This window comes from Neodiprion pinetum, unplaced genomic scaffold, assembly GCF_021155775.2.
Source record: "Neodiprion pinetum isolate iyNeoPine1 unplaced genomic scaffold, iyNeoPine1.2 ptg000101l, whole genome shotgun sequence".
Classification (NCBI taxonomy): domain Eukaryota; kingdom Metazoa; phylum Arthropoda; class Insecta; order Hymenoptera; family Diprionidae; genus Neodiprion; species Neodiprion pinetum.
Window position 1 is genome coordinate 150,156 of NW_027184483.1, and position 72,089 is coordinate 222,244.

At 47.5% G+C, this 72,089-nt stretch overlaps 5 protein-coding genes across 5 annotated transcripts; 4 read left to right on the forward strand and 1 right to left on the reverse strand.

Annotated features, from left to right (window-relative positions):
* The first annotated feature begins 306 nt into the window (after window positions 1-306).
* On the forward strand, window positions 307-2,682 carry LOC124224133 (caldesmon-like). The gene has a single exon (XM_046636550.1). It carries the CDS (start codon window positions 307-309, stop codon window positions 2,680-2,682), a length of 2,376 nt encoding a protein of 791 aa, XP_046492506.1.
* Window positions 2,683-18,399: 15,717 nt separating this feature from the next.
* Window positions 18,400-20,775, forward strand: LOC124224134 (caldesmon-like). Its single transcript, XM_046636552.1, has one exon. It carries the CDS (start codon window positions 18,400-18,402, stop codon window positions 20,773-20,775), a length of 2,376 nt encoding a protein of 791 aa, XP_046492508.1.
* Window positions 20,776-30,098: 9,323 nt separating this feature from the next.
* LOC124224135 (caldesmon-like) lies at window positions 30,099-31,442 on the reverse strand. The gene has a single exon (XM_046636553.1). It carries the CDS (start codon window positions 31,440-31,442, stop codon window positions 30,099-30,101), a length of 1,344 nt encoding a protein of 447 aa, XP_046492509.1.
* Window positions 31,443-50,539: 19,097 nt separating this feature from the next.
* On the forward strand, window positions 50,540-52,915 carry LOC138191336 (caldesmon-like). The gene has a single exon (XM_069138037.1). It carries the CDS (start codon window positions 50,540-50,542, stop codon window positions 52,913-52,915), a length of 2,376 nt encoding a protein of 791 aa, XP_068994138.1.
* Window positions 52,916-66,684: 13,769 nt separating this feature from the next.
* LOC124224136 (caldesmon-like) lies at window positions 66,685-69,060 on the forward strand. The gene has a single exon (XM_046636554.1). It carries the CDS (start codon window positions 66,685-66,687, stop codon window positions 69,058-69,060), a length of 2,376 nt encoding a protein of 791 aa, XP_046492510.1.
* Window positions 69,061-72,089: the final 3,029 nt, after the last annotated feature.

Here is a 72,089-nt window from a genome sequence, read left to right on the forward strand (position 1 = left end):
TGGGATTCGTTTAAAAATTGATTTTGTTAAAATCCGAATTCAACTAAAAATAATCGGTGCGAGTTATTAAAGACGAGATCCGCGAAAGTAGCAAAGACAGTGAACCGAACTTCGCAACACACGCGTAACGGGAGTAGCAAGAAAACTCACCTCAGCCGCAAAGAACGCGATCGGGACGAACGCACAAACTACGGACGGAATCGCGAAATAACGCTCGACAAATACAATAAAAGCGAATCACACGGGGACTCCACACGCTTGAGATTATTTCTATAAATAGGATAAAGATTCACACGCGAAACCAATATGCCTATCGAAACTAGAACAGGTAGCAAAAAGGAAAGCGGCGCATCAGTAGATGATAGCTTACAACTTAAATATACGGAGACCGATATAGAATTCATAAAACAGGAGGTTTCCAATAAGGAAAAGAGGCTCCAAAAAGAAAAAGAAGCGTTAGAGGAACGTCAAGCAGAAATAGATAAGAAGTCAAAACATCTTAGCGAACAATTCAGACAACAAGAAGCTGAATTAGAGAAAAAACAGCGCGCGATTGAATCGAGTAAAGACGCGGGGTTATCCGAAGAAGTTCAAAAGAAACTTGCCAGGCTCGCCGAGCTCGAGGCGAAAGAAATCGCGAACGCAAATACAAAAACGCAGCGGCACAACCCGACCGAGGGCCCCGCGCAAGACGTACCACATCCTACACAGCCAACAAAAGGCATAGTAGAAGAAATCAAATATCCTACGCAGTTCAAAACGAGCAAGGTAGACGATTCTAAAAATCCTGCACAGCTCTCCGCGAGCGTGACAGACGTTAAAATTAGGGACACTAACGAAGCGACGGGCCGTTCGAAAATGGATGAACCGCGGTTAGGTCCTGTAGAGGACACACAGCTGTCCGAACTCCTCCGTAGGAAGGCAGAAATAGATCGGGAAGTACAACTTCTCGTAGCGCAAAATTCACGCGGCACAGATAGGGCAGTTACCCAAAGCATAGAATTAGCCACAGACGCTACATTTAAGGAACCCGGTCCAGTGTGTACGCGGAGTAAGGATGAATTAAGGTTAGAAGCAGAAATTCTGCACTTCAAAAAGAAGGCAGAAAGAAAGAAAGGCGACTTAAGAAAATCTGTGGCGCCTCAAAAACCTAACCCTGTGGACAGTTACCGCCCTGATCCACTCAGCAGAGGAGCGATTGGTAGAAACGCCCTCAATTCAGAAAATGATCACATTTCAATAAAGTCAGTGGTTTCCGTCCCAACTGACGATGAAGATTTGAATTTAGAAGCGGAAGCGTTAGCTAGAGAAGCGTTGATCAGACGCATTCAAAAGGAGAACCGCGAGAAACTCAAAAATCTACGCGGAGGAATAGCAGGTCCGGACCTGGGACCTCAAGAATTAGGTGAGCCAGGCGTGCCGGAAGAATTAGTCCTCGATAAGGACTTGGAAATACAATTACGCGAGCAAGAGATTTGGGAGCGCGAATTAGAATTGCAGGAGCAAGAACTCGCGTACCAGGCCGCGTTAGCAGATCCGTACCGGGAGAGAAGGAGGAAATTAGCTGAGCGCGAGGAACAGTTAAAGAAAAGGGAGCAGGCCCTGAAGGATAAGATCTCGGGAATCACCCGCCCCCAAGTTACTCAAGTCGTTAACACCGTACAGGCACCCGTTCCTCCTACTCTGCCGTTAGCGGAGCAATCCATATCGGTTAAAGACGCGTTAGCGGTAGTCCCAAAATTTGACGGGAAAAACATCACCGTAATGCAGTTTAATCGGGCGTGCAAGAGGGCACTCGAGATGGTAACACCCAGCTTGGAGGGGTACCTCACGCGCCTCATCAGAAGCAAGCTCGCCGATCGAGCATACGCAGTAATCGAAGACGAGAGTTTTGCAACCCTGCAAGGACTCTTGGACAAACTCACGGAAGTGTTCGCGCCCATTAGATCCGCGAATCATTACCGTGGAGAGCTTGGTCAGCTGTATAAATACGCTGATGAACACGTGCTAGATTACATAGGGAGAACCCGCGACATAAAAACGGGATTAATAGAAGCGGAACGAAGGAAGAACCGCGAGCTAACCAATGCAGAGATAATCAGGTTAGATGAGGAGGTCTGCGAGGCATTTGTCGGCGGACTACCGAGCGACTGCCGGAATGCAGTATTGATCAAAGGTTACTCCAACCTGAAGACAGCCTACGAAAGGGCTATAGATGCCAGCAAGGCATTAGAATTAGATAGAGATCGGGCTAGGAGCCGCGGCGCGAGCAGGGCCGAGAGTAATAACGCAGAGCCGTGTAAACATTGCGGCCGTAGTAATCACCTAACCGATCAGTGCCGAGCGATTAGGAGACCCGCGGTAAGCAGACCCGTGGAAAATAGAGAATCGTGTACGCTGTGCGGGCGGTCGACCCACAGCACAGCAAATTGTTACAAGAACAAACCGCCGTCGAGTCAACAGTCGACAGCGCGAAATACCAACGTAGTCGAATGTAGCTACTGCAAGAGCATAGGACATTCATACAACGAATGCCGTAAACGTAGATACCATGAAACAATTAGCCGAAACAACTCGGGAAACGGAGCAGGGCCCTCGGGGAACACTGGCAGCCCCCGAGTAACAAGGGCCAATGCCATAGAGACAGAGGGGGTGGAAACAGGTCCATCTGCCTCTACTTAAAAGGAAAAATACCTACAGTAAATTTAGATTCCAAAGATACGAAAACCGCAATTGACTTCATGATAGATACGGGAGCGGAGGCCAATATCGTAAAGGCCTCTAATGTAAAGGACTTTCGTAAAGTGAACCCCAAGAGGCGTATCACTATTATAGGAATAGGAGATGTACCACACTATAGTTTAGGAGCAACGGAATTGGAAATGTTTGGTTTCAAAACGGATTTTCACGTAGTTGAGAATACCTTTCCCATCAAAAGTGACGGTATCCTAGGGTCAGCTTTCCTTACCCAGTTCGAAGCCAATGTTAACTACGCGGACCAATGCCTCGAAGTACTGAACAAATCCGTTTATTTTAATGATAGAGAAACCGTCCTCGTGCCCAAGCGTACGAACATAGCCTTCCCTATTAAAATTAGTGAAGATAGTATCAAAGAAGGATATGTACCCCTTCTTGACAGTTGCAAGGGAGTCTATATAGGGAACGCTATTGTTAAGGATGACGGAGGTAGGGCAACGATCCGCGCGGTAAACACCACGGAGGAGGACAAACTTATACCAGTCCCCACCGTAGAACTGCTGGATACGAGCGAAGCAATACCGTTAGGGGAGACCGAACACATTACCATAAACAAATGTTCGATAACAGACGTTACTGACTCCTACGAGAAACTCTCTAGACGCTCCGAAACTATTACGAAATTATTGAGATTAGATCATCTTAACGATGAGGAAAAAGACAGTGTAGCCAGGATAGTTCGAGAAAACGCAGATGTCTTTCATCTGCCGGACGACAAGCTCCGATGCACAGGTGTCATGAAACATAAAATAGCTACCACCGATGACCTACCGGTGCACACTAAGCAATACAGATTTCCGCCCGTCCACAAGGACGAAATAGCTAGGCAGGTGACCGAAATGGAACAGAATGGCGTAATCAAGCCATCGGTATCGCCTTACAGTTCGCCACTTTGGATCGTACCGAAAAAGGCCGATTCGAAGGGAAATAAGAGATGGAGGATCGTGATAGATTATCGTAGATTGAACGAAAAAACGATAGGTGACGCATATCCGTTGCCCAACATCACCGAAATCCTTGACCAGTTAGGGAATGCCCGGTATTTTTCGGTATTCGATTTAGCATCGGGCTTTCATCAAATACAAATGGACGAGAAGGACGCTCCCAAAACCGCCTTCTCGACACCGCACGGGCATTATGAATTCACGCGTATGCCATTCGGGCTGAAGAATGCGCCAGCTACTTTCCAGAGACTAATGGACCAAGTGTTGTTAGGATCGCAGGGCATAGAGCTGTTCGTATACCTGGATGACATAGTAATATACGCGTCTACTTTAGAAGAACACGAGCGAAAAGTCACGCGATTAATGAGTAGATTGCGGAAGGCAAACCTAGCCTTACAACCAGACAAGTGTGAATTTCTCAGACACGAAGTTACTTACTTAGGACACGTGATCAGCGACGTAGGTGTGGAACCGGACCCAAAGAAAATCGAGTCCGTGGAAAAATTTCCAGTTCCCAAAAATGCTAAAAACATCAAGCAATTTTTAGGGCTAGCAGGTTATTACAGACGGTTCATACCGGGTTTTTCTAAGATCGCGAAACCGCTCACGAACCTTCTCAAAAAAGGGGAAAGCTTTGAATGGAAAGAACAACACCAATCAGCTTTTGAGTTTTTACGCGACAGGTTATGCGAGAAACCGATCCTGCAGTACCCAGATTTCGAGCGACCTTTCCTGGTCACAACGGACGCGTCCGGTTATGCAATCGGGGGTGTCCTGAGCCAGGGAGAAATTGGGAAAGACTTACCTATATCGTACGTATCACGGGTGTTAACATCAGCCGAAAAAAATTACTCTACGTTCGAGAAGGAACTTTTAGCAGTAGTTTGGTGCGTGAATTACTTTAGACCGTACCTCTACGGCAGAGAATTTACCGTAATATCTGACCAAAAAGCCTTGTCATGGTTTCATAAAAATAAAAGCCCATGTGCACGACTCATTAGGTGGAAGACCCTCCTAGCTGAGTTTCAGTGCACAATAAAATATAAGGAAGGGCGTGCGAATACGAACGCCGACGCCCTCTCCAGAAATCCGGTCGACGATACGGATCCAGCCCCGTTGGACCCCGAACTCGCGATCATACAGACACTAGAGTTAGATACGACAGACGAGACCGACACCACAAACGAAGACATTTTCGAGCTACCTCCGGTCACGACCGAAATGACAGGAGACCTATTTACAGTAGATGAAAATTTCTCGCTGGTGCATTGCGTAGCTGAGGACCTGCATATGGGAGCCGGCATCGCAGTGCAATTCCGGGAGAAATTTGGTAGACTTGACGAACTGAAACAACAGAACGCCAAGGTAGGTGAAGTGGCTCAGCTTCAGGTGGGCAGGCGGTTCGTTTATTATCTAATAACAAAAAAACGTAGCAACGATAAGCCTACGTTGAAAAATCTAGAAAAAGCCCTGATTCAACTCAGGCGCACGTGTAAAAGAAATGCAGACTATCGTCTCGCGATGCCCAGGATAGGTTGTGGTCTTGACAAACTGTCCTGGAAGACCGTAATAAAACTAATCAACAAGGTGTTCAAACAACCTTTCAAGATACATATATACGCTTTGCCTCCACCCAACGTTGAGACCACTGAGCCAACCTCGACAGACAATCGGGAAAGTTCACCTCTGGGACAGTTCGGAAACGAGCCGCCCCAATATCAAAGCACGGGTTTAGACCCCATAGTCGAAACGATGGAGCAGGAGAAAGGGGGGGACACCAGTAGAATTTCCCTTCCGGAAGCGTCGACGAGTTTAGATCACAGGGACAAAGCCTTTGACGTAATAGGCCAGGACACCCCTGTAGAAAATCAAGCAACCGATGCTGACGAAGACTCAGATTCAGGTTCCGAGCACAGTAACGAGCATGAATGCGTCGACAGCGACGTAAGCGACTCCGACGAAATCATAGAACCAGGTTCGCAGCCCTACGAGCTCGCTGCAGACCCCGAATTAAAGATCACTAGGAGTAAAGAAAACTTGTCAATTCACAAAGGGAACGTGGTCTGCTTCGTCTCGCAGCAAGGTGAACCTATAGACCGCGGAGCGCACGATCTATTCAGTAAATTCAAGATACCAAAATTAGAGGATTTAGCACTAGGAAGAGCTAGGCTAATGCAAAAGGACAATAGAAACATTATATGTTTGCCAATCAAAGAATCAACAAAAAGGCACCTCGACAGAGAAATATTTAAAGAAGCTCTGGCATCTCTGTTAGACGTAATTATGGAAATAGAGTTAGCAGAAATAGCACTAGCCAGAACAGCATTCATAGATAATATTTCGTGGAAGGAAATTTTAAATAGGATAAAAATCGCACTCAGCGATTGTCCTTGCACGCTGACTATTTACGAAGACTTAATTCAAACTCCGGCGGAGGAGCTTAGGGCCGGAATTATTCAAGAAAATCATGAATCTGCGCTAGGGGGTCACAAGGGCGTGACCAAAACTTACCGTAGAATTAGGCAAAAGTACGCATGGCCGAATATGAAACGCCAGGTACAAGATTATATAGGCAGGTGTTGGCAGTGCGCCACTAGGAAGCTCACGCGAGTAAAGCATAAGCAACCAATGGTAATAACAGATACTCCCGACGCTGCCTTTGAGAAAATCTCCATGGACGTTGTGGGCCCTCTGCCCATTACAGAACGAGGAAATAGTCATATTTTAACAATCCAAGACCTCCTCACCAAATACTCGCTAGCAATCCCGTTGAAAGAAACCGACTCGGTGGCAATCGCTGATGGCTTAGTAAAAAACTTCATTTGTATCTACGGCGCACCCCGTCATATCCTCACGGATCAGGGCGCCAATTTAACTAGCTCACTGATGAAGGCGATCACAAAGCGATTTAGAATAACACAAAACAGGACCACAGCTTTCCACCCGCAGTCAAATGGTTCGATTGAAAGGTCACACCACGTTCTAATAGAATATTTGAAACAGTTCGTTACGGACAAGAACGACTGGGACGAGTGGCTAGAGTTAGCAATGTTTTCATATAATACCAGTACTCATGAAAGCACAAGGTTTTCACCGTACGAATTAGTGTTCGGCCGAGAGGCAAGAGTGCCCTCGAGCTACGCAGCAATAGAAACCATATCAGATAGGACGTACGAAGGCTACTTGTTAGATTTATGTAAAAATCTCCATGAAATACAGACTCTCGCAGCAGAGAATTTAACCCAAGCAAAACACAAGTATAAACGTTACTATGATAATAAAATCAAATTGCTACAATTAAAACCAGGAGATCTGGTGTTCCTCCTAAAGGAGCCCAGAAAGAACAAATTCGCTGACCATTATACTGGTCCGCACGAAGTAATAGAAGTTCTTCCCAATAATAATGTAAAAATTCTTGTTGAAAATAGAACTAGGGTGGTCCACCTGGACAAACTGAAAAAGGCAAAGGCATAATCGCACCTATCCTTTATTATTCTGTCCACAGGAATCACTAGAAAGTAAGAACACAATAATATAATGAAGCTCCCGGCTAATGAGGAAGACGATCATCTCGAAGTAGTTTTCATTGAAAAGCCGCAGACACTACCATACCCAGTCACAAACATTAAAATCATAATGTACAAGGTTACAATAACACTATATTTTAAGGCCAATGAAGCTTTCAAGTCATTACTTGGGGAAATGATAAAAATAACAGATTTGGGTGAAGGCGACTACAGAACGTATTATAAAAGAATTCGCAGCCAAAGAGGCATAGTAGATCAAGTATTAGATGTGTTTTTCGCCCGCCCGGACGAAACCCACATATCAGTGCTATTTCACCCAGATCTAAACGAAGCGTACACGTACGTGGGTAAAGGCATGGACGGCGAAGTGTCCAAGTACACCGTCTCCGGCCCAATTGTTAACTATGTAGGCAGTCAGATGTTCAAAGACGCCGTATAATTTTGTACACTAAGCAGATTTAAGAGTAGACGTCAGAATTTATAGGTATTATGACATACGTTACAGGGTCAATGCAAACCCCAGCCATGAGGTCCGTCCTCGTACTCCTCACTACCATTTGTTGGTTGAAGGGGGCCCATGCATTAATCGGGTATGACTGTGGCGGAGCTGCCCTTAACGTAACAACTATAAATCTACTAGACATCGACCAATGTGATTTGGAACACGACAAGACACAAAACGAACGAACGTTTATACAATTGCTCCAACTCACGGAATACAAACAGGCGCAAGTCTTACAATGCAAAGTGGAGATCGACAGAACAGTTTATCGATGCGGACAATTTTCACACAACTCGGTGACCGACGGAGGAAGAAAGGCTTACCTTCCAAGAATCTCAAGGGAGGCATGCGAGACGCTACATCGCACAGGTACGCTAACCCTCGGGTCACAGACGCATTTGGTCGAGATCCCAACAAACGTAACGACGCTACGCGACGCCACCTTGGCCGGCAGCCTTACCTCTGACGGTACCTGCCAAGGGCAATATTACAATGACGGTTATGGACAGTGGGAAAGCGCTGTCGTGCAGGCAGTAATCAAGATTTCGGTCTACTCGTACACGGCGAACGTCAAGATCTCCAACAATCAAATTTTGCTGAAGAGTGGAACAACCTGCCCTTTTGGAGACGGGCAGTGCATCGACGATGAGGGTGGCCATACCTACTGGACAACAACGCCCCTCGACGAATGTAAATTTGACAAATATGACGTACTATACACGGGATACGCAGACCGAACGAACGCGACGGACTCTCCAACCGTTTACTCGCTACAGACAGGTGACACAACCTTCGCGCTAATGGAAAGGTCCAGAGCCACCATTTGCGGCTATAAAATCATAAACACAGAGCACCCCCGTCTATTTATCTTTGAGACCAGTCCAACGGAAGTCTTCAAACAACGATCAAGATTAGCAGTATCAAACATCGACATCTTTTCATACATCAATTCAAAATTCATTTATGTAGAAAAACACATCAGAACGCAGACCACCAACCTATACAGGGACGTGATCGAGCAGAAATGTAAATTAGAACAACAGGTGCTGAAAAATGCATTAAATCTCGCTGAATTATCACCTGACAGTTTTGCCTTTAACCTAATGAAGGGCCCCGGCTATTTTGCAACAATAGCCGGCGAAGTAATCTATATCATGAAGTGCATCCCAGTAGAAGTGGAATTCCGCAAGACGGCAGAATGTTACAATGATCTTCCTGTGAATCACCAAAATGAGAGCATGTTCCTGCGACCCAAATCGAGGATTCTCGTGAAGACCGGAACCAGGAGGAGCTGCAACGAGGTCGTGCCGCCAATGTTTAAGGTAGAAGAGACGTGGTACAAGTTCACACCTAGGGCATCCGAAGCCAAGGTACCGCAGAAACTCAAGCCCTTGACAAACATGAATTGGAAATATAGTAATCCTGGACCCCTGGGATCAAGCGGAATTTACACTGAGGAGGAATTGCAAGAATTACGGGAACACATCATGTTTCCGGCAGAGAAACCTGCACTACTCGACACCATATCCAGAGGCGCCCGAGGCGAGACCATCGGGACGGGAACAATCAATATGTATAACTTGTTAGACGAAAAGACTCTAACGCGAATAGCAGAATCAACGGCAAAAAGACTATTTACTGGATTCACCACCTTCGGGAGTGTCGTCGGAGGAATATGGGGGATCTGGGCCGTATGGGCACTGCTGAAATTCTTAATCGACACATGCATACATGGTTACACGCTCCACACAGCATATGGGTGCAGTTACCACTTGATAGCCTCACTGTGGGACTCGGTGACGCATCTGTTAATGCACCTACGAGGACAAAAGACCGATCAACCAATGACGACTGACGCCCAGGAGCAGACGGAACCACTGAATAAAATAATTTACCACGTTCCGTCACAGTCAATTCACTTTCCAGAAAATCTAGACTTGAATTCTGACATAGAGTTGAAGAAGCTCGAGGAAAGAGCACAACAGAGAGCAAAAGATCTTAACTTGGTTTAGTGAACGCCGCTAAGATCTTTTACGGAAATAAAACTTATTTCCTTCAAATAAGGAGGGGGGTGTGACGTCCCCGGAAGAACGTCTACCATATACATATTTTTCCTATTATCATACTAAAACTGTTGCTCTCTTACCTCGAGTATACTACTATTAGCATAACACATACTTGTATTATACCTAAAATATAGGAATACATTATAATATCTTATAAACAAAGAGCAAGGCAACATGGCGTACCCGGCAGAAAGCACCAGGCAGCAAGCCATATTCACAGTTGTGCTAAGAGGCCGCCATCTTGGCTCGCCCGCTCATCATATACTACACTATGAGAAATACACGCACATCGCGCTATTTAGGAATGTACACATATATATGCATACTCATAATTATCATGCCGTCTTATTACGAATGATAAAATAAACGATATAATAAACAATCGTATAAACTTACCCATAAATATAACATACTCATATATGTATTACATAAAAGGAGTACACGTCATCGACGCGCAAAAGGGAAACCTTATCCCTTCATCCGAAATACGCCTTCAGCAGGCCTACGTGACATTCCGCACGTCCAGCGCTCGACCACGTGCACTTCTTAGGAATAACCACATTTGTTAGAATAAATAAATAACTGTAACCAGAGCGGCCAGCGGGACTCGAAGCACTTAAACGAAGGTTCGTAGGCGAACCCTAACATAAACACCCGCTGAGCGCTCATCCTAGTAAAGATAAGATTTTGCATAGTTAAGATACGCTCTAGACTAAACAGCCCCGGACCTCGGTACAATAAACAGACGGAAGCAATAAATCGTCCAAGTACCGAGAAGCACTTAAGAAGAAACATCGACACGGCGATCCGATACCCGAGGAGAAACTGAGCCAAACAATTCCAGCCCAGGCCGACGGACCGACGCCAACTCAGAACAAAGGCCAAGGGTCGAGCGGGAAAAACCTGTTCTACTCGACCGCCATAAACAGGGATGAAAGCCAGACCCGCACTTAGCCAGGGACCGGTTTACAACAGGGCCATAAACCAGACAACCCTCACAGCATGACGTCAGGCCCCAAACACGTGCACGCAGGCAGGCAGCAACAGGTCGGACCTAACGGGACTCCGCCAACAAAGAGCCGCATTCCAAGGCTCTGACGTCACGCGCGCCTACGTGACACCGAGCGCGTCAAGGCAGGCCAGCGGCGCGCGCACCATCGCCCCGCGCATGCGCACCAGGACACTCGAGAGCTGAGACGGTCGACGCTTCGCACCCTGGACAGCACTTCTCATCCGCGCTTCAAGCAGACCAGTCGAGTTCTTGTAAATCTCTACGAGTTACACAGTTAGCTTGCACGTTTAGAACTTGTACGCATTCGCTAGTTTCTTGTAAATCTCTACGAGTCGCACAGTTGACTTGCACGTTTAGAACTAGTATACATTCGCTATAGCTTAAGCGCTCTGTTTAACGTAAACTCTTAATATACGCGACTAGAATATTAAACATTGTACCTTTTTCGAATTATCTGTAACAATATACCAAACACAAAGATTTATTTCATCGAGTTCTCATTTCTTGAACCTAAAACTAGAGTCAGTGAATAATCCAAGGTAATTCCCTTTTACCCACATTAACATTGGTTGTTAGCGGAGACGCTGACTTAATTAAGCTTGTAAAACTAGCTTTTCCAAGTTAATTAACTCCTACCCCTTTCTATATCGGTAGATGTCAAAGTCCAGTAAACGTCACGGTCGTAAGAATAGACATCGCGCAGGCCGACGACTACGGGCTAAGAAGCAAGCTATATTACAAGCCAGAATCAAACGTATCAACGGTCCAGTTGAGATCCTTCCGATCTATACACAACCTAGCTCTAACGAAGAATCGGGCTCTTTCTCGTCGCACGCATCCAGCCAACCCAAGGTTGACCACCCGTTCTCAACTCACGGGGTAGAACGTGAAGTTATACAGACGGTTACTAGAGTCAGCGAGGGGCTGTTATACGAGCAAATCGACATTAGGAGGAAGCTGTTCCCTGTACCAACCGTATACGACTGGGTAGAAGAGCCGGAAGTTATCGACCTGGACTCCGAACCAGAGACCATCTACCTCGACTAAAGGTAAGACGCTCATTTACGTTACCCCATATTATCCTAAACGACGAATATAATCCATAGCGGGGGCCCGGGTCCCTCAAATAAAACAGGGCTCCGTTATTGCAGTGTCGCTCCGCGTGCGTCAACGTTAAGAATTGTTTTTTTTGTTGACTAGTGCGTCTGGGACGTCACAGGGTCTAAACCCGTGCTTTGATATTGGGGCGGCTCGTTTCCGAACTGTCCCAGAGGTGAACTTTCCCGATTGTCTGTCGAGGTTGGCTCAGTGGTCTCAACGTTGGGTGGAGGCAAAGCGTATATATGTATCTTGAAAGGTTGTTTGAACACCTTGTTGATTAGTTTTATTACGGTCTTCCAGGACAGTTTGTCAAGACCACAACCTATCCTGGGCATCGCGAGACGATAGTCTGCATTTCTTTTGCACGTGCGCCTGAGTTGAATCAGGGCTTTTTCTAGATTTTTCAACGTAGGCTTATCGTTGCTACGTTTTTTTGTTATTAGATAATAAACGAACCGCCTGCCCACCTGAAGCTGAGCCACTTCACCTACCTTGGCGTTCTGTTGTTTCAGTTCGTCAAGTCTACCAAATTTCTCCCGGAATTGCACTGCGATGCCGGCTCCCATATGCAGGTCCTCAGCTACGCAATGCACCAGCGAGAAATTTTCATCTACTGTAAATAGGTCTCCTGTCATTTCGGTCGTGACCGGAGGTAGCTCGAAAATGTCTTCGTTTGTGGTGTCGGTCTCGTCTGTCGTATCTAACTCTAGTGTCTGTATGATCGCGAGTTCGGGGTCCAACGGGGCTGGATCCGTATCGTCGACCGGATTTCTGGAGAGGGCGTCGGCGTTCGTATTCGCACGCCCCTCCTTATATTTTATTGTGCACTGAAACTCAGCTAGGAGGGTCTTCCACCTAATGAGTCGTGCACATGGGCTTTTATTTTTATGAAACCATGACAAGGCTTTTTGGTCAGATATTACGGTAAATTCTCTGCCGTAGAGGTACGGTCTAAAGTAATTCACGCACCAAACTACTGCTAAAAGTTCCTTCTCGAACGTAGAGTAATTTTTTTCGGCTGATGTTAACACCCGTGATACGTACGATATAGGTAAATCTTTCCCAATTTCTCCCTGACTCAGGACACCCCCGATTGCATAACCGGACGCGTCCGTTGTGACCAGGAAAGGTCGCTCGAAATCTGGGTACTGCAGGATCGGTTTCTCGCATAACCTGTCGCGTAAAAACTCAAAAGCTGATTGGTGTTGTTCTTTCCATTCGAAGCTTTCCCCTTTTTTGAGAAGGTTAGTGAGCGGTTTCGCGATCTTAGAAAAACCCGGTATGAACCGTCTGTAATAACCTGCTAGCCCTAAAAATTGCTTGATGTTCTTAGCATTTTTGGGAACTGGAAATTTTTTCACGGACTCGATTTTCTTTGGGTCCGGTTCCACACCTACGTCGCTGATCACGTGTCCTAAGTAAGTAACCTCGTGTCTGAGAAATTCACACTTGTCTGGTTGTAAGGCTAGGTTTGCCTTCCGCAATCTACTCATTAATCGCGTGACTTTTCGCTCGTGTTCTTCTAAAGTAGACGCGTATATTACTATGTCATCCAGGTATACGAACAGCTCTATGCCCTGCGATCCTAACAACACTTGGTCCATTAGTCTCTGGAAAGTAGCTGGCGCATTCTTCAGCCCGAATGGCATACGCGTGAATTCATAATGCCCGTGCGGTGTCGAGAAGGCGGTTTTGGGAGCGTCCTTCTCGTCCATTTGTATTTGATGAAAGCCCGATGCTAAATCGAATACCGAAAAATACCGGGCATTCCCTAACTGGTCAAGGATTTCGGTGATGTTGGGCAACGGATATGCGTCACCTATCGTTTTTTCGTTCAATTTACGATAATCTATCACGATCCTCCATCTCTTATTTCCCTTCGAATCGGCCTTTTTCGGTACGATCCAAAGTGGCGAACTGTAAGGCGATACCGATGGCTTGATTACGCCATTCTGTTCCATTTCGGTCACCTGCCTAGCTATTTCGTCCTTGTGGACGGGCGGAAATCTGTATTGCTTAGTGTGCACCGGTAGGTCATCGGTGGTAGCTATTTTATGTTTCATGACACCTGTGCATCGGAGCTTGTCGTCCGGCAGATGAAAGACATCTGCGTTTTCTCGAACTATCCTGGCTACACTGTCTTTTTCCTCATCGTTAAGATGATCTAATCTCAATAATTTCGTAATAGTTTCGGAGCGTCTAGAGAGTTTCTCGTAGGAGTCAGTAACGTCTGTTATCGAACATTTGTTTATGGTAATGTGTTCGGTCTCCCCTAACGGTATTGCTTCGCTCGTATCCAACAGTTCTACGGTGGGGACTGGTATAAGTTTGTCCTCCTCCGTGGTGTTTACCGCGCGGATCGTTGCCCTACCTCCGTCATCCTTAACAATAGCGTTCCCTATATAGACTCCCTTGCAACTGTCAAGAAGGGGTACATATCCTTCTTTGATACTATCTTCACTAATTTTAATAGGGAAGGCTATGTTCGTACGCTTGGGCACGAGGACGGTTTCTCTATCATTAAAATAAACGGCTTTGTTCAGTACTTCGAGGCATTGGTCCGCGTAGTTAACATTGGCTTCGAACTGGGTAAGGAAAGCTGACCCTAGGATACCGTCACTTTTGATGGGAAAGGTATTCTCAACTACGTGAAAATCCGTTTTGAAACCAAACATTTCCAATTCCGTTGCTCCTAAACTATAGTGTGGTACGTCTCCTATTCCTATAATAGTGATACGCCTCTTGGGGTTCACTTTACGAAAGTCCTTTACATTAGAGGCCTTTACGATATTGGCCTCCGCTCCCGTATCTATCATGAAGTCTATTGCGGTTTTCGTATCTTTGGAATCTAAGTTTACTGTAGGTATTTTTCCTTTTAAGTAGAGGCAGATGGACCTGTTTCCACCTCCTCTGTCTCTATGGCATTGGCCCTTGTTACTCGGGGGCTGCCAGTGTTCCCCGAGGGCCCTGCTCCGTTTCCCGAGTTGTTTCGGCTAATTGTTTCATGGTATCTACGTTTACGGCATTCGTTGTATGAATGTCCTATGCTCTTGCAGTAGCTACATTCGACTACGTTGGTATTTCGCGCTGTCGACTGTTGGCTCGACGGCGGTTTGTTTTTGTAACAATTTGCTGTGCTGTGGGTCGACCGCCCGCACAGCGTACACGATTCTCTATTTTCCACGGGTCTGCTTACCGCGGGTCTCCTAATCGCTCGGCACTGATCGGTTAGGTGATTACTACGGCCGCAATGTTTACACGGCTCTGCGTTATTACTCTCGGCCCTGCTCGCGCCGCGGCTCCTAGCCCGATCTCTATCTAATTCTAATGCCTTGCTGGCATCTATAGCCCTTTCGTAGGCTGTCTTCAGGTTGGAGTAACCTTTGATCAATACTGCATTCCGGCAGTCGCTCGGTAGTCCGCCGACAAATGCCTCGCAGACTTCCTCATCTAACCTGATTATCTCTGCATTGGTTAGCTCGCGGTTCTTTCTTCGTTCCGCTTCTATTAATCCCGTTTTTATGTCGCGGGTTCTCCCTATGTAATCTAGCACGTGTTCATCAGCGTATTTATACAGCTGACCAAGCTCTCCACGGTAATGATTCGCGGATCTAATGGGCGCGAACACTTCCGTGAGTTTGTCCAAGAGTCCTTGCAGGGTTGCAAAACTCTCGTCTTCGATTACTGCGTATGCTCGATCGGCGAGCTTGCTTCTGATGAGGCGCGTGAGGTACCCCTCCAAGCTGGGTGTTACCATCTCGAGTGCCCTCTTGCACGCCCGATTAAACTGCATTACGGTGATGTTTTTCCCGTCAAATTTTGGGACTACCGCTAACGCGTCTTTAACCGATATGGATTGCTCCGCTAACGGCAGAGTAGGAGGAACGGGTGCCTGCACGGCGTTAACGATTTGAGTAACTTGGGGGCGGGTGATGTGACGTCCCCGGAAGAACGTCTACCATATACATATTTTTCCTATTATCATACTAAAACTGTTGCTCTCTTACCTCGAGTATACTACTATTAGCATAACACATACTTGTATTATACCTAAAATATAGGAATACATTATAATATCTTATAAACAAAGAGCAAGGCAACATGGCGTACCCGGCAGAAAGCACCAGGCAGCAAGCCATATTCACAGTTGTGCTAAGAGGCCGCCATCTTGGCTCGCCCGCTCATCATATACTACACTATGAGAAATACACGCACATCGCGCTATTTAGGAATGTACACATATATATGCATACTCATAATTATCATGCCGTCTTATTACGAATGATAAAATAAACGATATAATAAACAATCGTATAAACTTACCCATAAATATAACATACTCATATATGTATTACATAAAAGGAGTACACGTCATCGACGCGCAAAAGGGAAACCTTATCCCTTCATCCGAAATACGCCTTCAGCAGGCCTACGTGACATTCCGCACGTCCAGCGCTCGACCACGTGCACTTCTTAGGAATAACCACATTTGTTAGAATAAATAAATAACTGTAACCAGAGCGGCCAGCGGGACTCGAAGCACTTAAACGAAGGTTCGTAGGCGAACCCTAACATAAACACCCGCTGAGCGCTCATCCTAGTAAAGATAAGATTTTGCATAGTTAAGATACGCTCTAGACTAAACAGCCCCGGACCTCGGTACAATAAACAGACGGAAGCAATAAATCGTCCAAGTACCGAGAAGCACTTAAGAAGAAACATCGACACGGCGATCCGATACCCGAGGAGAAACTGAGCCAAACAATTCCAGCCCAGGCCGACGGACCGACGCCAACTCAGAACAAAGGCCAAGGGTCGAGCGGGAAAAACCTGTTCTACTCGACCGCCATAAACAGGGATGAAAGCCAGACCCGCACTTAGCCAGGGACCGGTTTACAACAGGGCCATAAACCAGACAACCCTCACAGCATGACGTCAGGCCCCAAACACGTGCACGCAGGCAGGCAGCAACAGGTCGGACCTAACGGGACTCCGCCAACAAAGAGCCGCATTCCAAGGCTCTGACGTCACGCGCGCCTACGTGACACCGAGCGCGTCAAGGCAGGCCAGCGGCGCGCGCACCATCGCCCCGCGCATGCGCACCAGGACACTCGAGAGCTGAGACGGTCGACGCTTCGCACCCTGGACAGGACTTCTCATCCGCGCTTCAAGCAGACCAGTCGAGTTCTTGTAAATCTCTACGAGTTACACAGTTAGCTTGCACGTTTAGAACTTGTACGCATTCGCTAGTTTCTTGTAAATCTCTACGAGTCGCACAGTTGACTTGCACGTTTAGAACTAGTATACATTCGCTATAGCTTAAGCGCTCTGTTTAACGTAAACTCTTAATATACGCGACTAGAATATTAAACATTGTACCTTTTTCGAATTATCTGTAACAATATACCAAACACAAAGATTTATTTCATCGAGTTCTCATTTCTTGAACCTAAAACTAGAGTCAGTGAATAATCCAAGGTAATTCCCTTTTACCCACATTAACATTGGTTGTTAGCGGAGACGCTGACTTAATTAAGCTTGTAAAACTAGCTTTTCCAAGTTAATTAACTCCTACCCCTTTCTATATCGGTAGATGTCAAAGTCCAGTAAACGTCACGGTCGTAAGAATAGACATCGCGCAGGCCGACGACTACGGGCTAAGAAGCAAGCTATATTACAAGCCAGAATCAAACGTATCAACGGTCCAGTTGAGATCCTTCCGATCTATACACAACCTAGCTCTAACGAAGAATCGGGCTCTTTCTCGTCGCACGCATCCAGCCAACCCAAGGTTGACCACCCGTTCTCAACTCACGGGGTAGAACGTGAAGTTATACAGACGGTTACTAGAGTCAGCGAGGGGCTGTTATACGAGCAAATCGACATTAGGAGGAAGCTGTTCCCTGTACCAACCGTATACGACTGGGTAGAAGAGCCGGAAGTTATCGACCTGGACTCCGAACCAGAGACCATCTACCTCGACTAAAGGTAAGACGCTCATTTACGTTACCCCATATTATCCTAAACGACGAATATAATCCATAGCGGGGGCCCGGGTCCCTCAAATAAAACAGGGCTCCGTTATTGCAGTGTCGCTCCGCGTGCGTCAACGTTAAGAATTGTTTTTTTTTGTTGACTAGTGCGTCTGGGACGTCACAGGCAATAAAATTTCTGGTGGCAGCGGTGGGATTCGTTTAAAAATTGATTTTGTTAAAATCCGAATTCAACTAAAAATAATCGGTGCGAGTTATTAAAGACGAGATCCGCGAAAGTAGCAAAGACAGTGAACCGAACTTCGCAACACACGCGTAACGGGAGTAGCAAGAAAACTCACCTCAGCCGCAAAGAACGCGATCGGGACGAACGCACAAACTACGGACGGAATCGCGAAATAACGCTCGACAAATACAATAAAAGCGAATCACACGGGGACTCCACACGCTTGAGATTATTTCTATAAATAGGATAAAGATTCACACGCGAAACCAATATGCCTATCGAAACTAGAACAGGTAGCAAAAAGGAAAGCGGCGCATCAGTAGATGATAGCTTACAACTTAAATATACGGAGACCGATATAGAATTCATAAAACAGGAGGTTTCCAATAAGGAAAAGAGGCTCCAAAAAGAAAAAGAAGCGTTAGAGGAACGTCAAGCAGAAATAGATAAGAAGTCAAAACATCTTAGCGAACAATTCAGACAACAAGAAGCTGAATTAGAGAAAAAACAGCGCGCGATTGAATCGAGTAAAGACGCGGGGTTATCCGAAGAAGTTCAAAAGAAACTTGCCAGGCTCGCCGAGCTCGAGGCGAAAGAAATCGCGAACGCAAATACAAAAACGCAGCGGCACAACCCGACCGAGGGCCCCGCGCAAGACGTACCACATCCTACACAGCCAACAAAAGGCATAGTAGAAGAAATCAAATATCCTACGCAGTTCAAAACGAGCAAGGTAGACGATTCTAAAAATCCTGCACAGCTCTCCGCGAGCGTGACAGACGTTAAAATTAGGGACACTAACGAAGCGACGGGCCGTTCGAAAATGGATGAACCGCGGTTAGGTCCTGTAGAGGACACACAGCTGTCCGAACTCCTCCGTAGGAAGGCAGAAATAGATCGGGAAGTACAACTTCTCGTAGCGCAAAATTCACGCGGCACAGATAGGGCAGTTACCCAAAGCATAGAATTAGCCACAGACGCTACATTTAAGGAACCCGGTCCAGTGTGTACGCGGAGTAAGGATGAATTAAGGTTAGAAGCAGAAATTCTGCACTTCAAAAAGAAGGCAGAAAGAAAGAAAGGCGACTTAAGAAAATCTGTGGCGCCTCAAAAACCTAACCCTGTGGACAGTTACCGCCCTGATCCACTCAGCAGAGGAGCGATTGGTAGAAACGCCCTCAATTCAGAAAATGATCACATTTCAATAAAGTCAGTGGTTTCCGTCCCAACTGACGATGAAGATTTGAATTTAGAAGCGGAAGCGTTAGCTAGAGAAGCGTTGATCAGACGCATTCAAAAGGAGAACCGCGAGAAACTCAAAAATCTACGCGGAGGAATAGCAGGTCCGGACCTGGGACCTCAAGAATTAGGTGAGCCAGGCGTGCCGGAAGAATTAGTCCTCGATAAGGACTTGGAAATACAATTACGCGAGCAAGAGATTTGGGAGCGCGAATTAGAATTGCAGGAGCAAGAACTCGCGTACCAGGCCGCGTTAGCAGATCCGTACCGGGAGAGAAGGAGGAAATTAGCTGAGCGCGAGGAACAGTTAAAGAAAAGGGAGCAGGCCCTGAAGGATAAGATCTCGGGAATCACCCGCCCCCAAGTTACTCAAGTCGTTAACACCGTACAGGCACCCGTTCCTCCTACTCTGCCGTTAGCGGAGCAATCCATATCGGTTAAAGACGCGTTAGCGGTAGTCCCAAAATTTGACGGGAAAAACATCACCGTAATGCAGTTTAATCGGGCGTGCAAGAGGGCACTCGAGATGGTAACACCCAGCTTGGAGGGGTACCTCACGCGCCTCATCAGAAGCAAGCTCGCCGATCGAGCATACGCAGTAATCGAAGACGAGAGTTTTGCAACCCTGCAAGGACTCTTGGACAAACTCACGGAAGTGTTCGCGCCCATTAGATCCGCGAATCATTACCGTGGAGAGCTTGGTCAGCTGTATAAATACGCTGATGAACACGTGCTAGATTACATAGGGAGAACCCGCGACATAAAAACGGGATTAATAGAAGCGGAACGAAGGAAGAACCGCGAGCTAACCAATGCAGAGATAATCAGGTTAGATGAGGAGGTCTGCGAGGCATTTGTCGGCGGACTACCGAGCGACTGCCGGAATGCAGTATTGATCAAAGGTTACTCCAACCTGAAGACAGCCTACGAAAGGGCTATAGATGCCAGCAAGGCATTAGAATTAGATAGAGATCGGGCTAGGAGCCGCGGCGCGAGCAGGGCCGAGAGTAATAACGCAGAGCCGTGTAAACATTGCGGCCGTAGTAATCACCTAACCGATCAGTGCCGAGCGATTAGGAGACCCGCGGTAAGCAGACCCGTGGAAAATAGAGAATCGTGTACGCTGTGCGGGCGGTCGACCCACAGCACAGCAAATTGTTACAAGAACAAACCGCCGTCGAGTCAACAGTCGACAGCGCGAAATACCAACGTAGTCGAATGTAGCTACTGCAAGAGCATAGGACATTCATACAACGAATGCCGTAAACGTAGATACCATGAAACAATTAGCCGAAACAACTCGGGAAACGGAGCAGGGCCCTCGGGGAACACTGGCAGCCCCCGAGTAACAAGGGCCAATGCCATAGAGACAGAGGGGGTGGAAACAGGTCCATCTGCCTCTACTTAAAAGGAAAAATACCTACAGTAAATTTAGATTCCAAAGATACGAAAACCGCAATTGACTTCATGATAGATACGGGAGCGGAGGCCAATATCGTAAAGGCCTCTAATGTAAAGGACTTTCGTAAAGTGAACCCCAAGAGGCGTATCACTATTATAGGAATAGGAGATGTACCACACTATAGTTTAGGAGCAACGGAATTGGAAATGTTTGGTTTCAAAACGGATTTTCACGTAGTTGAGAATACCTTTCCCATCAAAAGTGACGGTATCCTAGGGTCAGCTTTCCTTACCCAGTTCGAAGCCAATGTTAACTACGCGGACCAATGCCTCGAAGTACTGAACAAATCCGTTTATTTTAATGATAGAGAAACCGTCCTCGTGCCCAAGCGTACGAACATAGCCTTCCCTATTAAAATTAGTGAAGATAGTATCAAAGAAGGATATGTACCCCTTCTTGACAGTTGCAAGGGAGTCTATATAGGGAACGCTATTGTTAAGGATGACGGAGGTAGGGCAACGATCCGCGCGGTAAACACCACGGAGGAGGACAAACTTATACCAGTCCCCACCGTAGAACTGCTGGATACGAGCGAAGCAATACCGTTAGGGGAGACCGAACACATTACCATAAACAAATGTTCGATAACAGACGTTACTGACTCCTACGAGAAACTCTCTAGACGCTCCGAAACTATTACGAAATTATTGAGATTAGATCATCTTAACGATGAGGAAAAAGACAGTGTAGCCAGGATAGTTCGAGAAAACGCAGATGTCTTTCATCTGCCGGACGACAAGCTCCGATGCACAGGTGTCATGAAACATAAAATAGCTACCACCGATGACCTACCGGTGCACACTAAGCAATACAGATTTCCGCCCGTCCACAAGGACGAAATAGCTAGGCAGGTGACCGAAATGGAACAGAATGGCGTAATCAAGCCATCGGTATCGCCTTACAGTTCGCCACTTTGGATCGTACCGAAAAAGGCCGATTCGAAGGGAAATAAGAGATGGAGGATCGTGATAGATTATCGTAGATTGAACGAAAAAACGATAGGTGACGCATATCCGTTGCCCAACATCACCGAAATCCTTGACCAGTTAGGGAATGCCCGGTATTTTTCGGTATTCGATTTAGCATCGGGCTTTCATCAAATACAAATGGACGAGAAGGACGCTCCCAAAACCGCCTTCTCGACACCGCACGGGCATTATGAATTCACGCGTATGCCATTCGGGCTGAAGAATGCGCCAGCTACTTTCCAGAGACTAATGGACCAAGTGTTGTTAGGATCGCAGGGCATAGAGCTGTTCGTATACCTGGATGACATAGTAATATACGCGTCTACTTTAGAAGAACACGAGCGAAAAGTCACGCGATTAATGAGTAGATTGCGGAAGGCAAACCTAGCCTTACAACCAGACAAGTGTGAATTTCTCAGACACGAAGTTACTTACTTAGGACACGTGATCAGCGACGTAGGTGTGGAACCGGACCCAAAGAAAATCGAGTCCGTGGAAAAATTTCCAGTTCCCAAAAATGCTAAAAACATCAAGCAATTTTTAGGGCTAGCAGGTTATTACAGACGGTTCATACCGGGTTTTTCTAAGATCGCGAAACCGCTCACGAACCTTCTCAAAAAAGGGGAAAGCTTTGAATGGAAAGAACAACACCAATCAGCTTTTGAGTTTTTACGCGACAGGTTATGCGAGAAACCGATCCTGCAGTACCCAGATTTCGAGCGACCTTTCCTGGTCACAACGGACGCGTCCGGTTATGCAATCGGGGGTGTCCTGAGCCAGGGAGAAATTGGGAAAGACTTACCTATATCGTACGTATCACGGGTGTTAACATCAGCCGAAAAAAATTACTCTACGTTCGAGAAGGAACTTTTAGCAGTAGTTTGGTGCGTGAATTACTTTAGACCGTACCTCTACGGCAGAGAATTTACCGTAATATCTGACCAAAAAGCCTTGTCATGGTTTCATAAAAATAAAAGCCCATGTGCACGACTCATTAGGTGGAAGACCCTCCTAGCTGAGTTTCAGTGCACAATAAAATATAAGGAAGGGCGTGCGAATACGAACGCCGACGCCCTCTCCAGAAATCCGGTCGACGATACGGATCCAGCCCCGTTGGACCCCGAACTCGCGATCATACAGACACTAGAGTTAGATACGACAGACGAGACCGACACCACAAACGAAGACATTTTCGAGCTACCTCCGGTCACGACCGAAATGACAGGAGACCTATTTACAGTAGATGAAAATTTCTCGCTGGTGCATTGCGTAGCTGAGGACCTGCATATGGGAGCCGGCATCGCAGTGCAATTCCGGGAGAAATTTGGTAGACTTGACGAACTGAAACAACAGAACGCCAAGGTAGGTGAAGTGGCTCAGCTTCAGGTGGGCAGGCGGTTCGTTTATTATCTAATAACAAAAAAACGTAGCAACGATAAGCCTACGTTGAAAAATCTAGAAAAAGCCCTGATTCAACTCAGGCGCACGTGTAAAAGAAATGCAGACTATCGTCTCGCGATGCCCAGGATAGGTTGTGGTCTTGACAAACTGTCCTGGAAGACCGTAATAAAACTAATCAACAAGGTGTTCAAACAACCTTTCAAGATACATATATACGCTTTGCCTCCACCCAACGTTGAGACCACTGAGCCAACCTCGACAGACAATCGGGAAAGTTCACCTCTGGGACAGTTCGGAAACGAGCCGCCCCAATATCAAAGCACGGGTTTAGACCCCATAGTCGAAACGATGGAGCAGGAGAAAGGGGGGGACACCAGTAGAATTTCCCTTCCGGAAGCGTCGACGAGTTTAGATCACAGGGACAAAGCCTTTGACGTAATAGGCCAGGACACCCCTGTAGAAAATCAAGCAACCGATGCTGACGAAGACTCAGATTCAGGTTCCGAGCACAGTAACGAGCATGAATGCGTCGACAGCGACGTAAGCGACTCCGACGAAATCATAGAACCAGGTTCGCAGCCCTACGAGCTCGCTGCAGACCCCGAATTAAAGATCACTAGGAGTAAAGAAAACTTGTCAATTCACAAAGGGAACGTGGTCTGCTTCGTCTCGCAGCAAGGTGAACCTATAGACCGCGGAGCGCACGATCTATTCAGTAAATTCAAGATACCAAAATTAGAGGATTTAGCACTAGGAAGAGCTAGGCTAATGCAAAAGGACAATAGAAACATTATATGTTTGCCAATCAAAGAATCAACAAAAAGGCACCTCGACAGAGAAATATTTAAAGAAGCTCTGGCATCTCTGTTAGACGTAATTATGGAAATAGAGTTAGCAGAAATAGCACTAGCCAGAACAGCATTCATAGATAATATTTCGTGGAAGGAAATTTTAAATAGGATAAAAATCGCACTCAGCGATTGTCCTTGCACGCTGACTATTTACGAAGACTTAATTCAAACTCCGGCGGAGGAGCTTAGGGCCGGAATTATTCAAGAAAATCATGAATCTGCGCTAGGGGGTCACAAGGGCGTGACCAAAACTTACCGTAGAATTAGGCAAAAGTACGCATGGCCGAATATGAAACGCCAGGTACAAGATTATATAGGCAGGTGTTGGCAGTGCGCCACTAGGAAGCTCACGCGAGTAAAGCATAAGCAACCAATGGTAATAACAGATACTCCCGACGCTGCCTTTGAGAAAATCTCCATGGACGTTGTGGGCCCTCTGCCCATTACAGAACGAGGAAATAGTCATATTTTAACAATCCAAGACCTCCTCACCAAATACTCGCTAGCAATCCCGTTGAAAGAAACCGACTCGGTGGCAATCGCTGATGGCTTAGTAAAAAACTTCATTTGTATCTACGGCGCACCCCGTCATATCCTCACGGATCAGGGCGCCAATTTAACTAGCTCACTGATGAAGGCGATCACAAAGCGATTTAGAATAACACAAAACAGGACCACAGCTTTCCACCCGCAGTCAAATGGTTCGATTGAAAGGTCACACCACGTTCTAATAGAATATTTGAAACAGTTCGTTACGGACAAGAACGACTGGGACGAGTGGCTAGAGTTAGCAATGTTTTCATATAATACCAGTACTCATGAAAGCACAAGGTTTTCACCGTACGAATTAGTGTTCGGCCGAGAGGCAAGAGTGCCCTCGAGCTACGCAGCAATAGAAACCATATCAGATAGGACGTACGAAGGCTACTTGTTAGATTTATGTAAAAATCTCCATGAAATACAGACTCTCGCAGCAGAGAATTTAACCCAAGCAAAACACAAGTATAAACGTTACTATGATAATAAAATCAAATTGCTACAATTAAAACCAGGAGATCTGGTGTTCCTCCTAAAGGAGCCCAGAAAGAACAAATTCGCTGACCATTATACTGGTCCGCACGAAGTAATAGAAGTTCTTCCCAATAATAATGTAAAAATTCTTGTTGAAAATAGAACTAGGGTGGTCCACCTGGACAAACTGAAAAAGGCAAAGGCATAATCGCACCTATCCTTTATTATTCTGTCCACAGGAATCACTAGAAAGTAAGAACACAATAATATAATGAAGCTCCCGGCTAATGAGGAAGACGATCATCTCGAAGTAGTTTTCATTGAAAAGCCGCAGACACTACCATACCCAGTCACAAACATTAAAATCATAATGTACAAGGTTACAATAACACTATATTTTAAGGCCAATGAAGCTTTCAAGTCATTACTTGGGGAAATGATAAAAATAACAGATTTGGGTGAAGGCGACTACAGAACGTATTATAAAAGAATTCGCAGCCAAAGAGGCATAGTAGATCAAGTATTAGATGTGTTTTTCGCCCGCCCGGACGAAACCCACATATCAGTGCTATTTCACCCAGATCTAAACGAAGCGTACACGTACGTGGGTAAAGGCATGGACGGCGAAGTGTCCAAGTACACCGTCTCCGGCCCAATTGTTAACTATGTAGGCAGTCAGATGTTCAAAGACGCCGTATAATTTTGTACACTAAGCAGATTTAAGAGTAGACGTCAGAATTTATAGGTATTATGACATACGTTACAGGGTCAATGCAAACCCCAGCCATGAGGTCCGTCCTCGTACTCCTCACTACCATTTGTTGGTTGAAGGGGGCCCATGCATTAATCGGGTATGACTGTGGCGGAGCTGCCCTTAACGTAACAACTATAAATCTACTAGACATCGACCAATGTGATTTGGAACACGACAAGACACAAAACGAACGAACGTTTATACAATTGCTCCAACTCACGGAATACAAACAGGCGCAAGTCTTACAATGCAAAGTGGAGATCGACAGAACAGTTTATCGATGCGGACAATTTTCACACAACTCGGTGACCGACGGAGGAAGAAAGGCTTACCTTCCAAGAATCTCAAGGGAGGCATGCGAGACGCTACATCGCACAGGTACGCTAACCCTCGGGTCACAGACGCATTTGGTCGAGATCCCAACAAACGTAACGACGCTACGCGACGCCACCTTGGCCGGCAGCCTTACCTCTGACGGTACCTGCCAAGGGCAATATTACAATGACGGTTATGGACAGTGGGAAAGCGCTGTCGTGCAGGCAGTAATCAAGATTTCGGTCTACTCGTACACGGCGAACGTCAAGATCTCCAACAATCAAATTTTGCTGAAGAGTGGAACAACCTGCCCTTTTGGAGACGGGCAGTGCATCGACGATGAGGGTGGCCATACCTACTGGACAACAACGCCCCTCGACGAATGTAAATTTGACAAATATGACGTACTATACACGGGATACGCAGACCGAACGAACGCGACGGACTCTCCAACCGTTTACTCGCTACAGACAGGTGACACAACCTTCGCGCTAATGGAAAGGTCCAGAGCCACCATTTGCGGCTATAAAATCATAAACACAGAGCACCCCCGTCTATTTATCTTTGAGACCAGTCCAACGGAAGTCTTCAAACAACGATCAAGATTAGCAGTATCAAACATCGACATCTTTTCATACATCAATTCAAAATTCATTTATGTAGAAAAACACATCAGAACGCAGACCACCAACCTATACAGGGACGTGATCGAGCAGAAATGTAAATTAGAACAACAGGTGCTGAAAAATGCATTAAATCTCGCTGAATTATCACCTGACAGTTTTGCCTTTAACCTAATGAAGGGCCCCGGCTATTTTGCAACAATAGCCGGCGAAGTAATCTATATCATGAAGTGCATCCCAGTAGAAGTGGAATTCCGCAAGACGGCAGAATGTTACAATGATCTTCCTGTGAATCACCAAAATGAGAGCATGTTCCTGCGACCCAAATCGAGGATTCTCGTGAAGACCGGAACCAGGAGGAGCTGCAACGAGGTCGTGCCGCCAATGTTTAAGGTAGAAGAGACGTGGTACAAGTTCACACCTAGGGCATCCGAAGCCAAGGTACCGCAGAAACTCAAGCCCTTGACAAACATGAATTGGAAATATAGTAATCCTGGACCCCTGGGATCAAGCGGAATTTACACTGAGGAGGAATTGCAAGAATTACGGGAACACATCATGTTTCCGGCAGAGAAACCTGCACTACTCGACACCATATCCAGAGGCGCCCGAGGCGAGACCATCGGGACGGGAACAATCAATATGTATAACTTGTTAGACGAAAAGACTCTAACGCGAATAGCAGAATCAACGGCAAAAAGACTATTTACTGGATTCACCACCTTCGGGAGTGTCGTCGGAGGAATATGGGGGATCTGGGCCGTATGGGCACTGCTGAAATTCTTAATCGACACATGCATACATGGTTACACGCTCCACACAGCATATGGGTGCAGTTACCACTTGATAGCCTCACTGTGGGACTCGGTGACGCATCTGTTAATGCACCTACGAGGACAAAAGACCGATCAACCAATGACGACTGACGCCCAGGAGCAGACGGAACCACTGAATAAAATAATTTACCACGTTCCGTCACAGTCAATTCACTTTCCAGAAAATCTAGACTTGAATTCTGACATAGAGTTGAAGAAGCTCGAGGAAAGAGCACAACAGAGAGCAAAAGATCTTAACTTGGTTTAGTGAACGCCGCTAAGATCTTTTACGGAAATAAAACTTATTTCCTTCAAATAAGGAGGGGGGTGTGACGTCCCCGGAAGAACGTCTACCATATACATATTTTTCCTATTATCATACTAAAACTGTTGCTCTCTTACCTCGAGTATACTACTATTAGCATAACACATACTTGTATTATACCTAAAATATAGGAATACATTATAATATCTTATAAACAAAGAGCAAGGCAACATGGCGTACCCGGCAGAAAGCACCAGGCAGCAAGCCATATTCACAGTTGTGCTAAGAGGCCGCCATCTTGGCTCGCCCGCTCATCATATACTACACTATGAGAAATACACGCACATCGCGCTATTTAGGAATGTACACATATATATGCATACTCATAATTATCATGCCGTCTTATTACGAATGATAAAATAAACGATATAATAAACAATCGTATAAACTTACCCATAAATATAACATACTCATATATGTATTACATAAAAGGAGTACACGTCATCGACGCGCAAAAGGGAAACCTTATCCCTTCATCCGAAATACGCCTTCAGCAGGCCTACGTGACATTCCGCACGTCCAGCGCTCGACCACGTGCACTTCTTAGGAATAACCACATTTGTTAGAATAAATAAATAACTGTAACCAGAGCGGCCAGCGGGACTCGAAGCACTTAAACGAAGGTTCGTAGGCGAACCCTAACATAAACACCCGCTGAGCGCTCATCCTAGTAAAGATAAGATTTTGCATAGTTAAGATACGCTCTAGACTAAACAGCCCCGGACCTCGGTACAATAAACAGACGGAAGCAATAAATCGTCCAAGTACCGAGAAGCACTTAAGAAGAAACATCGACACGGCGATCCGATACCCGAGGAGAAACTGAGCCAAACAATTCCAGCCCAGGCCGACGGACCGACGCCAACTCAGAACAAAGGCCAAGGGTCGAGCGGGAAAAACCTGTTCTACTCGACCGCCATAAACAGGGATGAAAGCCAGACCCGCACTTAGCCAGGGACCGGTTTACAACAGGGCCATAAACCAGACAACCCTCACAGCATGACGTCAGGCCCCAAACACGTGCACGCAGGCAGGCAGCAACAGGTCGGACCTAACGGGACTCCGCCAACAAAGAGCCGCATTCCAAGGCTCTGACGTCACGCGCGCCTACGTGACACCGAGCGCGTCAAGGCAGGCCAGCGGCGCGCGCACCATCGCCCCGCGCATGCGCACCAGGACACTCGAGAGCTGAGACGGTCGACGCTTCGCACCCTGGACAGGACTTCTCATCCGCGCTTCAAGCAGACCAGTCGAGTTCTTGTAAATCTCTACGAGTTACACAGTTAGCTTGCACGTTTAGAACTTGTACGCATTCGCTAGTTTCTTGTAAATCTCTACGAGTCGCACAGTTGACTTGCACGTTTAGAACTAGTATACATTCGCTATAGCTTAAGCGCTCTGTTTAACGTAAACTCTTAATATACGCGACTAGAATATTAAACATTGTACCTTTTTCGAATTATCTGTAACAATATACCAAACACAAAGATTTATTTCATCGAGTTCTCATTTCTTGAACCTAAAACTAGAGTCAGTGAATAATCCAAGGTAATTCCCTTTTACCCACATTAACATTGGTTGTTAGCGGAGACGCTGACTTAATTAAGCTTGTAAAACTAGCTTTTCCAAGTTAATTAACTCCTACCCCTTTCTATATCGGTAGATGTCAAAGTCCAGTAAACGTCACGGTCGTAAGAATAGACATCGCGCAGGCCGACGACTACGGGCTAAGAAGCAAGCTATATTACAAGCCAGAATCAAACGTATCAACGGTCCAGTTGAGATCCTTCCGATCTATACACAACCTAGCTCTAACGAAGAATCGGGCTCTTTCTCGTCGCACGCATCCAGCCAACCCAAGGTTGACCACCCGTTCTCAACTCACGGGGTAGAACGTGAAGTTATACAGACGGTTACTAGAGTCAGCGAGGGGCTGTTATACGAGCAAATCGACATTAGGAGGAAGCTGTTCCCTGTACCAACCGTATACGACTGGGTAGAAGAGCCGGAAGTTATCGACCTGGACTCCGAACCAGAGACCATCTACCTCGACTAAAGGTAAGACGCTCATTTACGTTACCCCATATTATCCTAAACGACGAATATAATCCATAGCGGGGGCCCGGGTCCCTCAAATAAAACAGGGCTCCGTTATTGCAGTGTCGCTCCGCGTGCGTCAACGTTAAGAATTGTTTTTTTTTGTTGACTAGTGCGTCTGGGACGTCACAGTGATTCCCGAGATCTTATCCTTCAGGGCCTGCTCCCTTTTCTTTAACTGTTCCTCGCGCTCAGCTAATTTCCTCCTTTTCTCCCGGTACGGATCTGCTAACGCGGCCTGGTACGCGAGTTCTTGCTCCTGCAATTCTAATTCGCGCTCCCAAATCTCTTGCTCGCGTAATTGTATTTCCAAGTCCTTATCGAGGACTAATTCTTCCGGCACGCCTGGCTCACCTAATTCTTGAGGTCCCAGGTCCGGACCTGCTATTCCTCCGCGTAGATTTTTGAGTTTCTCGCGGTTCTCTTTTTGAATGCGTCTGATCAACGCTTCTCTAGCTAACGCTTCTGCTTCTAAATTCAAATCTTCATCGTCAGTTGGGACGGAAACCACTGACTTTATTGAAATGTGATCATTTTCTGAATTGAGGGCGTTTCTACCAATCGCTCCTCTGCTGAGTGGATCAGGGCGGTAACTGTCCACAGGGTTAGGTTTTTGAGGCGCCACGGATTTTCTTAAGTCGCCTTTCTTTCTTTCTGCCTTCTTTTTGAAGTGCAGAATTTCTGCTTCTAACCTTAATTCATCCTTACTCCGCGTACACACTGGACCGGGTTCCTTAAATGTAGCGTCTGTGGCTAATTCTATGCTTTGGGTAACTGCCCTATCTGTGCCGCGTGAATTTTGCGCTACGAGAAGTTGTACTTCCCGATCTATTTCTGCCTTCTTACGGAGAAGTTCGGACAGCTGTGTGTCCTCTACAGGACCTAACCGCGGTTCATCCATTTTCGAACGGCCCGTCGCTTCGTTAGTGTCCCTAATTTTAACGTCTGTCACGCTCGCGGAGAGCTGTGCAGGATTTTTAGAATCGTCTACCTTGCTCGTTTTGAACTGCGTAGGATATTTGATTTCTTCTACTATGCCTTTTGTTGGCTGTGTAGGATGTGGTACGTCTTGCGCGGGGCCCTCGGTCGGGTTGTGCCGCTGCGTTTTTGTATTTGCGTTCGCGATTTCTTTCGCCTCGAGCTCGGCGAGCCTGGCAAGTTTCTTTTGAACTTCTTCGGATAACCCCGCGTCTTTACTCGATTCAATCGCGCGCTGTTTTTTCTCTAATTCAGCTTCTTGTTGTCTGAATTGTTCGCTAAGATGTTTTGACTTCTTATCTATTTCTGCTTGACGTTCCTCTAACGCTTCTTTTTCTTTTTGGAGCCTCTTTTCCTTATTGGAAACCTCCTGTTTTATGAATTCTATATCGGTCTCCGTATATTTAAGTTGTAAGCTATCATCTACTGATGCGCCGCTTTCCTTTTTGCTACCTGTTCTAGTTTCGATAGGCATATTGGTTTCGCGTGTGAATCTTTATCCTATTTATAGAAATAATCTCAAGCGTGTGGAGTCCCCGTGTGATTCGCTTTTATTGTATTTGTCGAGCGTTATTTCACGATTCCGTCCGTAGTTTGTGCGTTCGTCCCGATCGCGTTCTTTGCGGCTGAGGTGAGTTTTCTTGCTACTCCCGTTACGCGTGTGTTGCGAAGTTCGGTTCACTGTCTTTGCTACTTTCGCGGATCTCGTCTTTAATAACTCGCACCGATTATTTTTAGTTGAATTCGGATTTTAACAAAATCAATTTTTAAACGAATCCCACCGCTGCCACCAGAAATTTTATTGCCTGTGACGTCCCAGACGCACTAGTCAACAAAAAAAAACAATTCTTAACGTTGACGCACGCGGAGCGACACTGCAATAACGGAGCCCTGTTTTATTTGAGGGACCCGGGCCCCCGCTATGGATTATATTCGTCGTTTAGGATGATATGGGGTAACGTAAATGAGCGTCTTACCTTTAGTCGAGGTAGATGGTCTCTGGTTCGGAGTCCAGGTCGATAACTTCCGGCTCTTCTACCCAGTCGTATACGGTTGGTACAGGGAACAGCTTCCTCCTAATGTCGATTTGCTCGTATAACAGCCCCTCGCTGACTCTAGTAACCGTCTGTATGACTTCACGTTCTACCCCGTGAGTTGAGAACGGGTGGTCAACCTTGGGTTGGCTGGATGCGTGCGACGAGAAAGAGCCCGATTCTTCGTTAGAGCTAGGTTGTGTATAGATCGGAAGGATCTCTACTGGACCGTTGATACGTTTGATTCTGGCTTGTAATATAGCTTGCTTCTTAGCCTGTAGTCGTCGGCCTGCGCGATGTCTATTCTTACGACCGTGACGTTTACTGGACTTTGACATCTACCGATATAGAAAGGGGTGGGAGTTAATTAACTTGGAAAAGCTAGTTTTACAAGCTTAATTAAGTCAGCGTCTCCGCTAACAACCAATGTTAATGTGGGTAAAAGGGAATTACCTTGGGTTATTCACTGACTCTAGTTTTAGGTTCAAGAAATGAGAACTCGATGAAATAAATCTTTGTGTTTAGTATATTGTTACAGATAATTCGAAAAAGGTACAATGTTTAGTATTCTAGTCGCGTATATTAAGAGTTTACGTTAAACAGAGCGCTTAAGCTATAGCGAATGTATACTAGTTCTAAACGTGCAAGTCAACTGTGCGACTCGTAGAGATTTACAAGAACTAGCGAATGTGTACAAGTTCTAAACGTGCAAGCTAACTGTGTAACTCGTAGAGATTTACAAGAACTCGACTGGTCTGCTTGAAGCGCGGATGAGAAGTGTTGTCCAGGGTGCGAAGCGTCGACCGTCTCAGCTCTCGAGTGTCCTGGTGCGCATGCGCGGGGCGATGGTGCGCGCGCTGCTGGCCTGCCTTGACGCGCTCGGTGTCACGTAGGCGCGCGTGACGTCAGAGCCTTGGAATGCGGCTCTTTGTTGGCGGAGTCCCGTTAGGTCCAACCTGTTGCTGCCTGCCTGCGTGCACGTGTTCGGGGTCCGGCGCCGACTTGTCGCTGCCTGCCTGCTTGCACGTGTTTGGGGCCTGACGTCATGCTGTGAGGGTTGTCTGGTTTATGGCCCTGTTGTAAACCGGTCCCTGGCTAAGTGCGGGTCTGGCTTTCATCCCTGTTTATGGGGGTCGAGTAGAACAGGTTTTTCCCGCTCGACCCTTGGCCTTTGTTCTGAGTTGGCGTCGGTCCGTCGGCCTGGGCTGGAATTGCTTGGCTCAGTTTCTCCTCGGGTATCGGATCGCCGTGTCGATGTTTCCTCTTAAGTGCTTCTCGGTACTTGGGCGATTTATTGCTTCCGTCTGTTTATTGTACCGAGGTCCGGGGCTGTTTAGTCTAGAGCGTATCTTAACTATGCAAAATCTTATCTTTACTAGGATGAACGCTCAGCGGGTGTTTATGTTAGGGTTCGCCTACGAACCTTTGTTTAAGTGCTTCGAGTCCCGCTGGCCGCTCTGGTTACAGTTATTTATTTATTCTAACAAATGTGGTTATTCCTAAGAAGTGCACGTGGTCGAGCGCTGGACGTGCGGAATGTCACGTAGGCCTGCTGAAGGCGTATTTCGGATGAAGGGATAAGGTTTCCCTTTTGCGCGTCGATGACGTGTACTCCTTTTATGTAATACATATATGAGTATATTATATTTATGGGTAAGTTTATACGATTGTTTATTATATCGTTTATTTTATCATTCGTAATAAGACGGCATGATAATTATGAGTATGCATATGTATGTGTACATTCCTAAATAGCGCGATGTGCGTGTATTTCTCATAGTGTAGTATATGATGAGCGGGCGAGCCAAGATGGCGGCCTCTTAGCACGACTGTGAATATGGCTTGCTGCCTGGTGCTTTCTGCCGGGTACCCCATGTTGCCTTGCTCTTCGCTTATGAGATATTATAATGTATTCCTATATCTTAGGTATAATACAAGTATGTGTTATGCTAATAGTAGTATACTCGAGGTAAGAGAGCAACAGTTTTAGTATGATAATAGGAAAAATATATATATGGTAGACGTTCTTCCGGGGACGTCACACAACCAATGACGACTGACGCCCAGGAGCAGACGGAACCACTGAATAAAATAATTTACCACGTTCCGTCACAGTCAATTCACTTTCCAGAAAATCTAGACTTGAATTCTGACATAGAGTTGAAGAAGCTCGAGGAAAGAGCACAACAGAGAGCAAAAGATCTTAACTTGGTTTAGTGAACGCCGCTAAGATCTTTTACGGAAATAAAACTTATTTCCTTCAAATAAGGAGGGGGGTGTGACGTCCCCGGAAGAACGTCTACCATATATATATTTTTCCTATTATCATACTAAAACTGTTGCTCTCTTACCTCGAGTATACTACTATTAGCATAACACATACTTGTATTATACCTAAGATATAGGAATACATTATAATATCTCATAAGCGAAGAGCAAGGCAACATGGGGTACCCGGCAGAAAGCACCAGGCAGCAAGCCATATTCACAGTCGTGCTAAGAGGCCGCCATCTTGGCTCGCCCGCTCATCATATACTACACTATGAGAAATACACGCACATCGCGCTATTTAGGAATGTACACATACATATGCATACTCATAATTATCATGCCGTCTTATTACGAATGATAAAATAAACGATATAATAAACAATCGTATAAACTTACCCATAAATATAATATACTCATATATGTATTACATAAAAGGAGTACACGTCATCGACGCGCAAAAGGGAAACCTTATCCCTTCATCCGAAATACGCCTTCAGCAGGCCTACGTGACATTCCGCACGTCCAGCGCTCGACCACGTGCACTTCTTAGGAATAACCACATTTGTTAGAATAAATAAATAACTGTAACCAGAGCGGCCAGCGGGACTCGAAGCACTTAAACAAAGGTTCGTAGGCGAACCCTAACATAAACACCCGCTGAGCGTTCATCCTAGTAAAGATAAGATTTTGCATAGTTAAGATACGCTCTAGACTAAACAGCCCCGGACCTCGGTACAATAAACAGACGGAAGCAATAAATCGCCCAAGTACCGAGAAGCACTTAAGAGGAAACATCGACACGGCGATCCGATACCCGAGGAGAAACTGAGCCAAGCAATTCCAGCCCAGGCCGACGGACCGACGCCAACTCAGAACAAAGGCCAAGGGTCGAGCGGGAAAAACCTGTTCTACTCGACCCCCATAAACAGGGATGAAAGCCAGACCCGCACTTAGCCAGGGACCGGTTTACAACAGGGCCATAAACCAGACAACCCTCACAGCATGACGTCAGGCCCCAAACACGTGCAAGCAGGCAGGCAGCGACAAGTCGGCGCCGGACCCCGAACACGTGCACGCAGGCAGGCAGCAACAGGTCGGACCTAACGGGACTCCGCCAACAAAGAGCCGCATTCCAAGGCTCTGACGTCACGCGCGCCTACGTGACACCGAGCGCGTCAAGGCAGGCCAGCAGCGCGCGCACCATCGCCCCGCGCATGCGCACCAGGACACTCGAGAGCTGAGACGGTCGACGCTTCGCACCCTGGACATCACTTCTCATCCGCGCTTCAAGCAGACCAGTCGAGTTCTTGTAAATCTCTACGAGTTACACAGTTAGCTTGCACGTTTAGAACTTGTACACATTCGCTAGTTCTTGTAAATCTCTACGAGTCGCACAGTTGACTTGCACGTTTAGAACTAGTATACATTCGCTATAGCTTAAGCGCTCTGTTTAACGTAAACTCTTAATATACGCGACTAGAATACTAAACATTGTACCTTTTTCGAATTATCTGTAACAATATACTAAACACATAGATTTATTTCATCGAGTTCTCATTTCTTGAACCTAAAACTAGAGTCAGTGAATAACCCAAGGTAATTCCCTTTTACCCACATTAACATTGGTTGTTAGCGGAGACGCTGACTTAATTAAGCTTGTAAAACTAGCTTTTCCAAGTTAATTAACTCCCACCCCTTTCTATATCGGTAGATGTCAAAGTCCAGTAAACGTCACGGTCGTAAGAATAGACATCGCGCAGGCCGACGACTACAGGCTAAGAAGCAAGCTATATTACAAGCCAGAATCAAACGTATCAACGGTCCAGTAGAGATCCTTCCGATCTATACACAACCTAGCTCTAACGAAGAATCGGGCTCTTTCTCGTCGCACGCATCCCGCCAACCCAAGGTTGACCACCCGTTCTCAACTCACGGGGTAGAACGTGAAGTCATACAGACGGTTACTAGAGTCAGCGAGGGGCTGTTATACGAGCAAATCGACATTAGGAGGAAGCTGTTCCCTGTACCAACCGTATACGACTGGGTAGAAGAGCCGGAAGTTATCGACCTGGACTCCGAACCAGAGACCATCTACCTCGACTAAAGGTAAGACGCTCATTTACGTTACCCCATATCATCCTAAACGACGAATATAATCCATAGCGGGGGCCCGGGTCCCTCAAATAAAACAGGGCTCCGTTATTGCAGTGTCGCTCCGCGTGCGTCAACGTTAAGAATTGTTTTTTTTTGTTGACTAGTGCGTCTGGGACGTCACAAGCTGGGGACCCGACACGTGCATCGTTGGAGTAAAGCGGGAGGTGGTGAAGGGCGTCCCGACGTCGATCAGAGGCCTTTTGCTCGACTGTGACCGTGCCCAACACGTCTCCCAACGGCCTCTGACCTACTGCGATGCGCCCTCCAGCGCCCCTTGCTTTACTCTAACGATACTCGTGTCAAGTCCCCACTGCCACCGATCGACTCCGGGACGACGCGCATTGCCTTTTGCTCGACCGTTACCGAGCCTAACACGTGTCCCCACGGACTTCAATCGACTGCGGGACGTTCTTAAGCGCCCCTTGCTTTACTCTTACGATGCTCGTGTCGAGTCCCCACTCCCACCGATCGACACTGGGACGTCGCGCATCGCCTTCTGCTCGACTGTGACCGCGCCAAACACGTGTCCTCACGACCTTAGATCGACTGCGGGACACCCTCCAACGCCTCCTGCTCTCCTCTAACGATGCTCGTGTCCAGTCCCCACTGCCACTGATCGACTCTGGGACGACGCGCATTGCCTTTTGCTCGATTGTGACCGTGCCAAACACGCGTCCTTACGACCTCAGATCGACTGCGGGACACCCCCCAGCGCCTCCTGCGCCACTCTAACGATGCTCGTGTCCAGTCCCCACTGCCACTGATCGACTCCGGGACGACGCGCATTGCCTTCTGCTCGACTGTGACCGTGCCTCACACGAGTCCCCACTGCCTCTGAACGACTCTGGGACGACGCGCATTGCCTTTCGCTTGACTAAGACCGTGCCCCACACAAGTCCCCACTGCCACTGATTGACTTCACGAGGCCATCCAACGCCTTCTGCTCCATTCTGTCGATGCTCGTGTCAAGTCCACGTTGCCACCGATCGACTCTGGGACGACGCGCATTGCCTTTTGCTCGACTGTGACCGTGCCTAACCCGTGTCCCCGCGGCCTCGGATCGACTGCGGGACGCCCTTCAGCGCCTCCTGCTCCACTTCAGCGATGCTTATGTCCAGTCCCCACTGCCACTGATCGACTTCGGGACGATGCGCATTGCCTTCTGCTCGACTGTGACCGTGCCTCACACAAGTCCCCGCTGCCTCTGAACGACTCTGGGACGACGCGCATTGCCTTTTGCTCGACCGTTACCGAGCCCAACACGTGTCCCCACGGACTTCAATCGACTGCGGGACGTTCTCAAGCGCCCCTTGCTTCACTCTTACGATGCTCGTGTCGAGTCCCCACCGCCACTGATCGACTCCGTGACGACGCGCATTGCCTTTTGCTCGACTGTGACCGTGCCTAACTCGTGTCCTCGCGGCCCAGAGGATCAGAATCAGATCAGAATCGACTGCAAGAGGCCCTCCAACGCCTCCTGCTCCACTCCGACGATGCTCGTGTCGAGTCCCCACTCCCACCGATCGACTCTGGGACGTCGCGCATTGCCTTCTGCTCGACTGTGACCGCGCCAAACACGTGTCCTCACGACCTCAGATCGACTGCGGGACACCCTCCAACACCTCCTGCTCTTTTCTAACGATACTTGTGTCCAGTCCCTACTGCCACCGATCGACTCCGGGACGACGCGCATTGCCTTCTGCTCAATTGTGACCGTGCCAAACACGCGTCCTTACGACCTCAGATCGACTGCGGGACACACCCCAACGCCTCCTGCTCCACTCTAACGATGCTCGTGTCCAGTCCCCACTGCCACTGATCGACTCCAGGACGTCGCGCATTGCCTTCTGCTTGACTGTGACCGTGCCTCACACGAGTCCCCACTGCCTCTGAACGACTCTGGGACGACGCGCATTGCCTTCTGCTCGACTGTGACCGTGCCTCACACGAGTCCTCACTGCCTCTGATCGACTCGGAGACGACGTGCATTGCCTTTCGCTTGACTAAGACCGTGCCTCACACGAGTCCCCACTGCCGCTGATTGACTTCAAGGGGCCATCCAACGCCTTCTGCTCCATTCTGTCGATGCTCGTGTCAAGTCCACGTTGCCACCGATCGACTCTGGGACGACGCGCATTGCCTTTTGCTCGACTGTAACCGTGCCCAACTCGTGTCCCCGCGGCCTCGGATCGACTGCGGGACGCCCTTCAGCGCCTCCTGCTCCGCTTCAGCGATGCTTATGTCGAGTCTTCACTCCCGCCGATCGACTTAGAGACGTCGCGCGTTGCCTTTCGCTCGACTGTGACCTTGCCTGACACGAGTCCCTACTGCCACTGATCGACTCCGTGACGACGCGCATTGCCTTCTGCTCGACTGTGACCGTGGCAAACACAAGTCCCCACTGCCTCCGATCGACTCTCGGACGACGCGCTTCGCCTTTTGCTCGACAGTGACCGTGCATCGTCAGAGTGGAGCAACAGGCGTTGGACGGCCTCCCGCAGTCGATCAGAGGCCGTAGAAACACGTGTTAGGCACGGTCACAGTCGAGAAGAAGGCGATGCGCGTCGTCACGGAGTCGATCAGAGGCAGTAGAGACTTGTGTTAGGCATGGTCACAGTCGAGCATAAGGCAATGCGCGCCGACCCAGAGTCGACCTGTGACGGTGAGGAAGTGACACGAGCACGGTCGAGGTCGAGCAAAAAGCAATGCGCGTCGTCCTGGAGTCGATTGTTAGCGGTGTGGACCCGACGCGAGCATCGTCAGAGTGGAGCGGGTGGCGATGGAGGGCGTCCTGCGGTCGATCAGGGGCCGTGGGGACGCGTGTAGGGCACGGTCACAGTCAAGCAGAGGGCAATGCGCGTCGTCCCAAAGTCGATCGGAGGCCGCAAAAACACGTGTTGGGCACGGTCACAGTCGAGCAAATGGCAATGCGCGACGTCCCAAAGTCGATCGGAGGCCGTAGAAACACGTGTTAGGCACGGTCACAGTCGAGGAGAAGGCAATGCGCGTCGTCACAGAGTCGATCGGAGGCAGTAGAGACTTGTGTTAGGCATGGTCACAGTCGAGCAAAAGGCAATGCGCGTCGTTTGAGAGTCAATCGGTGGCGGCGGGGACACGTGTTGGGCACGGACACAGTCGAGCAAAAGGCAATGCGCGTCGTCTAAGAGTCGATCGGAGGCAGTGGGGACACGTGTTGGGCACGGTCACAGTCGAGCAGAAGGCAATGCGCGTCGTTTTAGAGTCAATCAAAGGCCGTGCGGACACGTGTTAGGCACAGTCACAGTCGAGGAGAAGGCATTGCGCGTCAGCCCAGAGTCCACCGGTGGCGGTGTGGACTCGACACAAGCATCGTCAGAGTAGAGCAGGAGACGTTGGAGAGCGTCCTGCAGTCGATCTGAGGCCGTGGGGACGCGTGTTAGGCACGGTCACAGTCGATTAAGATGCACTGCGCGTCATCCTAGACACGATCAGTGGCAGTGTGGACTTGATACGAGCATCGTCAGAGTGGACCGGGAGACGTTGGAGGGCCTCCCGCGGTCGATCAGAGGCCGCGAGGACACGTGTTGGGGACGGTCACAGTGGATCGGGAGGCAATGCGCGTCCTCCCAGACACGATCAGTGGCAGTATGGACATGATACGAGCATCGTCAGAGTGGAGCGGGCGGCGATAAAGGGCGTCCCGCAGTCGATCAGAGGCCGTGGGGACACGTGTTCGGCACGGTCACAGTCGAGAAGGAGGCAATGCGCGTCGTCCGAGAGTGAATCGGTGGCAATGTGGACTTGACACAAGCATCGTCGGAGTGGAGCGGGCGGCGATGGAGGGCGTCCCGCAGTCGATCGGAGGCCGTAGGGACTTGTGTTGGGCACGGTCACGGTCGGGCAAAATGCAATGCGCGTCGTCCCCGAGTTCATTGATAGCTGGGGACCCGACACGTGCATCGTTGGAGTAAAGCGGGAGGTGGTGAAGGGCGTCCCGACGTCGATCAAAGGCCTTTTGCTCGACTGTAACCGTGCCCAACACGTCTCCCAACGGCCTCTGACCTACTGCGATGCGCCCTCCAGCGCCCCTTGCTTTACTCTAACGATACTCGTGTCAAGTCCCCACTGCCACCAATCGACTCTGGGACGACGCGCATTGCCTTTTGCTCGACCGTTACCGAGCCCAACACGTGTCCCCACGGACTTCAATCGACTGCGGGACGTTCTTAAGCGCCCCTTGCTTTACTCTTACGATGCCCGTGTCGAGTCCCCACTGCCACTGATCGACTCTGGGACGACGCGCATTGCCTTTCGCTCGACTGTGACCGTGCCTAACTCGTGTCCTCGCGGCCTCGGATCGACTGCGGGACGCCCTTCAGCGCCTCCTGCTCCGCTTCAGCGATGCTTATGTCGAGTCTCCACTCCCGCCGATCGACTCAGAGACGACGCGCGTTGCCTTTCGCTCGACTGTGACCTTGCCTGACACGAGTCCCTACTGCCACTGATCGACTCTGGGACGACGCGCATTGCCTTCTGCCCGACTGTGGCCGTGGCAAACACAAGTCCCCACTGCCTCCGATCGACTCTCGGACGACGCGCTTTGCCTTTTGCTCGACAGTGACCGTGCATCGTCAGAGTGGAGCAACAGGCGTTGGACGGCCTCCCGCAGTCGATCAGAGGCCGTAGAAACACGTGTTAGGCACGGTCACAGTCGAGAAGAAGGCGATGCGCGTCGTCACAGAGTCGATCAGAGGCAGTAGAGACTTGTGTTAGGCATGGTCACAGTCGAGCAAAAGGCAATGCGCGTCGTTTGAGAGTCAATCGGTGGCGGCGGGGACACGTGTTGGGCACGGACACAGTCGAGCAAAAGGCAATGCGCGTCGTCTAAGAGTCGATCGGAGGCAGTGGGGACACGTGTTGGGCACGGTCACAGTCGAGCAGAAGGCAATGCGCGTCGTTTTAGAGTCAATCAAAGGCCGTGCGGACACGTGTTAGGCACAGTCACAGTCGAGGAGAAGGCAATGCGCGTCGTCCCTGAGTAAATCAGTGGCAATGTGGACTTGACACAAGCATCGTCGGAGTGGAGCGGGCGGCGATGGAGGGCGTCCCGCAGTCGATCAGAGGCCGTGGGGACACGTGTTTGGCACGGTCACAGTCGAGAAGGAGGCAATGCGCGTCGTCCGAGAGTGATTCGGTGGCAATGTGGACTTGACACAAGCATCGTCGGAGTGGAGCGGGCGGCGATGGAGGGCGTCCCGCAGTCGATCGGAGGCCGTAGGGACTTGTGTTGGGCACGGTCACGGTCGGGCAAAATGCAATGCGCGTCGTCCCCGAGTTCATTGATAGCTGGGGACCCGACACATGCATCGTTGGAGTAAAGCGGGAGGTGGTGAAGGGCGTCCCGACGTCGATCAGAGGCCTTTTGCTCGACTGTGACCGTGCCCAACACGTCTCCCAACGGCCTCTGACCTACTGCGATGCGCCCTCCAGCGCCCCTTGCTTTACTCTAACGATACTCGTGTCAAGTCCCCACTGCCACCGATCGACTCCGGGACGACGCGCATTGCCTTTTGCTCGACCGTTACCGAGCCCAACACGTGTCCCCACGGACTTCAATCGACTGCGGGACGTTCTTAAGCGCCCCTTGCTTTACTCTTACGATGCTCGTGTCGAGTCCCCACTCCCACCGATCGACACTGGGACGTCGCGCATCGCCTTCTGCTCGACTGTGACCGCGCCAAACACGTGTCCTCACGACCTTAGATCGACTGCGGGACACCCTCCGACGCCTCCTGCTCTCCTCTAACGATGCTCGTGTCCAGTCCCCACTGCCACTGATCGACTCTGGGACGACGCGCATTGCCTTTTGCTCGATTGTGACCGTGCCAAACACGCGTCCTTACGACCTCAGATCGACTGCGGGACACCCCCCAGCGCCTCCTGCGCCACTCTAACGATGCTCGTGTCCAGTCCCCACTGCCACTGATCGACTCCGGGACGACGCGCATTGCCTTCTGCTCGACTGTGACCGTGCCTCACACGAGTCCCCACTGCCTCTGAACGACTCTGGGACGACGCGCATTGCCTTTCGCTTGACTAAGACCGTGCCCCACACAAGTCCCCACTGCCACTGATGTGACGTCCCAGACGCACTAGTCAACAAAAAAAAACAATTCTTAACGTTGACGCACGCGGAGCGACACTGCAATAACGGAGCCCTGTTTTATTTGAGGGACCCGGGCCCCCGCTATGGATTATATTCGTCGTTTAGGATGATATGGGGTAACGTAAATGAGCGTCTTACCTTTAGTCGAGGTAGATGGTCTCTGGTTCGGAGTCCAGGTCGATAACTTCCGGCTCTTCTACCCAGTCGTATACGGTTGGTACAGGGAACAGCTTCCTCCTAATGTCGATTTGCTCGTATAACAGCCCCTCGCTGACTCTAGTAACCGTCTGTATGACTTCACGTTCTACCCCGTGAGTTGAGAACGGGTGGTCAACCTTGGGTTGGCTGGATGCGTGCGACGAGAAAGAGCCCGATTCTTCGTTAGAGCTAGGTTGTGTATAGATCGGAAGGATCTCTACTGGACCGTTGATACGTTTGATTCTGGCTTGTAATATAGCTTGCTTCTTAGCCTGTAGTCGTCGGCCTGCGCGATGTCTATTCTTACGACCGTGACGTTTACTGGACTTTGACATCTACCGATATAGAAAGGGGTGGGAGTTAATTAACTTGGAAAAGCTAGTTTTACAAGCTTAATTAAGTCAGCGTCTCCGCTAACAACCAATGTTAATGTGGGTAAAAGGGAATTACCTTGGGTTATTCACTGACTCTAGTTTTAGGTTCAAGAAATGAGAACTCGATGAAATAAATCTATGTGTTTAGTATATTGTTACAGATAATTCGAAAAAGGTACAATGTTTAGTATTCTAGTCGCGTATATTAAGAGTTTACGTTAAACAGAGCGCTTAAGCTATAGCGAATGTATACTAGTTCTAAACGTGCAAGTCAACTGTGCGACTCGTAGAGATTTACAAGAACTAGCGAATGTGTACAAGTTCTAAACGTGCAAGCTAACTGTGTAACTCGTAGAGATTTACAAGAACTCGACTGGTCTGCTTGAAGCGCGGATGAGAAGTGATGTCCAGGGTGCGAAGCGTCGACCGTCTCAGCTCTCGAGTGTCCTGGTGCGCATGCGCGGGGCGATGGTGCGCGCGCTGCTGGCCTGCCTTGACGCGCTCGGTGTCACGTAGGCGCGCGTGACGTCAGAGCCTTGGAATGCGGCTCTTTGTTGGCGGAGTCCCGTTAGGTCCGACCTGTTGCTGCCTGCCTGCGTGCACGTGTTCGGGGTCCGGCGCCGACTTGTCGCTGCCTGCCTGCTTGCACGTGTTTGGGGCCTGACGTCATGCTGTGAGGGTTGTCTGGTTTATGGCCCTGTTGTAAACCGGTCCCTGGCTAAGTGCGGGTCTGGCTTTCATCCCTGTTTATGGGGGTCGAGTAGAACAGGTTTTTCCCGCTCGACCCTTGGCCTTTGTTCTGAGTTGGCGTCGGTCCGTCGGCCTGGGCTGGAATTGCTTGGCTCAGTTTCTCCTCGGGTATCGGATCGCCGTGTCGATGTTTCCTCTTAAGTGCTTCTCGGTACTTGGGCGATTTATTGCTTCCGTCTGTTTATTGTACCGAGGTCCGGGGCTGTTTAGTCTAGAGCGTATCTTAACTATGCAAAATCTTATCTTTACTAGGATGAACGCTCAGCGGGTGTTTATGTTAGGGTTCGCCTACGAACCTTTGTTTAAGTGCTTCGAGTCCCGCTGGCCGCTCTGGTTACAGTTATTTATTTATTCTAACAAATGTGGTTATTCCTAAGAAGTGCACGTGGTCGAGCGCTGGACGTGCGGAATGTCACGTAGGCCTGCTGAAGGCGTATTTCGGATGAAGGGATAAGGTTTCCCTTTTGCGCGTCGATGACGTGTACTCCTTTTATGTAATACATATATGAGTATATTATATTTATGGGTAAGTTTATACGATTGTTTATTATATCGTTTATTTTATCATTCGTAATAAGACGGCATGATAATTATGAGTATGCATATGTATGTGTACATTCCTAAATAGCGCGATGTGCGTGTATTTCTCATAGTGTAGTATATGATGAGCGGGCGAGCCAAGATGGCGGCCTCTTAGCACGACTGTGAATATGGCTTGCTGCCTGGTGCTTTCTGCCGGGTACCCCATGTTGCCTTGCTCTTCGCTTATGAGATATTATAATGTATTCCTATATCTTAGGTATAATACAAGTATGTGTTATGCTAATAGTAGTATACTCGAGGTAAGAGAGCAACAGTTTTAGTATGATAATAGGAAAAATATATATATGGTAGACGTTCTTCCGGGGACGTCACACCCCCCTCCTTATTTGAAGGAAATAAGTTTTATTTCCGTAAAAGATCTTAGCGGCGTTCACTAAACCAAGTTAAGATCTTTTGCTCTCTGTTGTGCTCTTTCCTCGAGCTTCTTCAACTCTATGTCAGAATTCGAGTCTAGATTTTCTGGAAAGTGAATTGACTGTGACGGAACGTGGTAAATTATTTTATTCAGTGGTTCCGTCTGCTCCTGGGCGTCAGTCGTCATTGGTTGATCGGTCTTTTGTCCTCGTAGGTGCATTAACAGATGCGTCACCGAGTCCCACAGTGAGGCTATCAAGTGGTAACTGCATCCATATGCTGTGTGGAGCGTGTAACCATGTATGCATGTGTCGATTAAGAATTTCAGCAGTGCCCACACGGCCCAGATCCCCCATATTCCTCCGACAACACTCCCGAAGGTGGTGAATCCAGTAAATAGTCTTTTTGCCGTTGATTCTGCTATTCGCGTTAGAGTCTTTTCGTCTAACAAGTTATACATATTGATTGTTCCCGTCCCGATGGTCTCGCCTCGGGCGCCTCTGGATATGGTGTCGAGTAGTGCAGGTTTTTCTGCTGGAAACATGATGTGTTCCCGTAATTCTTGCAATTCCTCCTCAGTGTAAATTCCGCTTGATCCCAGGGGTCCAGGATTACTATATTTCCAATTCATGTTTGTCAAGGGCTTGAGTTTCTGCGGTACCTTGGCTTCGGATGCCCTAGGTGTGAACTTGTACCACGTCTCTTCTACCTTAAACATTGGCGGCACGACCTCGTTGCAGCTCCTCCTGGTTCCGGTCTTCACGAGAATCCTCGATTTGGGTCGCAGGAACATGCTCTCATTTTGGTGATTCACAGGAAGATCATTGTAACATTCTGCCGTCTTGCGGAATTCCACTTCTACTGGGATGCATTTCATAATATAGATTACTTCGCCGGCTATTGTTGCAAAATAGCCGGGGCCCTTCATTAGGTTAAAGGCAAAACTGTCAGGTGATAATTCAGCGAGATTTAATGCATTTTTCAGCACCTGTTGTTCTAATTTACATTTCTGCTCGATCACGTCCCTGTATAAGTTGGTGGTCTGCGTTCTGATGTGTTTTCCTACATAAATGAATTTTGAATTGATGTATGAAAAGATGTCGATGTTTGATACTGCTAATCTTGATCGTTGTTTGAAGACTTCCGTTGGATTGGTCTCAAAGATAAATAGACGGGGGTGCTCTGTGTTTATGATTTTATAGCCGCAAATGGTGGCTCTGGACCTTTCCATTAGCGCGAAGGTTGTGTCACCCGTCTGTAGCGAGTAAACGGTTGGAGAGTCCGTCGCGTTCGTTCGGTCTGCGTATCCCGTGTATAGTACGTCATATTTGTCAAATTTACATTCGTCGAGGGGCGTTGTTGTCCAGTAGGTATGGCCACCCTCATCGTCGATGCACTGCCCGTCTCCAAAAGGGCAGGTTGTTCCACTCTTCAGCAAAATTTGATTGTTGGAGATCTTGACGTTCGCCGTGTACGAGTAGACCGAAATCTTGATTACTGCCTGCACGACAGCGCTTTCCCACTGTCCATAACCGTCATTGTAATATTGCCCTTGGCAGGTACCGTCAGAGGTAAGGCTGCCGGCCAAGGTGGCGTCGCGTAGCGTCGTTACGTTTGTTGGGATCTCGACCAAATGCGTCTGTGACCCGAGGGTTAGCGTACCTGTGCGATGTAGCGTCTCGCATGCTTCCCTTGAGATTCTTGGAAGGTAAGCCTTTCTTCCTCCGTCGGTCACCGAGTTGTGTGAAAATTGTCCGCATCGATAAACTGTTCTGTCGATCTCCACTTTGCATTGTAAGACTTGCGCCTGTTTGTATTCCGTGAGTTGGAGCAATTGTATAAACGTTCGTTCGTTTTGTGTCTTGTCGTGTTCCAAATCACATTGGTCGATGTCTAGTAGATTTATAGTTGTTACGTTAAGGGCAGCTCCGCCACAGTCATACCCGATTAATGCATGGGCCCCCTTCAACCAACAAATGGTAGTGAGGAGTACGAGGACGGACCTCATGGCTGGGGTTTGCATTGACCCTGTAACGTATGTCATAATACCTATAAATTCTGACGTCTACTCCTAAATCTGCTTAGTGTACAAAATTATACGGCGTCTTTGAACATCTGACTGCCTACATAGTTAACAATTGGGCCGGAGACGGTGTACTTGGACACTTCGCCGTCCATGCCTTTACCTACGTATGTGTACGCTTCGTTCAGGTCTGGGTGAAATAGCACTGATATGTGGGTTTCGTCCGGGCGGGCGAAAAACACATCTAATACTTGATCTACTATGCCTCTTTGGCTGCGAATTCTTTTATAATACGTTCTGTAGTCGCCTTCACCCAAATCTGTTATTTTTATCATTTCCCTAAGTAATGACTTGAAAGCTTCATTGGCCTTAAAATATAGTGTTATTGTAACCTTGTACATTATGATTTTAATGTTTGTGACTGGGTATGGTAGTGTCTGCGGCTTTTCAATGAAAACTACTTCGAGGTGATCGTCTTCCTCATTAGCCGGGAGCTTCATTATATTATTGTGTTCTTACTTTCTAGTGATTCCTGTGGACAGAATAATAAAGGATAGGTGCGATTATGCCTTTGCCTTTTTCAGTTTGTCCAGGTGGACCACCCTAGTTCTATTTTCAACAAGAATTTTTACATTATTACTGGGAAGAACTTCTATTACTTCGTGCGGACCAGTATAATGGTCAGCGAATTTGTTCTTTCTGGGCTCCTTTAGGAGGAACACCAGATCTCCTGGTTTTAATTGTAGCAATTTGATTTTATTATCATAGTAACGTTTATACTTGTGTTTTGCTTGAGTTAAATTCTCTGCTGCGAGAGTCTGTATTTCATGGAGATTTTTACATAAATCTAACAAGTAGCCTTCGTACGTCCTATCTGATATGGTTTCTATTGCTGCGTAGCTCGAGGGCACTCTTGCCTCTCGGCCGAACACTAATTCGTACGGTGAAAACCTTGTGCTTTCATGAGTACTGGTATTATATGAAAACATTGCTAACTCTAGCCACTCGTCCCAGTCGTTCTTATCCGTAACGAACTGCTTCAAATATTCTATTAGAACGTGGTGTGTGACGTCCCCGGAAGAACGTCTACCATATATATATTTTTCCTATTATCATACTAAAACTGTTGCTCTCTTACCTCGAGTATACTACTATTAGCACAACACATACTTGTATTATACCTAAGATATAGGAATACATTATAATATCTCATAAGCGAAGAGCAAGGCAACATGGGGTACCCGGCAGAAAGCACCAGGCAGCAAGCCATATTCACAGTCGTGCTAAGAGGCCGCCATCTTGGCTCGCCCGCTCATCATATACTACACTATGAGAAATACACGCACATCGCGCTATTTAGGAATGTACACATACATATGCATACTCATAATTATCATGCCGTCTTATTACGAATGATAAAATAAACGATATAATAAACAATCGTATAAACTTACCCATAAATATAATATACTCATATATGTATTACATAAAAGGAGTACACGTCATCGACGCGCAAAAGGGAAACCTTATCCCTTCATCCGAAATACGCCTTCAGCAGGCCTACGTGACATTCCGCACGTCCAGCGCTCGACCACGTGCACTTCTTAGGAATAACCACATTTGTTAGAATAAATAAATAACTGTAACCAGAGCGGCCAGCGGGACTCGAAGCACTTAAACAAAGGTTCGTAGGCGAACCCTAACATAAACACCCGCTGAGCGTTCATCCTAGTAAAGATAAGATTTTGCATAGTTAAGATACGCTCTAGACTAAACAGCCCCGGACCTCGGTACAATAAACAGACGGAAGCAATAAATCGCCCAAGTACCGAGAAGCACTTAAGAGGAAACATCGACACGGCGATCCGATACCCGAGGAGAAACTGAGCCAAGCAATTCCAGCCCAGGCCGACGGACCGACGCCAACTCAGAACAAAGGCCAAGGGTCGAGCGGGAAAAACCTGTTCTACTCGACCCCCATAAACAGGGATGAAAGCCAGACCCGCACTTAGCCAGGGACCGGTTTACAACAGGGCCATAAACCAGACAACCCTCACAGCATGACGTCAGGCCCCAAACACGTGCAAGCAGGCAGGCAGCGACAAGTCGGCGCCGGACCCCGAACACGTGCACGCAGGCAGGCAGCAACAGGTTGGACCTAACGGGACTCCGCCAACAAAGAGCCGCATTCCAAGGCTCTGACGTCACGCGCGCCTACGTGACACCGAGCGCGTCAAGGCAGGCCAGCAGCGCGCGCACCATCGCCCCGCGCATGCGCACCAGGACACTCGAGAGCTGAGACGGTCGACGCTTCGCACCCTGGACAACACTTCTCATCCGCGCTTCAAGCAGACCAGTCGAGTTCTTGTAAATCTCTACGAGTTACACAGTTAGCTTGCACGTTTAGAACTTGTACACATTCGCTAGTTCTTGTAAATCTCTACGAGTCGCACAGTTGACTTGCACGTTTAGAACTAGTATACATTCGCTATAGCTTAAGCGCTCTGTTTAACGTAAACTCTTAATATACGCGACTAGAATACTAAACATTGTACCTTTTTCGAATTATCTGTAACAATATACTAAACACAAAGATTTATTTCATCGAGTTCTCATTTCTTGAACCTAAAACTAGAGTCAGTGAATAACCCAAGGTAATTCCCTTTTACCCACATTAACATTGGTTGTTAGCGGAGACGCTGACTTAATTAAGCTTGTAAAACTAGCTTTTCCAAGTTAATTAACTCCCACCCCTTTCTATATCGGTAGATGTCAAAGTCCAGTAAACGTCACGGTCGTAAGAATAGACATCGCGCAGGCCGACGACTACAGGCTAAGAAGCAAGCTATATTACAAGCCAGAATCAAACGTATCAACGGTCCAGTAGAGATCCTTCCGATCTATACACAACCTAGCTCTAACGAAGAATCGGGCTCTTTCTCGTCGCACGCATCCAGCCAACCCAAGGTTGACCACCCGTTCTCAACTCACGGGGTAGAACGTGAAGTCATACAGACGGTTACTAGAGTCAGCGAGGGGCTGTTATACGAGCAAATCGACATTAGGAGGAAGCTGTTCCCTGTACCAACCGTATACGACTGGGTAGAAGAGCCGGAAGTTATCGACCTGGACTCCGAACCAGAGACCATCTACCTCGACTAAAGGTAAGACGCTCATTTACGTTACCCCATATCATCCTAAACGACGAATATAATCCATAGCGGGGGCCCGGGTCCCTCAAATAAAACAGGGCTCCGTTATTGCAGTGTCGCTCCGCGTGCGTCAACGTTAAGAATTGTTTTTTTTTGTTGACTAGTGCGTCTGGGACGTCACAGGCAATAAAATTTCTGGTGGCAGCGGTGGGATTCGTTTAAAAATTGATTTTGTTAAAATCCGAATTCAACTAAAAATAATCGGTGCGAGTTATTAAAGACGAGATCCGCGAAAGTAGCAAAGACAGTGAACCGAACTTCGCAACACACGCGTAACGGGAGTAGCAAGAAAACTCACCTCAGCCGCAAAGAACGCGATCGGGACGAACGCACAAACTACGGACGGAATCGTGAAATAACGCTCGACAAATACAATAAAAGCGAATCACACGGGGACTCCACACGCTTGAGATTATTTCTATAAATAGGATAAAGATTCACACGCGAAACCAATATGCCTATCGAAACTAGAACAGGTAGCAAAAAGGAAAGCGGCGCATCAGTAGATGATAGCTTACAACTTAAATATACGGAGACCGATATAGAATTCATAAAACAGGAGGTTTCCAATAAGGAAAAGAGGCTCCAAAAAGAAAAAGAAGCGTTAGAGGAACGTCAAGCAGAAATAGATAAGAAGTCAAAACATCTTAGCGAACAATTCAGACAACAAGAAGCTGAATTAGAGAAAAAACAGCGCGCGATTGAATCGAGTAAAGACGCGGGGTTATCCGAAGAAGTTCAAAAGAAACTTGCCAGGCTCGCCGAGCTCGAGGCGAAAGAAATCGCGAACGCAAATACAAAAACGCAGCGGCACAACCCGACCGAGGGCCCCGCGCAAGACGTACCACATCCTACACAGCCAACAAAAGGCATAGTAGAAGAAATCAAATATCCTACGCAGTTCAAAACGAGCAAGGTAGACGATTCTAAAAATCCTGCACAGCTCTCCGCGAGCGTGACAGACGTTAAAATTAGGGACACTAACGAAGCGACGGGCCGTTCGAAAATGGATGAACCGCGGTTAGGTCCTGTAGAGGACACACAGCTGTCCGAACTTCTCCGTAAGAAGGCAGAAATAGATCGGGAAGTACAACTTCTCGTAGCGCAAAATTCACGCGGCACAGATAGGGCAGTTACCCAAAGCATAGAATTAGCCACAGACGCTACATTTAAGGAACCCGGTCCAGTGTGTACGCGGAGTAAGGATGAATTAAGGTTAGAAGCAGAAATTCTGCACTTCAAAAAGAAGGCAGAAAGAAAGAAAGGCGACTTAAGAAAATCCGTGGCGCCTCAAAAACCTAACCCTGTGGACAGTTACCGCCCTGATCCACTCAGCAGAGGAGCGATTGGTAGAAACGCCCTCAATTCAGAAAATGATCACATTTCAATAAAGTCAGTGGTTTCCGTCCCAACTGACGATGAAGATTTGAATTTAGAAGCAGAAGCGTTAGCTAGAGAAGCGTTGATCAGACGCATTCAAAAAGAGAACCGCGAGAAACTCAAAAATCTACGCGGAGGAATAGCAGGTCCGGACCTGGGACCTCAAGAATTAGGTGAGCCAGGCGTGCCGGAAGAATTAGTCCTCGATAAGGACTTAGAAATACGATTACGCGAGCAAGAGATTTGGGAGCGCGAATTAGAATTGCAGGAGCAAGAACTCGCGTACCAGGCCGCGTTAGCAGATCCGTACCGGGAGAGAAGGAGGAAATTAGCTGAGCGCGAGGAACAGTTAAAGAAAAGGGAGCAGGCCCTGAAGGATAAGATCTCGGGAATCACCCGCCCCCAAGTTACTCAAGTCGTTAACGCCGAGCAGGCACCCGTTCCTCCTACTCTGCCGTTAGCGGAGCAATCCATATCGGTTAAAGACGCGTTAGCGGTAGTCCCAAAATTTGACGGGAAAAACATCACCGTAATGCAGTTTAATCGGGCGTGCAAGAGGGCACTCGAGATGGTAACACCCAGCTTGGAGGGGTACCTCACGCGCCTCATCAGAAGCAAGCTCGCCGATCGAGCATACGCAGTAATCGAAGACGAGAGTTTTGCAACCCTGCAAGGACTCTTGGACAAACTCACGGAAGTGTTCGCGCCCATTAGATCCGCGAATCATTACCGTGGAGAGCTTGGTCAGCTGTATAAATACGCTGATGAACACGTGCTAGATTACATAGGGAGAACCCGCGACATAAAAACGGGATTAATAGAAGCGGAACGAAGAAAGAACCGCGAGCTAACCAATGCAGAGATAATCAGGTTAGATGAGGAAGTCTGCGAGGCATTTGTCGGCGGACTACCGAGCGACTGCCGGAATGCAGTATTGATCAAAGGTTACTCCAACCTGAAGACAGCCTACGAAAGGGCTATAGATGCCAGCAAGGCATTAGAATTAGATAGAGATCGGGCTAGGAGCCGCGGCGCGAGCAGGGCCGAGAGTAATAACGCAGAGCCGTGTAAACATTGCGGCCGTAGTAATCACCTAACCGATCAGTGCCGAGCGACTAGGAGACCCGCGGTAAGCAGACCCGTGGAAAATAGAGAATCGTGTACGCTGTGCGGGCGGTCGACCCACAGCACAGCAAATTGTTACAAAAACAAACCGCCGTCGAGCCAACAGTCGACAGCGCGAAATACCAACGTAGTCGAATGTAGCTACTGCAAGAGCATAGGACATTCATACAACGAATGCCGTAAACGTAGATACCATGAAACAATTAGCCGAAACAACTCGGGAAACGGAGCAGGGCCCTCGGGGAACACTGGCAGCCCCCGAGTAACAAGGGCCAATGCCATAGAGACAGAGGAGGTGGAAACAGGTCCATCTGCCTCTACTTAAAAGGAAAAATACCTACAGTAAACTTAGATTCCAAAGATACGAAAACCGCAATAGACTTCATGATAGATACGGGAGCGGAGGCCAATATCGTAAAGGCCTCTAATGTAAAGGACTTTCGTAAAGTGAACCCCAAGAGGCGTATCACTATTATAGGAATAGGAGACGTACCACACTATAGTTTAGGAGCAACGGAATTGGAAATGTTTGGTTTCAAAACGGATTTTCACGTAGTTGAGAATACCTTTCCCATCAAAAGTGACGGTATCCTAGGGTCAGCTTTCCTTACCCAGTTCGAAGCCAATGTTAACTACGCGGACCAATGCCTCGAAGTACTGAACAAAGCCGTTTATTTTAATGATAGAGAAACCGTCCTCGTGCCCAAGCGTACGAACATAGCCTTCCCTATTAAAATTAGTGAAGATAGTATCAAAGAAGGATATGTACCCCTTCTTGACAGTTGCAAGGGAGTCTATATAGGGAACGCTATTGTTAAGGATGACGGAGGTAGGGCAACGATCCGCGCGGTAAACACCACGGAGGAGGACAAACTTATACCAGTCCCCACCGTAGAACTGTTGGATACGAGCGAAGCAATACCGTTAGGGGAGACCGAACACATTACCATAAACAAATGTTCGATAACAGACGTTACTGACTCCTACGAGAAACTCTCTAGACGCTCCGAAACTATTACGAAATTATTGAGATTAGATCATCTTAACGATGAGGAAAAAGACAGTGTAGCCAGGATAGTTCGAGAAAACGCAGATGTCTTTCATCTGCCGGACGACAAGCTCCGATGCACAGGTGTCATGAAACATAAAATAGCTACCACCGATGACCTACCGGTGCACGCTAAGCAATACAGATTTCCGCCCGTCCACAAGGACGAAATAGCTAGGCAGGTGACCGAAATGGAACAGAATGGCGTAATCAAGCCATCGGTATCGCCTTACAGTTCGCCACTTTGGATCGTACCGAAAAAGGCCGATTCGAAGGGAAATAAGAGATGGAGGATCGTGATAGATTATCGTAAATTGAACGAAAAAACGATAGGTGACGCATATCCGTTGCCCAACATCACCGAAATCCTTGACCAGTTAGGGAATGCCCGGTATTTTTCGGTATTCGATTTAGCATCGGGCTTTCATCAAATACAAATGGACGAGAAGGACGCTCCCAAAACCGCCTTCTCGACACCGCACGGGCATTATGAATTCACGCGTATGCCATTCGGGCTGAAGAATGCGCCAGCTACTTTCCAGAGACTAATGGACCAAGTGTTGTTAGGATCGCAGGGCATAGAGCTGTTCGTATACCTGGATGACATAGTAATATACGCGTCTACTTTAGAAGAACACGAGCGAAAAGTCACGCGATTAATGAGTAGATTGCGGAAGGCAAACCTAGCCTTACAACCAGACAAGTGTGAATTTCTCAGACACGAGGTTACTTACTTAGGACACGTGATCAGCGACGTAGGTGTGGAACCGGACCCAAAGAAAATCGAGTCCGTGAAAAAATTTCCAGTTCCCAAAAATGCTAAGAACATCAAGCAATTTTTAGGGCTAGCAGGTTATTACAGACGGTTCATACCGGGTTTTTCTAAGATCGCGAAACCGCTCACTAACCTTCTCAAAAAAGGGGAAAGCTTCGAATGGAAAGAACAACACCAATCAGCTTTTGAGTTATTACGCGACAGGTTATGCGAGAAACCGATCCTGCAGTACCCAGATTTCGAGCGACCTTTCCTGGTCACAACGGACGCGTCCGGTTATGCAATCGGGGGTGTCCTGAGTCAGGGAGAAATTGGGAAAGATTTACCTATATCGTACGTATCACGGGTGTTAACATCAGCCGAAAAAAATTACTCTACGTTCGAGAAGGAACTTTTAGCAGTAGTTTGGTGCGTGAATTACTTTAGACCGTACCTCTACGGCAGAGAATTTACCGTAATATCTGACCAAAAAGCCTTGTCATGGTTTCATAAAAATAAAAGCCCATGTGCACGACTCATTAGGTGGAAGACCCTCCTAGCTGAGTTTCAGTGCACAATAAAATATAAGGAGGGGCGTGCGAATACGAACGCCGACGCCCTCTCCAGAAATCCGGTCGACGATACGGATCCAGCCCCGTTGGACCCCGAACTCGCGATCATACAGACACTAGAGTTAGATACGACAGACGAGACCGACACCACAAACGAAGACATTTTCGAGCTACCTCCGGTCACGACCGAAATGACAGGAGACCTATTTACAGTAGATGAAAATTTCTCGCTGGTGCATTGCGTAGCTGAGGACCTGCATATGGGAGCCGGCATCGCAGTGCAATTCCGGGAGAAATTTGGTAGACTTGACGAACTGAAACAACAGAACGCCAAGGTAGGTGAAGTGGCTCAGCTTCAGGTGGGCAGGCGGTTCGTTTATTATCTAATAACAAAAAAACGTAGCAACGATAAGCCTACGTTGAAAAATCTAGAAAAAGCCCTGATTCAACTCAGGCGCACGTGCAAAAGAAATGCAGACTATCGTCTCGCGATGCCCAGGATAGGTTGTGGTCTTGACAAACTGTCCTGGAAGACCGTAATAAAACTAATCAACAAGGTGTTCAAACAACCTTTCAAGATACATATATACGCTTTGCCTCCACCCAACGTTGAGACCACTGAGCCAACCTCGACAGACAATCGGGAAAGTTCACCTCTGGGACAGTTCGGAAACGAGCCGCCCCAATATCAAAGCACGGGTTTAGACCCTATAGTCGAAACGATGGAGCAGGAGAAAGGGGGGGACACCAGTAGAATTTCCCTTCCGGAAGCGTCGACGAGTTTAGATCACAGGGACAAAGCCTTTGACGTAATAGGCCAGGACACCCCTGTAGAAAATCAAGCAACCGATGCTGATGAAGACTCAGATTCAGGTTCCGAGCACGGTAACGAGCATGAATGCGTCGACAGCGACGTAAGCGACTCCGACGAAATCATAGAACCAGGTTCGCAGCCCTACGAGCTCGCTGCAGACCCCGAATTAAAGATCACTAGGAGTAAGGAGAACTTATCAATTCATAAAGGGAACATGGTCTGTTTCGTCTCGCAGCAGGGTGAACCTATAGACCGCGGAGCGCACGATCTATTCAGTAAATTCAAGATACCAAAATTAGAGGACTTAGCACTAGGAAGAGCTAGGCTAATGCAAAAGGACAATAGAAACATTATATGTTTGCCAATCAAAGAATCAACAAAAAGACACCTCGACAGAGAAATATTTAAAGAAGCTCTGGCATCTCTGTTAGACGTAATTATGGAAATAGAGTTAGCAGAAATAGCACTAGCCAGAACAGCATTCATAGATAATATTTCGTGGAAGGAAATTTTAAATAGGATAAAAATCGCACTCAGCGATTGTCCTTGCACGCTGACTATTTACGAAGACTTGATTCAAACTCCGGCGGAGGAGCTTAGGGCCGGAATTATTCAAGAAAATCATGAATCTGCGCTAGGGGGTCACAAGGGGGTGACCAAAACTTACCGTAGAATTAGACAAAAGTACGCATGGCCGAATATGAAACGCCAGGTACAAGATTATATAGGCAGGTGTTGGCAGTGCGCCACTAGGAAGCTCACGCGAGTAAAGCATAAGCAACCAATGGTAATAACAGATACTCCTGACGCCGCCTTTGAAAAAATCTCCATGGACGTTGTGGGCCCTCTGCCCATTACAGAACGAGGAAATAGTCATATTTTAACAATCCAAGACCTCCTCACCAAATACTCGCTAGCAATCCCGTTGAAAGAAACCGACTCGGTGGCAATCGCTGATGGCTTGGTAAAAAACTTCATTTGTATTTACGGCGCACCCCGTCATATCCTCACGGATCAGGGCGCCAATTTAACTAGCTCACTGATGAAGGCGATCACAAAGCGATTTAGAATAACACAAAACAGGACCACAGCTTTCCACCCGCAGTCAAATGGCTCGATTGAAAGGTCACACCACGTTCTAATAGAATATTTGAAGCAGTTCGTTACGGACAAGAACGACTGGGACGAGTGGCTAGAGTTAGCAATGTTTTCATATAATACCAGTACTCATGAAAGCACAAGGTTTTCACCGTACGAATTAGTGTTCGGCCGAGAGGCAAGAGTGCCCTCGAGCTACGCAGCAATAGAAACCATATCAGATAGGACGTACGAAGGCTACTTGTTAGATTTATGTAAAAATCTCCATGAAATACAGACTCTCGCAGCAGAGAATTTAACTCAAGCAAAACACAAGTATAAACGTTACTATGATAATAAAATCAAATTGCTACAATTAAAACCAGGAGATCTGGTGTTCCTCCTAAAGGAGCCCAGAAAGAACAAATTCGCTGACCATTATACTGGTCCGCACGAAGTAATAGAAGTTCTTCCCAGTAATAATGTAAAAATTCTTGTTGAAAATAGAACTAGGGTGGTCCACCTGGACAAACTGAAAAAGGCAAAGGCATAATCGCACCTATCCTTTATTATTCTGTCCACAGGAATCACTAGAAAGTAAGAACACAATAATATAATGAAGCTCCCGGCTAATGAGGAAGACGATCATCTCGAAGTAGTTTTCATTGAAAAGCCGCAGACACTACCATACCCAGTCACAAACATTAAAATCATAATGTACAAGGTTACAATAACACTATATTTTAAGGCCAATGAAGCTTTCAAGTCATTACTTAGGGAAATGATAAAAATAACAGATTTGGGTGAAGGCGACTACAGAACGTATTATAAAAGAATTCGCAGCCAAAGAGGCATAGTAGATCAAGTATTAGATGTGTTTTTCGCCCGCCCGGACGAAACCCACATATCAGTGCTATTTCACCCAGACCTGAACGAAGCGTACACATACGTAGGTAAAGGCATGGACGGCGAAGTGTCCAAGTACACCGTCTCCGGCCCAATTGTTAACTATGTAGGCAGTCAGATGTTCAAAGACGCCGTATAATTTTGTACACTAAGCAGATTTAGGAGTAGACGTCAGAATTTATAGGTATTATGACATACGTTACAGGGTCAATGCAAACCCCAGCCATGAGGTCCGTCCTCGTACTCCTCACTACCATTTGTTGGTTGAAGGGGGCCCATGCATTAATCGGGTATGACTGTGGCGGAGCTGCCCTTAACGTAACAACTATAAATCTACTAGACATCGACCAATGTGATTTGGAACACGACAAGACACAAAACGAACGAACGTTTATACAATTGCTCCAACTCACGGAATACAAACAGGCGCAAGTCTTACAATGCAAAGTGGAGATCGACAGAACAGTTTATCGATGCGGACAATTTTCACACAACTCGGTGACCGACGGAGGAAGAAAGGCTTACCTTCCAAGAATCTCAAGGGAAGCATGCGAGACGCTACATCGCACAGGTACGCTAACCCTCGGGTCACAGACGCATTTGGTCGAGATCCCAACAAACGTAACGACGCTACGCGACGCCACCTTGGCCGGCAGCCTTACCTCTGACGGTACCTGCCAAGGGCAATATTACAATGACGGTTATGGACAGTGGGAAAGCGCTGTCGTGCAGGCAGTAATCAAGATTTCGGTCTACTCGTACACGGCGAACGTCAAGATCTCCAACAATCAAATTTTGCTGAAGAGTGGAACAACCTGCCCTTTTGGAGACGGGCAGTGCATCGACGATGAGGGTGGCCATACCTACTGGACAACAACGCCCCTCGACGAATGTAAATTTGACAAATATGACGTACTATACACGGGATACGCAGACCGAACGAACGCGACGGACTCTCCAACCGTTTACTCGCTACAGACGGGTGACACAACCTTCGCGCTAATGGAAAGGTCCAGAGCCACCATTTGCGGCTATAAAATCATAAACACAGAGCACCCCCGTCTATTTATCTTTGAGACCAATCCAACGGAAGTCTTCAAACAACGATCAAGATTAGCAGTATCAAACATCGACATCTTTTCATACATCAATTCAAAATTCATTTATGTAGAAAAACACATCAGAACGCAGACCACCAACTTATACAGGGACGTGATCGAGCAGAAATGTAAATTAGAACAACAGGTGCTGAAAAATGCATTAAATCTCGCTGAATTATCACCTGACAGTTTTGCCTTTAACCTAATGAAGGGCCCCGGCTATTTTGCAACAATAGCCGGCGAAGTAATCTATATTATGAAATGCATCCCAGTAGAAGTGGAATTCCGCAAGACGGCAGAATGTTACAATGATCTTCCTGTGAATCACCAAAATGAGAGCATGTTCCTGCGACCCAAATCGAGGATTCTCGTGAAGACCGGAACCAGGAGGAGCTGCAACGAGGTCGTGCCGCCAATGTTTAAGGTAGAAGAGACGTGGTACAAGTTCACACCTAGGGCATCCGAAGCCAAGGTACCGCAGAAACTCAAGCCCTTGACAAACATGAATTGGAAATATAGTAATCCTGGACCCCTGGGATCAAGCGGAATTTACACTGAGGAGGAATTGCAAGAATTACGGGAACACATCATGTTTCCAGCAGAAAAACCTGCACTACTCGACACCATATCCAGAGGCGCCCGAGGCGAGACCATCGGGACGGGAACAATCAATATGTATAACTTGTTAGACGAAAAGACTCTAACGCGAATAGCAGAATCAACGGCAAAAAGACTATTTACTGGATTCACCACCTTCGGGAGTGTTGTCGGAGGAATATGGGGGATCTGGGCCGTGTGGGCACTGCTGAAATTCTTAATCGACACATGCATACATGGTTACACGCTCCACACAGCATATGGATGCAGTTACCACTTGATAGCCTCACTGTGGGACTCGGTGACGCATCTGTTAATGCACCTACGAGGACAAAAGACCGATCAACCAATGACGACTGACGCCCAGGAGCAGACGGAACCACTGAATAAAATAATTTACCACGTTCCGTCACAGTCAATTCACTTTCCAGAAAATCTAGACTTGAATTCTGACATAGAGTTGAAGAAGCTCGAGGAAAGAGCACAACAGAGAGCAAAAGATCTTAACTTGGTTTAGTGAACGCCGCTAAGATCTTTTACGGAAATAAAACTTATTTCCTTCAAATAAGGAGGGGGGTGTGACGTCCCCGGAAGAACGTCTACCATATATATATTTTTCCTATTATCATACTAAAACTGTTGCTCTCTTACCTCGAGTATACTACTATTAGCACAACACATACTTGTATTATACCTAAGATATAGGAATACATTATAATATCTCATAAGCGAAGAGCAAGGCAACATGGGGTACCCGGCAGAAAGCACCAGGCAGCAAGCCATATTCACAGTCGTGCTAAGAGGCCGCCATCTTGGCTCGCCCGCTCATCATATACTACACTATGAGAAATACACGCACATCGCGCTATTTAGGAATGTACACATACATATGCATACTCATAATTATCATGCCGTCTTATTACGAATGATAAAATAAACGATATAATAAACAATCGTATAAACTTACCCATAAATATAATATACTCATATATGTATTACATAAAAGGAGTACACGTCATCGACGCGCAAAAGGGAAACCTTATCCCTTCATCCGAAATACGCCTTCAGCAGGCCTACGTGACATTCCGCACGTCCAGCGCTCGACCACGTGCACTTCTTAGGAATAACCACATTTGTTAGAATAAATAAATAACTGTAACCAGAGCGGCCAGCGGGACTCGAAGCACTTAAACAAAGGTTCGTAGGCGAACCCTAACATAAACACCCGCTGAGCGTTCATCCTAGTAAAGATAAGATTTTGCATAGTTAAGATACGCTCTAGACTAAACAGCCCCGGACCTCGGTACAATAAACAGACGGAAGCAATAAATCGCCCAAGTACCGAGAAGCACTTAAGAGGAAACATCGACACGGCGATCCGATACCCGAGGAGAAACTGAGCCAAGCAATTCCAGCCCAGGCCGACGGACCGACGCCAACTCAGAACAAAGGCCAAGGGTCGAGCGGGAAAAACCTGTTCTACTCGACCCCCATAAACAGGGATGAAAGCCAGACCCGCACTTAGCCAGGGACCGGTTTACAACAGGGCCATAAACCAGACAACCCTCACAGCATGACGTCAGGCCCCAAACACGTGCAAGCAGGCAGGCAGCGACAAGTCGGCGCCGGACCCCGAACACGTGCACGCAGGCAGGCAGCAACAGGTTGGACCTAACGGGACTCCGCCAACAAAGAGCCGCATTCCAAGGCTCTGACGTCACGCGCGCCTACGTGACACCGAGCGCGTCAAGGCAGGCCAGCAGCGCGCGCACCATCGCCCCGCGCATGCGCACCAGGACACTCGAGAGCTGAGACGGTCGACGCTTCGCACCCTGGACAACACTTCTCATCCGCGCTTCAAGCAGACCAGTCGAGTTCTTGTAAATCTCTACGAGTTACACAGTTAGCTTGCACGTTTAGAACTTGTACACATTCGCTAGTTCTTGTAAATCTCTACGAGTCGCACAGTTGACTTGCACGTTTAGAACTAGTATACATTCGCTATAGCTTAAGCGCTCTGTTTAACGTAAACTCTTAATATACGCGACTAGAATACTAAACATTGTACCTTTTTCGAATTATCTGTAACAATATACTAAACACAAAGATTTATTTCATCGAGTTCTCATTTCTTGAACCTAAAACTAGAGTCAGTGAATAACCCAAGGTAATTCCCTTTTACCCACATTAACATTGGTTGTTAGCGGAGACGCTGACTTAATTAAGCTTGTAAAACTAGCTTTTCCAAGTTAATTAACTCCCACCCCTTTCTATATCGGTAGATGTCAAAGTCCAGTAAACGTCACGGTCGTAAGAATAGACATCGCGCAGGCCGACGACTACAGGCTAAGAAGCAAGCTATATTACAAGCCAGAATCAAACGTATCAACGGTCCAGTAGAGATCCTTCCGATCTATACACAACCTAGCTCTAACGAAGAATCGGGCTCTTTCTCGTCGCACGCATCCAGCCAACCCAAGGTTGACCACCCGTTCTCAACTCACGGGGTAGAACGTGAAGTCATACAGACGGTTACTAGAGTCAGCGAGGGGCTGTTATACGAGCAAATCGACATTAGGAGGAAGCTGTTCCCTGTACCAACCGTATACGACTGGGTAGAAGAGCCGGAAGTTATCGACCTGGACTCCGAACCAGAGACCATCTACCTCGACTAAAGGTAAGACGCTCATTTACGTTACCCCATATCATCCTAAACGACGAATATAATCCATAGCGGGGGCCCGGGTCCCTCAAATAAAACAGGGCTCCGTTATTGCAGTGTCGCTCCGCGTGCGTCAACGTTAAGAATTGTTTTTTTTTGTTGACTAGTGCGTCTGGGACGTCACAGGTGTGACCTTTCAATCGAGCCATTTGACTGCGGGTGGAAAGCTGTGGTCCTGTTTTGTGTTATTCTAAATCGCTTTGTGATCGCCTTCATCAGTGAGCTAGTTAAATTGGCGCCCTGATCCGTGAGGATATGACGGGGTGCGCCGTAAATACAAATGAAGTTTTTTACCAAGCCATCAGCGATTGCCACCGAGTCGGTTTCTTTCAACGGGATTGCTAGCGAGTATTTGGTGAGGAGGTCTTGGATTGTTAAAATATGACTATTTCCTCGTTCTGTAATGGGCAGAGGGCCCACAACGTCCATGGAGATTTTTTCAAAGGCGGCGTCAGGAGTATCTGTTATTACCATTGGTTGCTTATGCTTTACTCGCGTGAGCTTCCTAGTGGCGCACTGCCAACACCTGCCTATATAATCTTGTACCTGGCGTTTCATATTCGGCCATGCGTACTTTTGTCTAATTCTACGGTAAGTTTTGGTCACCCCCTTGTGACCCCCTAGCGCAGATTCATGATTTTCTTGAATAATTCCGGCCCTGAGCTCCTCCGCCGGAGTTTGAATCAAGTCTTCGTAAATAGTCAGCGTGCAAGGACAATCGCTGAGTGCGATTTTTATCCTATTTAAAATTTCCTTCCACGAAATATTATCTATGAATGCTGTTCTGGCTAGTGCTATTTCTGCTAACTCTATTTCCATAATTACGTCTAACAGAGATGCCAGAGCTTCTTTAAATATTTCTCTGTCGAGGTGTCTTTTTGTTGATTCTTTGATTGGCAAACATATAATGTTTCTATTGTCCTTTTGCATTAGCCTAGCTCTTCCTAGTGCTAAGTCCTCTAATTTTGGTATCTTGAATTTACTGAATAGATCGTGCGCTCCGCGGTCTATAGGTTCACCCTGCTGCGAGACGAAACAGACCATGTTCCCTTTATGAATTGATAAGTTCTCCTTACTCCTAGTGATCTTTAATTCGGGGTCTGCAGCGAGCTCGTAGGGCTGCGAACCTGGTTCTATGATTTCGTCGGAGTCGCTTACGTCGCTGTCGACGCATTCATGCTCGTTACCGTGCTCGGAACCTGAATCTGAGTCTTCATCAGCATCGGTTGCTTGATTTTCTACAGGGGTGTCCTGGCCTATTACGTCAAAGGCTTTGTCCCTGTGATCTAAACTCGTCGACGCTTCCGGAAGGGAAATTCTACTGGTGTCCCCCCCTTTCTCCTGCTCCATCGTTTCGACTATAGGGTCTAAACCCGTGCTTTGATATGGGGGCGGCTCGTTTCCGAACTGTCCCAGAGGTGAACTTTCCCGATTGTCTGTCGAGGTTGGCTCAGTGGTCTCAACGTTGGGTGGAGGCAAAGCGTATATATGTATCTTGAAAGGTTGTTTGAACACCTTGTTGATTAGTTTTATTACGGTCTTCCAGGACAGTTTGTCAAGACCACAACCTATCCTGGGCATCGCGAGACGATAGTCTGCATTTCTTTTGCACGTGCGCCTGAGTTGAATCAGGGCTTTTTCTAGATTTTTCAACGTAGGCTTATCGTTGCTACGTTTTTTTGTTATTAGATAATAAACGAACCGCCTGCCCACCTGAAGCTGAGCCACTTCACCTACCTTGGCGTTCTGTTGTTTCAGTTCGTCAAGTCTACCAAATTTCTCCCGGAATTGCACTGCGATGCCGGCTCCCATATGCAGGTCCTCAGCTACGCAATGCACCAGCGAGAAATTTTCATCTACTGTAAATAGGTCTCCTGTCATTTCGGTCGTGACCGGAGGTAGTGTGACGTCCCCGGAAGAACGTCTACCATATATATATTTTTCCTATTATCATACTAAAACTGTTGCTCTCTTACCTCGAGTATACTACTATTAGCATAACACATACTTGTATTATACCTAAGATATAGGAATACATTATAATATCTCATAAGCGAAGAGCAAGGCAACATGGGGTACCCGGCAGAAAGCACCAGGCAGCAAGCCATATTCACAGTCGTGCTAAGAGGCCGCCATCTTGGCTCGCCCGCTCATCATATACTACACTATGAGAAATACACGCACATCGCGCTATTTAGGAATGTACACATACATATGCATACTCATAATTATCATGCCGTCTTATTACGAATGATAAAATAAACGATATAATAAACAATCGTATAAACTTACCCATAAATATAATATACTCATATATGTATTACATAAAAGGAGTACACGTCATCGACGCGCAAAAGGGAAACCTTATCCCTTCATCCGAAATACGCCTTCAGCAGGCCTACGTGACATTCCGCACGTCCAGCGCTCGACCACGTGCACTTCTTAGGAATAACCACATTTGTTAGAATAAATAAATAACTGTAACCAGAGCGGCCAGCGGGACTCGAAGCACTTAAACAAAGGTTCGTAGGCGAACCCTAACATAAACACCCGCTGAGCGTTCATCCTAGTAAAGATAAGATTTTGCATAGTTAAGATACGCTCTAGACTAAACAGCCCCGGACCTCGGTACAATAAACAGACGGAAGCAATAAATCGCCCAAGTACCGAGAAGCACTTAAGAGGAAACATCGACACGGCGATCCGATACCCGAGGAGAAACTGAGCCAAGCAATTCCAGCCCAGGCCGACGGACCGACGCCAACTCAGAACAAAGGCCAAGGGTCGAGCGGGAAAAACCTGTTCTACTCGACCCCCATAAACAGGGATGAAAGCCAGACCCGCACTTAGCCAGGGACCGGTTTACAACAGGGCCATAAACCAGACAACCCTCACAGCATGACGTCAGGCCCCAAACACGTGCAAGCAGGCAGGCAGCGACAAGTCGGCGCCGGACCCCGAACACGTGCACGCAGGCAGGCAGCAACAGGTCGGACCTAACGGGACTCCGCCAACAAAGAGCCGCATTCCAAGGCTCTGACGTCACGCGCGCCTACGTGACACCGAGCGCGTCAAGGCAGGCCAGCAGCGCGCGCACCATCGCCCCGCGCATGCGCACCAGGACACTCGAGAGCTGAGACGGTCGACGCTTCGCACCCTGGACATCACTTCTCATCCGCGCTTCAAGCAGACCAGTCGAGTTCTTGTAAATCTCTACGAGTTACACAGTTAGCTTGCACGTTTAGAACTTGTACACATTCGCTAGTTCTTGTAAATCTCTACGAGTCGCACAGTTGACTTGCACGTTTAGAACTAGTATACATTCGCTATAGCTTAAGCGCTCTGTTTAACGTAAACTCTTAATATACGCGACTAGAATACTAAACATTGTACCTTTTTCGAATTATCTGTAACAATATACTAAACACAAAGATTTATTTCATCGAGTTCTCATTTCTTGAACCTAAAACTAGAGTCAGTGAATAACCCAAGGTAATTCCCTTTTACCCACATTAACATTGGTTGTTAGCGGAGACGCTGACTTAATTAAGCTTGTAAAACTAGCTTTTCCAAGTTAATTAACTCCCACCCCTTTCTATATCGGTAGATGTCAAAGTCCAGTAAACGTCACGGTCGTAAGAATAGACATCGCGCAGGCCGACGACTACAGGCTAAGAAGCAAGCTATATTACAAGCCAGAATCAAACGTATCAACGGTCCAGTAGAGATCCTTCCGATCTATACACAACCTAGCTCTAACGAAGAATCGGGCTCTTTCTCGTCGCACGCATCCAGCCAACCCAAGGTTGACCACCCGTTCTCAACTCACGGGGTAGAACGTGAAGTCATACAGACGGTTACTAGAGTCAGCGAGGGGCTGTTATACGAGCAAATCGACATTAGGAGGAAGCTGTTCCCTGTACCAACCGTATACGACTGGGTAGAAGAGCCGGAAGTTATCGACCTGGACTCCGAACCAGAGACCATCTACCTCGACTAAAGGTAAGACGCTCATTTACGTTACCCCATATCATCCTAAACGACGAATATAATCCATAGCGGGGGCCCGGGTCCCTCAAATAAAACAGGGCTCCGTTATTGCAGTGTCGCTCCGCGTGCGTCAACGTTAAGAATTGTTTTTTTTTGTTGACTAGTGCGTCTGGGACGTCACAGGCAATAAAATTTCTGGTGGCAGCGGTGGGATTCGTTTAAAAATTGATTTTGTTAAAATCCGAATTCAACTAAAAATAATCGGTGCGAGTTATTAAAGACGAGATCCGCGAAAGTAGCAAAGACAGTGAACCGAACTTCGCAACACACGCGTAACGGGAGTAGCAAGAAAACTCACCTCAGCCGCAAAGAACGCGATCGGGACGAACGCACAAACTACGGACGGAATCGTGAAATAACGCTCGACAAATACAATAAAAGCGAATCACACGGGGACTCCACACGCTTGAGATTATTTCTATAAATAGGATAAAGATTCACACGCGAAACCAATATGCCTATCGAAACTAGAACAGGTAGCAAAAAGGAAAGCGGCGCATCAGTAGATGATAGCTTACAACTTAAATATACGGAGACCGATATAGAATTCATAAAACAGGAGGTTTCCAATAAGGAAAAGAGGCTCCAAAAAGAAAAAGAAGCGTTAGAGGAACGTCAAGCAGAAATAGATAAGAAGTCAAAACATCTTAGCGAACAATTCAGACAACAAGAAGCTGAATTAGAGAAAAAACAGCGCGCGATTGAATCGAGTAAAGACGCGGGGTTATCCGAAGAAGTTCAAAAGAAACTTGCCAGGCTCGCCGAGCTCGAGGCGAAAGAAATCGCGAACGCAAATACAAAAACGCAGCGGCACAACCCGACCGAGGGCCCCGCGCAAGACGTACCACATCCTACACAGCCAACAAAAGGCATAGTAGAAGAAATCAAATATCCTACGCAGTTCAAAACGAGCAAGGTAGACGATTCTAAAAATCCTGCACAGCTCTCCGCTAGCGTGACAGACGTTAAAATTAGGGACACTAACGAAGCGACGGGCCGTTCGAAAATGGATGAACCGCGGTTAGGTCCTGTAGAGGACACACAGCTGTCCGAACTTCTCCGTAAGAAGGCAGAAATAGATCGGGAAGTACAACTTCTCGTAGCGCAAAATTCACGCGGCACAGATAGGGCAGTTACCCAAAGCATAGAATTAGCCACAGACGCTACATTTAAGGAACCCGGTCCAGTGTGTACGCGGAGTAAGGATGAATTAAGGTTAGAAGCAGAAATTCTGCACTTCAAAAAGAAGGCAGAAAGAAAGAAAGGCGACTTAAGAAAATCTGTGGCGCCTCAAAAACCTAACCCTGTGGACAGTTACCGCCCTGATCCACTCAGCAGAGGAGCGATTGGTAGAAACGCCCTCAATTCCGAAAATGATCACATTTCAATAAAGTCAGTGGTTTCCGTCCCAACTGACGATGAAGATTTGAATTTAGAAGCAGAAGCGTTAGCTAGAGAAGCGTTGATCAGACGCATTCAAAAAGAGAACCGCGAGAAACTCAAAAATCTACGCGGAGGAATAGCAGGTCCGGACCTGGGACCTCAAGAATTAGGTGAGCCAGGCGTGCCGGAAGAATTAGTCCTCGATAAGGACTTGGAAATACAATTACGCGAGCAAGAGATTTGGGAGCGCGAATTAGAATTGCAGGAGCAAGAACTCGCGTACCAGGCCGCGTTAGCAGATCCGTACCGGGAGAAAAGGAGGAAATTAGCTGAGCGCGAGGAACAGTTAAAGAAAAGGGAGCAGGCCCTGAAGGATAAGATCTCGGGAATCACCCGCCCCCAAGTTACTCAAATCGTTAACGCCGTGCAGGCACCCGTTCCTCCTACTCTGCCGTTAGCGGAGCAATCCATATCGGTTAAAGACGCGTTAGCGGTAGTCCCAAAATTTGACGGGAAAAACATCACCGTAATGCAGTTTAATCGGGCGTGCAAGAGGGCACTCGAGATGGTAACACCCAGCTTGGAGGGGTACCTCACGCGCCTCATCAGAAGCAAGCTCGCCGATCGAGCATACGCAGTAATCGAAGACGAGAGTTTTGCAACCCTGCAAGGACTCTTGGACAAACTCACGGAAGTGTTCGCGCCCATTAGATCCGCGAATCATTACCGTGGAGAGCTTGGTCAGCTGTATAAATACGCTGATGAACACGTGCTAGATTACATAGGGAGAACCCGCGACATAAAAACGGGATTAATAGAAGCGGAACGAAGAAAGAACCGCGAGCTAACCAATGCAGAGATAATCAGGTTAGATGAGGAAGTCTGCGAGGCATTTGTCGGCGGACTACCGAGCGACTGCCGGAATGCAGTATTGATCAAAGGTTACTCCAACCTGAAGACAGCCTACGAAAGGGCTATAGATGCCAGCAAGGCATTAGAATTAGATAGAGATCGGGCTAGGAGCCGCGGCGCGAGCAGGGCCGAGAGTAATAACGCAGAGCCGTGTAAACATTGCGGCCGTAGTAATCACCTAACCGATCAGTGCCGAGCGATTAGGAGACCCGCGGTAAGCAGACCCGTGGAAAATAGAGAATCATGTACGCTGTGCGGGCGGTCGACCCACAGCACAGCAAATTGTTACAAAAACAAACCGCCGTCGAGCCAACAGTCGACAGCGCGAAATACCAACGTAGTCGAATGTAGCTACTGCAAGAGCATAGGACATTCATACAACGAATGCCGTAAACGTAGATACCATGAAACAATTAGCCGAAACAACTCGGGAAACGGAGCAGGGCCCTCGGGGAACACTGGCAGCCCCCGAGTAACAAGGGCCAATGCCATAGAGACAGAGGAGGTGGAAACAGGTCCATCTGCCTCTACTTAAAAGGAAAAATACCTACAGTAAACTTAGATTCCAAAGATACGAAAACCGCAATAGACTTCATGATAGATACGGGAGCGGAGGCCAATATCGTAAAGGCCTCTAATGTAAAGGACTTTCGTAAAGTGAACCCCAAGAGGCGTATCACTATTATAGGAATAGGAGACGTACCACACTATAGTTTAGGAGCAACGGAATTGGAAATGTTTGGTTTCAAAACGGATTTTCACGTAGTTGAGAATACCTTTCCCATCAAAAGTGACGGTATCCTAGGGTCAGCTTTCCTTACCCAGTTCGAAGCCAATGTTAACTACGCGGACCAATGCCTCGAAGTACTGAACAAAGCCGTTTATTTTAATGATAGAGAAACCGTCCTCGTGCCCAAGCGTACGAACATAGCCTTCCCTATTAAAATTAGTGAAGATAGTATCAAAGAAGGATATGTACCCCTTCTTGACAGTTGCAAGGGAGTCTATATAGGGAACGCTATTGTTAAGGATGACGGAGGTAGGGCAACGATCCGCGCGGTAAACACCACGGAGGAGGACAAACTTATACCAGTCCCCACCGTAGAACTGTTGGATACGAGCGAAGCAATACCGTTAGGGGAGACCGAACACATTACCATAAACAAATGTTCGATAACAGACGTTACTGACTCCTACGAGAAACTCTCTAGACGCTCCGAAACTATTACGAAATTATTGAGATTAGATCATCTTAACGATGAGGAAAAAGACAGTGTAGCCAGGATAGTTCGAGAAAACGCAGATGTCTTTCATCTGCCGGACGACAAGCTCCGATGCACAGGTGTCATGAAACATAAAATAGCTACCACCGATGACCTACCGGTGCACACTAAGCAATACAGATTTCCGCCCGTCCACAAGGACGAAATAGCTAGGCAGGTGACCGAAATGGAACAGAATGGCGTAATCAAGCCATCGGTATCGCCTTACAGTTCGCCACTTTGGATCGTACCGAAAAAGGCCGATTCGAAGGGAAATAAGAGATGGAGGATCGTGATAGATTATCGTAAATTGAACGAAAAAACGATAGGTGACGCATATCCGTTGCCCAACATCACCGAAATCCTTGACCAGTTAGGGAATGCCCGGTATTTTTCGGTATTCGATTTAGCATCGGGCTTTCATCAAATACAAATGGACGAGAAGGACGCTCCCAAAACCGCCTTCTCGACACCGCACGGGCATTATGAATTCACGCGTATGCCATTCGGGCTGAAGAATGCGCCAGCTACTTTCCAGAGACTAATGGACCAAGTGTTGTTAGGATCGCAGGGCATAGAGCTGTTCGTATACCTGGATGACATAGTAATATACGCGTCTACTTTAGAAGAACACGAGCGAAAAGTCACGCGATTAATGAGTAGATTGCGGAAGGCAAACCTAGCCTTACAACCAGACAAGTGTGAATTTCTCAGACACGAGGTTACTTACTTAGGACACGTGATCAGCGACGTAGGTGTGGAACCGGACCCAAAGAAAATCGAGTCCGTGAAAAAATTTCCAGTTCCCAAAAATGCTAAGAACATCAAGCAATTTTTAGGGCTAGCAGGTTATTACAGACGGTTCATACCGGGTTTTTCTAAGATCGCGAAACCGCTCACTAACCTTCTCAAAAAAGGGGAAAGCTTCGAATGGAAAGAACAACACCAATCAGCTTTTGAGTTTTTACGCGACAGGTTATGCGAGAAACCGATCCTGCAGTACCCAGATTTCGAGCGACCTTTCCTGGTCACAACGGACGCGTCCGGTTATGCAATCGGGGGTGTCCTGAGTCAGGGAGAAATTGGGAAAGATTTACCTATATCGTACGTATCACGGGTGTTAACATCAGCCGAAAAAAATTACTCTACGTTCGAGAAGGAACTTTTAGCAGTAGTTTGGTGCGTGAATTACTTTAGACCGTACCTCTACGGCAGAGAATTTACCGTAATATCTGACCAAAAAGCCTTGTCATGGTTTCATAAAAATAAAAGCCCATGTGCACGACTCATTAGGTGGAAGACCCTCCTAGCTGAGTTTCAGTGCACAATAAAATATAAGGAGGGGCGTGCGAATACGAACGCCGACGCCCTCTCCAGAAATCCGGTCGACGATACGGATCCAGCCCCGTTGGACCCCGAACTCGCGATCATACAGACACTAGAGTTAGATACGACAGACGAGACCGACACCACAAACGAAGACATTTTCGAGCTACCTCCGGTCACGACCGAAATGACAGGAGACCTATTTACAGTAGATGAAAATTTCTCGCTGGTGCATTGCGTAGCTGAGGACCTGCATATGGGAGCCGGCATCGCAGTGCAATTCCGGGAGAAATTTGGTAGACTTGACGAACTGAAACAACAGAACGCCAAGGTAGGTGAAGTGGCTCAGCTTCAGGTGGGCAGGCGGTTCGTTTATTATCTAATAACAAAAAAACGTAGCAACGATAAGCCTACGTTGAAAAATCTAGAAAAAGCCCTGATTCAACTCAGGCGCACGTGCAAAAGAAATGCAGACTATCGTCTCGCGATGCCCAGGATAGGTTGTGGTCTTGACAAACTGTCCTGGAAGACCGTAATAAAACTAATCAACAAGGTGTTCAAACAACCTTTCAAGATACATATATACGCTTTGCCTCCACCCAACGTTGAGACCACTGAGCCAACCTCGACAGACAATCGGGAAAGTTCACCTCTGGGACAGTTCGGAAACGAGCCGCCCCAATATCAAAGCACGGGTTTAGACCCTATAGTCGAAACGATGGAGCAGGAGAAAGGGGGGGACACCAGTAGAATTTCCCTTCCGGAAGCGTCGACGAGTTTAGATCACAGGGACAAAGCCTTTGACGTAATAGGCCAGGACACCCCTGTAGAAAATCAAGCAACCGATGCTGATGAAGACTCAGATTCAGGTTCCGAGCACGGTAACGAGCATGAATGCGTCGACAGCGACGTAAGCGACTCCGACGAAATCATAGAACCAGGTTCGCAGCCCTACGAGCTCGCTGCAGACCCCGAA

Coding starts and splice junctions, on each gene's coding strand:
- LOC124224133 (XM_046636550.1), top strand. CDS start 307: ATGCCTATCGAAACTAGAACAGGTAGCAAAAAGGAAAGCGGCGCATCA.
- LOC124224135 (XM_046636553.1), bottom strand. CDS start 31,442: ATGCCTATCGAAACTAGAACAGGTAGCAAAAAGGAAAGCGGCGCATCA.
- LOC138191336 (XM_069138037.1), top strand. CDS start 50,540: ATGCCTATCGAAACTAGAACAGGTAGCAAAAAGGAAAGCGGCGCATCA.
- LOC124224134 (XM_046636552.1), top strand. CDS start 18,400: ATGCCTATCGAAACTAGAACAGGTAGCAAAAAGGAAAGCGGCGCATCA.
- LOC124224136 (XM_046636554.1), top strand. CDS start 66,685: ATGCCTATCGAAACTAGAACAGGTAGCAAAAAGGAAAGCGGCGCATCA.